Raw genomic sequence first — 65,558 nt, 5'->3', positions numbered from 1 at the left:
TTGCGTGTGTGACACCTGACCAATTCCTTAAATAGCAAGCAGTGCATTCACTAAAGACTGCATTTCCATGTGTGCCCACTTCTTTCCAGCCTCCTAATGTTCCAAATAATTGAGTTGGCAATGAAATTCCATGCTTGACCTATGCTCTTCTTCTGCAGCCTTAAGAATGATCTTGGAAATAGCACTACCCAAGCCTTGTACTCAACCCCTTCCATCAACTCCAAAGACCTACAAATATGTATTATTCCCATTAAAGGAATGTGTTGTGCAAAACCAAAAATTAAACTCATTAAAAGTACAGAAGAAAAGAATACATAAAATACCTATGTGTAAGAAAACATTCAAGTAAATGTTACTTAGTTTCATACCCTAGTCTGTCTAACTTCCTATTAAAGGAACAATCCTGCCTGCCCGGTATGAGTAGCAACATATATATATGTCCTTGAGAGGGGATCAACACGATCAATAGCAACCTAATGAAAAAAGAAAGCACAAATTCATATTTCAGGACAGACTCACTAACAACAAGGACCACTATTGTATATTCATTAACATCTAATGCTTCTATAAAGAATAAGGAAAATTCGCATTTAATTAGGCTAGTAAAAAAATTCCAACAGCCAAAGAGATAATCTGTTCTTAGTTTATGATAAAAGAAAGCAATAGAAACATTGGCAAGTTATGTTAGCATGTTAGACCGGAACTGCTCTCAAGTCTAAATATGTATTCTTAAGGGTGGGCACTTCATTTGGCACCTTAAACAGCTCAAATCATGCTACCCTATGCAATAAAAGAAAGAGATGGAAAGAATGTAAAATATTACTCTGTCCTGGTTTCCATATCGCAAAGCACCTAGCCTTTGCATGAGCTCAGTAAATTCAGGCCTTTTCAAGTATTCCTCCACAAAAGTGTGTACATTCTTTACAAAAACAAGCTCCAAATCCTACTGTATATTACAAAGAAAATACAAGTGGTTATACCCCAGATAAGGATTTGACTTCATATCTTGATTTAGTGTAAACACATAAAAGAAAAGATTCACAAAGAGCCACAAAACCAATGCCAAAACCTCTAGTCAACCAATTTCAAGACCTAAGGCATTAACCAATGAGGTGGTTACTTTCAATGTGCATTCAATTATTTTTGGATTTACAATATCATCAACCATTAAGTTCTAGAAATTACAACAAAAAAAAAAAAGACAAATAAGTTATAGCAAAGAAAATTTTAGTGAGAAAAACAAAGAGGACTTGACAAGTTTGTGTACAATTGACGATACCCATAAATTTCACTATCATTTGATAAATATATTTCTTTCTTTCAATTATATCATCTAACACTTAATTGATACCCATTTTTGACAATATGAAACAGTGTCAAATTGAATACATATCACAAGAACTCCACAATGGATTTAGTAAGAACAAATTCAAAGTTTGAGTGATTCATAGCTAGTTACAACAATCAATTCACGGAGAAGAAGACAACGAAATAATAATTATTGAGTGACCGATGGTTAAAAGAAAAACAATATCGGACAATTAGTAACCACTGCCAAAAGTAGTTTGAAAAGTTAAATAATCCTTGAAGAGATACTGCAAAGATCGTAATAACAACCAAAGACAACAACTTTTTCTTATAATAAAAAAAAAAAAGGAAAAATCACTAACTGTTTTGTAAGGCTATATAATAAACAGTGAATGAAGTCAATTTATCAAAAATACCGAAAAACACTACCTTCAAAGCCGAAATTGGTAAACTATAACCCTAAAAAGTAAAATTGTGAGAGGGGAAAGGGAGACATGAGGAAGAATAATTACCTTCGATTGAAGACGTCGTTTTTGCTGCTGAAAAGAGAGATGATTTAGAGAAAGAAGATGACTTCCTGGAAAATACATGGGAGATAAGAAAAAGAGCTCAACATGAAGAAGAAATGGGGGAGTGAGAACAGAGACGAACTTATACCCACTTCTTCTTCTTGCCGCCCATATCTGTGATGGCGGAGAGAGAGAGAGAGAGAGAGAGAGAGGGTTTACCCTAATTCTATTTGGTCAAATATTCATTTCATGCTCCTTTATTTTGCAAGAGATCAACGGATACAAAAACACAGATTTACATCAACAGTTCAAAGAAAAGGAAACATGACCGTGGCAAAAAACTCACCTAAACTAAAACCGCACACGCAATTGGCCACAGCTGCTAAAAGCTTTAGCCACGGCTAAGGACTGTAGATACTCTGCCATAGCCATAGACTGTGGCTAAAACTAACTTGTACCTGTGGCCAAAAGTCATTTTTCTTGTAGTGTTATAACATCAACATTAACACCATCATTTCTTTCTCTTCTGCCTCATTGCAAGTTGTCGTTTTGTCAACTTTGTCGTGTCAATATCCATATTATCTCCACTATTTTCACCACCACCTCCACTTTGTGAACTTTTCTGAATAATTTGCTTGAATTGGAGAGCGTTGTATATCATCTTCTCACGTGCTAACATCCCATGAACATCTTGAGTTCCTCCTGTGTCCAACGATTCTTTAAGCAACTTTGTCGCTTCTGCTACAATAAGTTTCTATAAAGTAATTTGAAAGTTAAACGCACATCACAAATATGACTAACATTAGATATATTATATTTTTTGTACATAATGAAATCGAATACGAGTAGGAATAAAAAATATATATACATCTTACCCAATTTGCAGGTGGAAGTCTATAAACTTGTGAAAAGTGCTTCGTATTCTGCATACGAGGATGGCTAATATTGTTGAACTAATCTATGTATCTATTAATGCAATCCGAGGAAGCCACAACACGTTCACCAAGTTCAATATGGTCTTCTACAACTGTTGCTTTTTTGTTTTTTCGTTGTTAATGACAATTGTGAAAAAAAATTGAAACTTGAAGAATGAGGTGGTGTTCTTATTACCTGAAATAGAGAGAAGTGACAGTTGGTTTTTTGTTTATAGAGGAGGAGGAAGAAAGAGAACAACGGAAGAAAGTGAAAATAGACAATTTTGAACTTTGGGCTGACAAGGCCTAGGTGGGGTGTGCTCATTGACAATTTTAAGTTTGGGGTCTGATTTGAGAAAAAATTGGGTCTGCCTTGAGAGAATCGGGGTCAGTAGGTAGTCCTTCTCCTATTTTTTGGATAACATTTTTTTATAAATGCAATTAAACAAATGCTATCTATTGACTTTTTTGTACTAGTTGACAGATTTGGATAGTACGTCTTGTGATTGGGTGATGGGTGTTGGATGAATATGTGTATTTACACGAGCCATAATTGTTTAGAAGTCGGTTTTCTATGTAATGTTGTTGCAGAGTCAGATTGTTCTTTCTTGCTTCTAAGGCTGTGTTTGTTTAGTGGCAAATCTCTAGTGGGAAAATATTAGATTTGCCAGCATTTTTCCACTAGAGTTTTGCCAGGCTAATTTGTAGTGGGAAAATTTTAGTTTGCCAGTGTTTGTTTGCAAAAATTCATAGTGAGAAATTATAAGATTTGCCAGTTTTGTCAGCGTTTGTTTACATGGTTTTTATTTTTTTCCGTGGCAAATGATTTTTTAACTTTTTAGAAATATTATTTTTTTGGTTTCCAAACTCAATGAAGTATAAAAATAGAAAGAACATTGAATTCCAACTACGTGAACTTTCCAAGTATGGCGGGTGAACAAACACCTCCATTGGAGAAACAAATTCAAATTCCAATATCCCGACTGCTCAATAAACATCATCACACCACTAACATACTACAATATTTCTACAACACCATTTCATTAACTCATCATCTTGATACATCACCAAGGATCATCAACTATTGCAAAGATGGAACTACCAAATTAAGCAAGTAAATTGGACAATTCAAAACCTAGTCCAACATAAGAATTTTAAAAACCAAACATCCCATTAAATTAAATGCTTGAAACCTCTACTCACATATATGCAAAACATGGAATACCAAACTGAAAAGAGTTCCTCGCAGCAGCACGTAACACCCAACGCCTTGCAACAGCACCAAATAGCGGCAAAGAATAAAGACGTAGCACCCAACAAAGACACAACAAAGACCACCACCCAAAGACCTTTGCAACAGCAAAGAAGAAAAGACACCGCGGCCCGATGGTAGCACCACGGCCCAATAGCGGCAGAAGCGAGCACCCCAAAGACGCGAAGACCCGCCAAAGAAGCGGTAGCACCCGGCCGCGACGCCCGGCACCCGGCGGAAGGCCAGCAAGACACAAAGACTCCAACACACATCAACCCCGGCCCGAGAGCAGCAGCACCTTAATCTAATAATAACCCAAAGACGCCGCAACACTGAACACCTTGCAAAAGCAACAACAACACCCGGCACCTTCCACTAGCACCCCAAAGACGCAAAGAACCGGCAAAGACCTTGCGGTAAGCAACAACACCCACCCAACCATCTAAACCAACCCGCACACAAACACTCCACCCGGCCCGAGAACAACACACTACCCAAAGACACACTCACACACACCACACTCGCACACACTCACCACAACACACAACACCACAGTCACACACACTCACCACCCAACGCCCACTCGCACACATAACACCACAGTCACACCCATCACACAATCACCAAGACACACAACACCACAGTCACACACACTCACCACAACACACAACACAACAGCCACACACACACACTCACCACCCAGCACACACTCACACACACCACACTCGCACACATAACACCACACTCAAACGCACTCACCACACACGCACACACTCACACACAGCACACTCGCACACTCGCACACAACACCACAGTCACACACACACACTCACCACCCAGCACCCAACCACAACACCACACACACACACACACGCCACCCAAAGACACACTCACACACACCACACTCGCACACACTCACAACACCACAGTCACACACACACACACACACACACAACCACCACCACCACCTACACACACTCACCACACTCATCACACTACCACCACCACCAGCACACACACACTCATTACACACACACACACACTCATCGTCATAATATCGAATAGTTCAACCAAATCTACAAGCCTTGTTCAACATACACTATTTTCAGTAAAATCAAAATCAAAACCAAACCAAACCAAACCAAATAATACCAATTATAGTGAGAACGAAATCAAAACCCCAAAAAAGAAATCAAACCCAAAATCATACGATGGCGAGTTGGCGAGAGCTAGAGAGAGATTACATTAAGAACGACCAAATCGAGAAAGAGAGAAAAAAAAAAAACACAAAGGAGAAAATGAGAGAGATGCGAGAATGTAAAATTTACAACAAAACATGTCAAATTTTAAACCGTTGTTGGTCGATTCAAAACAGATTGAATTGATTAAAGAGATTGTTGTTTGAGTTATTTGAGTTAGAAATTGAGTGAAGTGAGAGATGAGAGAGATTACTTGTCGAGACACGAGATGCAAGCGAGAGAAGATGAGATGAGCGATAGATTGATGGTGGCAAATGTTTTGGTCATAGTGGGAAAATTTGAGTGATTTTCATCTTTGCAAAAAGAGTTTAGGGGGAGGTGGATTCTATTTTCCCACTTCTAGTGGGAAAATTTTGTTTGCCGGCAAATAGAGAATAGTGTTTGCCACTGCCCTTAAATGCAGCCAAACACTGGCTAATGGTGCATCTAGTGGGAAAATAAAATTTGCCACCCCTATTTGCCACTAAACAAACACAGCCTAAGTTATTATATATTTTGTACCATTAAATCTCTTCAATCATTAGCTAATGATAAGTTTCAACGTAGGGACTTTTAATGAATAGGGTTAAAGTCGGTGGTTGGAAACCCCAGCCATTACTTAAATATATATACCCATTTCTAATTATATCTGAAAACATATAACATCTCAATTATCTATTATAATAAAACACAATGGCAGGACAAAGGGTGGTCGGGATCGTCTTGGGATCTGAGTTTGATGTGCATGGGGATCCAAGAGAGACATTATGTATGACTTAGAACGTTTTGAAACCGTTTCCTAATTCTCAAAGGCATTTAAAAAGATTTATTTAATGAATTAAATGTTGTAAATTCAATGCATGCATGCATTATCAAAATTTTCAATTACTAAAACAAAAATTATTGCTCTTCTTTCCCATTTGGCTCTTTCCTATTTATTGCATTTAAAACAAAGTTAACAACTAATTTATTAGTTTTATTTCTCGATAGATACATTCTAAATTAAATATATACATTTCTCAAATATAAGTATGGGCTTGGGCTTCAACCACACTACACTCTAGCACCGTGAGATTAAATTGAGAGCGTGAGCGATCCATCTTCATCTTCCATAATAGCATAGTCTAGCTCCCCACCTTTCAAGCTCTCAAAGAAACAAAAAGAAACGGCAGGAGTAAATTTCACAACGACTCATTTCTCTCGGCCAATCTTCGATTGCTATTAAAACAGCCATGATTTTCCCCTTAAGTAACTCCTCTACTCTCGAGATAAAACCTGGCTCGCCGCTCTCTCACAATTCGCTAAACTCTCGCCTCCAGATTAAGCCATTGTTCAAAGAGGTGCTTTCCTATTACTAATAGATGTCTATTTCTTTACATGATTTTCTAATTGTTCATTTAACAATTCATGTTCTCTGTTTGTTTCTCGCTCAAGATTTGCGGCCTCGGCTTACCGAACTCTTCTTTGCCGGATTCCAAAGGGTTCTTTACTTGATTCAATTTGCTTTCCCTTCAATTAGTTTTCGATTTCAGGTTACATGATTCAATTTGCTTTCCCTTAAATTAGTTTTCCATTTCAACCTTCGTAATTTACTATTATTGCTATCTTTTTTACTGAAATTGGCCTCACGTTCATCAGTAGCGGCGGTAATATGATGCATGTGCCATTTACGGCATTTTATGTTGATTGCCCATATGTTCTGAAATCCAATTGACGTAACTAAATATGTTGCAAAACATTTTGACAGTTTAGTAGTTTATCGTGGCTTTAGTTTGGGTTAAGGTGTTTGTGAGATATGTTAAGCGTTCACGGTTACCGCATTACATTTGTAATTTAACAAACAATCTTAGTGTCACATCTATTAATATATTTCCCAATCTTGGGTATTTGGGATTCGAGATTGGACACAATATTATACGGTACACATCAGACCGAATGTTGCTAATCACACCTTAAATTTGCTTTGAGCAGCGGCGTAACTCTAACTACAATCCACGCCTCGACTTGCTCCTCAAGGATTGTGACACCAAAAAGTCGCATTAATCGCTTTTCTACCGTGGATCAGAAATAGGAGTAAGAACTACACTTAAAGCATGGTAGAAATTTTAAATAGAGCACCTTTCCACTAACCGAGGTCCCAATAGGTAGAGGTCTAACGGTGACAGTTCCATTAAAGCGCATCTTCAAGCACATTAGCGTAAATTGTTGTCTTTATTGGAACACCGAGCTTGCTATAAATAATATGTTGGATATGTATATAAGAGCTTCAGAAAAGCTATATAAAAGATAATAAAAAAAAACTGGAAAGCGCAATATGAACTAATTTATCACCTGAATAGTGCAAAGCAAACATCGATTTTCTGAGTTCAAGGTTGGATAAGTCAATCTCCATATCCAAGTTGTTTTCAAGAGCCTGATTTTTTATAAAACAATTAGAAGAGTGTTTAAACAGTTTTACGAACCGAGAAACAGGATATGTATCAAGAGGGTGTTTAATAAAAATCATTCTTACCGGATCATCTTCTTCGTGCAAAACACAATAGAATAGACAGAGATATGAGATAAGAACAAATCATCACAATATAACAGTTCAAGTTCAATATGATAAATTCAAAACGGCAGGACTTGATGTTCAACAAAACTTATTCTCGGGATACAAAGCCAAGATGGGAGGAGTGGAGGACCAAGTAACAACAGTTAAAATTGAAAGTGTGTGAAGCGCTATAAGAGGAATTGTAGGGCCCCATGGGTACTTGTTGAGATTTTTAGTACAGTTTCATGCGGGACACACTAAGCCTTGCATAGTAGTATATAAGCTCTTGGGACTGCTCCACTCATTGCCAATTGGCTTTGAATTGATGCTCCAAAATTTTAGACGGTATTAGAACAAAATTATTTTAGTATTTAGCCTTAAGGGCCCGTTTACTCCAAGCCACGCCGGATGTGAGGAAGCCCCGTTGAAATGTTAGTATAGTCTCACATGGGACATTTAAAGCCTTGCATAGTAGTAAACAAGTTCTTGGGCTGCTCCACTCATTGCCAATTTGTTTTGATCTTATGTTGAAGAGGTAAATCATCATCTTCAACTTTGATCATCTCCTTTCTCAAATACCCTAAACACCTCTCAACCTCCCACCCTTACGACGTCGATTGCCGGACTTCAGGCCATATTTTGACGCCAGTACACCTCCTTACCTTCTTTCACTCTGTTATCTTTGAAATTATATTTTGGACTCTCTCGATTCTAAAACACTTTGATTGTTTTCAAGCTTTCAAGCGACAATAGCTTGATCGAATTCACGAAATCCCCACGGTAGCTAGAAATCTTTTTAAGTATTTCGACACTCCATAGACAATAGGCTAATCCAAATACAACATTGTTGAGATCAAATCATTATCTTTGGCAGAATGTTTTGCTTTGTGCAAGGACTACTTCTCACCCACTCACGGCCAAATTAGGGTGTATTCGGGTGTTATTTTGTAGACGATTAAGCCTTGGCTCACATCTCAGATTTTAAAGCTCAAAAATGGGGAAGAAATAAAGGCGAGAAAGGTTTATGTCTATGTTGTGGTACCCAATGTGGCGAGCGGATACCGGAGAGTGGATATGTTCATGCAATCTTAGACTTCAAACAAAAGAGCAATGGAGATGATGTACAACAACACTATTCAGTCTATTAAGGCTAAGGAATACAACCAAACCCAAAGGAATAATCATAGTCATTATCTCCGTTTTTAGTCCTCCTCAAATTTGGGCTAAGCAACACGTGATCACAAAACTGTTGGAGCAATTGTAAAAGCAAGGTACATTTATGGTTTCTCTTGGTTATTATTATTACTTTGATTAATTTTTGGCAAAATCATGTCCTTGATGCTTCTTTTTTTCAAATGAATACTCATTGTCGATTATTTTAGTGGGAGTTGGGGATGGACCTTGGGATATAATGAAGGCATTTAACGACAATATTCCTCCTCGAGCTTTTCATAATTTCAAGGTAATTGATAGCGGCGATAATCACACCCCTTTACTCTGTTTGATTGTATCTTGACGCCACATATTTTATGATCACAACCTTATATTTCTCTCTTTTCGGTTTGTGATTTTTACCAAATTATGTCAAAGAATATGCCTTTATACGATAAGCCACGGAGTTTGCTCTTGCAGCTTTGACGGAATTTCCGCATAGTATAAAGCAACATTGAACTTTAATATATTGGGGTAACAAGAGACGCCTTTCCTTTAAAGGTTTTTCATTTAACCGCCTGATTTTTTTTAGCATATTCCACATAAACATAACAACGATGCACTTACTCTAGAGGCATTTTTTAAAGCAGTTCTAGGAATGGGAAATTAGTAGAAAGGTGCCTCTTTCACCACCCCTTTACAATGCTTGCTTCATTTAGCACAAATAAACCGGCCCCGTCCAAAGGTTTCCATCATAGTGTGCCATATATAATCCCAAGCAACCTCTAGAGGGACATCTCCACCTGAAAATTCAACATTCGATAACAAGGTCCAACTTTCATGTTGCCATCTTATCTCTTCTAACTTCTACAGTGATTTAAGGACCTGTCATTGTAGGTTAACTTATTAATTTCGTTTGATACATTTTAGATGCAACATATTTTCCCAAACTTTGTGCCCCAAACTATTTTATATATATATATATAAGAGCCTACAGCCTACTTCTTAGCTATCATTATGGGACTTTTCAATGATTAAGTCTTAAGAAAAAACAATGTAGGTCTTTTATTTAGCCTTTTGTTATTCTTGTGTACGTTTTATTTATAAAAATCAAAGCATTTTTTACAGTAAGCTAGGAAGAACTAATGGGCTATTTTGCCCTATTGATAAATCAATTAGGGGGAACCAGGAGCAATCAAATCTTGGAAAAAGTTATTAAGGTCTCGTGAATCTTTCTTATGGATGTCCACCGGTATGCCCCCTTTTCCTTACAAGCACAAAGGATATGGCTTCTAGCTGCGGACATCATGTAAAATCTCAAACCCCTTGGTGCTATTTTTTTTCCTTTTTCCCTTATATTGGTCCAAAGGCATTTATGCTACTTGCTTTTTATGGTTAATTGACCGCCTGGAAGGTTTATATTGACATATAATCACCGCCAGTTTGACCTGACCTATAGTTATGCGGATATCGTGTTGAAAATTAGTCCCAAATCTTTATTAAAATATTAACAGGATCTATATATCTGCCAATTTCTGACTTTCAGCCTTGATGATCTCAATGCTCTCAGCAACTCTTTGGGACTCAGCCCACTCCTTCAATGTAAATTTTCCCCAACTTATGCATTGTCGGCTTCATTCTGGAGCATCGAAAGGTATATCATTGATGCGAGTGTTCCTCTGGTAAATTCAACTCTTCTTGATATAGTTGCTTTTATTCATTCTTTTAAGTTTTGCGTACATAATTATGTCTCTTCTAGAAGCTTGATCAAGGTCCAATAACATTCTTAAAGAACGAGGCACAATATAGCAGTACAGATAAGTTTATCTATTATTTTCGCATGAATGCTATTACTGGTACTGTTTCCTCGCTCCTAAACATTCCCAACACAGTTGTTCATTCGCCAGTAATGCTCAGACAAAGAATTCCAGTGGGAGAACTCCATCTTCTCCCTGGTATGTATTCTTCAACGACTGCTTTTGGATTTCAATTAGGGTACTAAGAATATACCATAAGTTGCTAATCACTCAAATTTACTCATTTTACTTCCTCCAACATATTGCTCACGTGTCTAGCCCTACAATGTTTTGTTTCATTCTTATACATATTTACTTTTATTTTCACACTTTTGACTTCGATATGAAATAAAACAATCATCATTATTATCCACTTGGTGTCAATAATTCTTTCTTTTCCCCTGAAATTGTGGTACATGGTGAGTATAATTGCGCACTTCCATGTTCTTATTTAAAATTAGTTATTAGGGTGTAATAGTGTATCAACAGTTCAAGGAAAGTGAAAAGAAAGAGGGCTTTGAAAGTAGATGGCTCTTGCGGTTTATAATCTAATTTATTCCCCGATATAGTGATATACGTTCCTAAGAACTTTTAAAGTGGGAGTCTGGGGTTTCAGTTTTACAATGAAGAAAAAATTAAGTATGGTAATTAAGGAGTTTCCAAAAAGAAAGCCTAACGAGATGGGCTTCAACTATGGGCATTACTAAATAGTCGAAAAACTGTTTCGGATTTTCAAGAGTATGCATAGTTCCCTTTTTGCTTTGATTTCTTTATCTGTCTCTCAGTTCTTCCTATATGTTTTTTTTCCTCCTAAATTTTAATCATCTCACTTTTTCCCTCAGTTCAGTTGTGACTCATTTCTCCCCAGGCATTTGGTTGTTTCTTTATAGACCAAAATTCAGTGTTTAGAAATTTGATTACTAATCTTGGTTGAAATGTGGACAGAGATTTCAAGGAAGCTACATACTATCAATGAATACATTGCACTCAGGTACTCTCTCTCTCTCTATTTCACTGTACTTTTTGGTTTTTCATATGATATCTTTAGTGTGACTTTGTTCTTCTGCTATCTTATTTTCTCTATTTTTAGTAACACTCAATTTCTATATTGATAGAGATTAAGTCTTGGTTTTTGTCAAGTTAGCATTGATTTTTCAGAGATTGTCTTTTTTCTACCATGTAATTTGTTTGAATTGGAGGCTTTCAACATTATTCTCGAGGCTTCAATTAATCTCAAAAACTATTCTTCCAACGTCTAAGAATTAAGGTGAGCAATTATCACTCCAACCTTCTTAGATGTGTGTCCTCTTTTTTCCTTTCCTTTTGATATACCCTGACTATATCATTTTGAATACCAAAAATGGATTAATGTGTCACACATATATACTCTTGAATCTTGACTACCCATTTTTGGTTACTTTGTGATAGAAATATTAGAAGGAGAGTAAACGACTCAAATCCGTTAATGGAGTCATTTCAGTTATTGCCTTTTTATTCTTTGTTTTTTGTGAAAACATATGGTACTTAACTTAGGTGTTAGACTGCTACTATATATATTTTCCTTTGCTATAGAATTTGTATCGCGGCCAACCCGCAAATTGTATGTACTTGTGTAGATTGAACAATTTAGGGAATTGGAACATTCTTGACGACAATTTTATTAATCTTTGTATTGCATCCATTGGGTGGTTGGCAATCATGGACCTCATACTGACTTGCTAAAAATGCTTGCAACTGTTAGCTTCATTAGGTTCTCGATCTGATTTTTCAAAATTCAGCTCCATAGAAAATGGTTAACGTGAACAATTTTAAATTTGCTGAATCGAGGGTTGAGTGCAAATGTAATTTTGTCGATTAGGTATGTCTCATTGAAATCCGTAAATGACTAAATTAATTAGCCAAACAACTCCATCTAAGCTATTTCATTCTCTTTCTTTATTTTCCAATCTTTGAAGTGTGCATGTGGTTGGTTGATACATACATAGTTTCAAATTAGAAATTAGAAGTCGGAACAAACTTTGATGCCCCCAATGCATAGGGATTCCCTCCACTGTTTCATCTATGTTGTAATATTGTACCAAACGCGATTATCCTATCAATGGTTGCAAAACATGATCACTTACGATCACTATCCCCGATCTTCCCTATCGCTTTTGGTTTGAGATGAGCTTCGGCTTTGAGAGAAAGACCTCCTTGCTTTCTGAATTCCAATATGAGGGGATTTTACCGAACCGGTATGAACTCTATTATATATATAATTTTCTGTTCAACTCGATTCCTTAACTTAAAATTAGAGTTCCCCTGTATAACCTATTAACCTCCATAACTGGAGACAGACGGATAGTTTGGTGCGGGCTCCCTAATTTACTTTTTTTTTTTTTCCCAATTCGCTTGTATACTTCCTCCCATATTTTCATTCTATTTTAGTTTTTCTGATTCAATCTATTTCAATTCCTATTACTTCTTTAATATTATCATCGAATGTGTTCACACAAACAAAAAACCAACTGTTAAGGTACCCTTTTGTCAAATTTTAAGGTTGCTTTGGCCCACGGTACAACAACTCAATAAGGATCGAATCGAAAGTGACACAGACATGCACAAACACTTTGTGTTGCGATTCCAATTGGTATGTTATCTGATTTTGGTTTAGTTTGTTGTTGAAGTTTGTTCCTCTGCAATATCTGACATGGTTTAATTTGTTACCCAGGTAAGTTTTGGAACAAGAAGTCCTCCATTTGGCAAAGTCGTCCATTAGCTTTCAATGGATAATTGCGGATGGTTCTCATATAGACCTTTGGAGGGATTATAGGGGAGTTCGAGTCTCTTCACAAAAGGATGCATGCAAATCAAAATCAAAATTGAGTTAGATTTTATTTAGTTTAGAATGGAGCCTTCCAAAGAGAAATATTTCACTTACTACAAGGTGATGCCATGAACATTAACAACCTACGTAAATGCAATCAAGGTGTAAAGGATTACGAGTTTGCACTCCGGATCTGAAGGGACAATTTATAATGAGTTCCGCACGAATGGGAAATGATATACTAGGCCAAAGGTCTGCTAGAGCAAGCTTTTATGGAATTCACATTTAAAGTAATTACTACCTACTTGGATTGGGATGGCGTAAAGAAGAATCTCTTGATCATTTGTTATTGCGAGAATGTGACACTACAAAGGAACATGGGCATGGATTTCTAAAAAGTTTAAGGTCAACTCCGTCTTTCACAATTTAAAAGACACTATAAATATTTGAAATCGAACAATTGCATCGATTAAACACCTATGGAACACTCAATGGTGTCCGAATCGTAACTATATGAAAGAACACAAAGTGTTGCAAAAAGCGATAGTAATAACTTGGAAAACTAGAAGAGGGAAGTGATCATGCAAATTCAGACACCGGCTCTCTCGAAAGCAGACTATGTACACCACAACCACCGAAGTGGAAATAATGTAGTGGAGACCATCATCCCATCAAATAGGCTCGAGGAAGGTCACCAATAGAGAATGATCGCAAAATGGGACTTGCCCGATCAAGATACCATTAAAATCAATGTTTAGCGAGCTTCACTTAGTAGTCTTGGAGCTTCACTTAATAGCTTCACTTATGTAAAATCACTTAAATTCAAACCGTGCCGTACGGCACGGGTTATATCTAGTAGTTAATAAAGCAAAATTTGTAGACATCAATTGCGTGGCTCTAACTAACTGTATATTCTCGAAAAATAAAAAGGTGGCTGTAACTGTTTCTTTTTTGTTCGATGATGGTCGCTCTAACTGTAACAACCAAATATCATGAGTTTTTTTTAATATGGATTTTCTATTTAAACCCAATGTGCCATGTCCATTTTCCATTACAACATTCAACCAGTTCTTCACAAATAATAACTTCACACCAAAACCAAGAAAAATGAGTTCAATTCAAAACTTTAACTACCTTACACCAGAAGAAGAAGAGGAAGCATGCTTATATACCATGCAATTATGTACTGCAACAAACTTGCCTATAGTATTTGTGGTGGCAAAATATCGTACATACCGATATTTACTATTATTTCAATAAAGTTCTAATACAATGTCGGCATGAACTTCATGATAAATTTCAAGTACAAAGGAAAGAGACAAGAATGGACACATGTTAAAAAACTATTGGATGAGCAACTATAAAAAGAGTGGAGACAAAAGAAAGAGAAGAAAGATTCATTTGCCGATTTTTACTTTTTCTATTTCTCACATGCAAACGAGAGAGAAAGGGAGAATGAACAGTGTAATAACCATTAATGGAATAAAAAAAAAACTTAATTGATTAAATTCTCTTCTTGCATCTTACATTGGCACCGTCGTTCTTCAAGAAAACAGATTCTACAATAGATTCAAGTTTTCTTGTGGAGCAAATCTAGATGAAGAGAAAATCAGTGGGTTTCAATTAAGTTCTTCTTAGGTTCCACCATTAAAGCTTCTTGAAGAAGCTTCAAGCATCGATTTCAAAGATAGCGTGGAACAACCAAAACGAGATAAGTTGCTTGAAATCATTCTTTATTTCTGGTTATTTCAGATTATTAGGTCTGTTGAGCAATGATTTTTAAGAAGCTTTGAATTCTTTTGATGGATTTGAGGGATAAGTTTTTTAAACTCTTTAAAGTTTTATTTCTTTCAAACAACCTCAAATTTTGTCTGTGAATTTCAATTCCATTATATAAATTGTTCATTCTTACAACCCAATTCGGTTATGTTTGCTGTTCTTGGGATTATGTTTTTACTGGTGGGGTATCCAAAAGCATGGCCCAAAATATCGCTGAGATATCCGATATCTCGCCGAGATATCTCAGTAAATTGGTATACCGATATCGATATTTCCGACATATATCCACCGAATATTGAACCCCTTTTTTTTCGAGATATATCGAATTTTCGATATGAAAGTTTATATCGCCGATATAATCGATATTTCCGAGATAATCGATATATATCAGTTGACTTTTTAACCAATTGTTAATAACTTAATATTGAAATTTCTGAAATATCCGATATATTCGAGATATATCGGCGAGATATCCGAGATATATCGGTGAGATATCCGATATTTTAGAAACTTTGGACTGGTCACCAAAAAAACCGAGATATCCGATATATCCGATATATTTCGGTTTTTGGGTACACCGATATCGAAATTTTGGGCCTTGTCCAAAAGTAATGTATGGTGTTTAAGTAAACTGCGAGAAAAAGAACTGTTGAAATCTGTAAAGTTCAATACTAGGTATCGGCTAATTGGGTGTATTGTTTGGATTTCAGAAAGGGGCCCAAGTAAGACAAGTGGGCATCGGTTTTCAGATGAAAGTTCAAGGATTACTACTGGTTCGATAAAAAAGATGAGACTGGTTGATTTTCAAATATCAAAAGACAAGAGGAGTTTCAGTTGAGCTTCTGGGCACATACAGTTAGAACACTTGGGGGCGAAATACTTGATGAAGACCGATACTGGTACAGGTTTTGTTCGTACAGCAAAGTTCGATACCAGACAACACCCAAAGTTCGATACCAGTCGAATCCCAACAATCAAGTTCGATACCGAACAAAAATAACAACAATTTCGATACCAATACTGAGTCAAACCAGTAGGAGAAATCAGTTTTCGATACCGATACAATCAAATTCAATTTCGGGTGCAGCAGTTTTCAGAAGGTTGGCATCGGTCTCGAAAATGACCAATTCAGTCTACTCGATCTCAAAAATATTCGACACTGATACTACACAATCATCCTCACTGCCGATACTGAACAAAGACAACAACCCAATTTCTACACCGAAACCCATCATACTAGAATCAAATTCAACAACCAAATTTCGATACTCAACTCCCGAAACTTCATCAAATGGTATCGAGTTCATGGTATCGGTCAAAAAATTTCAGAAGTGGCGTCGGTACAGTTTGGAGCGACATCAAGACCTCGTTTTCGAGATTGGGCCATCGGTTTCCGAAGGTGGATGTCGGAAATCAGTTGAAGCCGAAACAAGAAATAGTTGATTACTTACAAGAAAAAGGATCAAGTTTCATCAATCAACCGAACTGTCGAGATAAGTTTTTCCTCGTCAAAATTGTCACACCAAATTCATTCATCTGTTTTAATTTGACTGGATATGGGTTTTTTAGTATTGAGTTGGTGAATTTTGATGATGGAAATTATGAAGTTGATACAAATCAGATGGTGACTGATATGTTGTGAATATGGTTTTGAATTTTGATGAACCTTGGTACAGATATTAAAAGAAAGTTTGAGGAGATGAATAAGTTTGTGATGTTGAATGGGTGGTGCTAATTGTTTGGAGGAAATAAGATATAGATTAAAAATTTGGTGAATGTGGTGAAAGCCGATACTAACAAATCATTTAGGGACCGGTATAACTCACTTGGGGAAGATACCTCACTGCTACGATGATGAGGAATGTTTGGATTAAGGGTGGAATTCGAGGTAAACAAGCCGAGCTTTACCATGCTCAAGTTTGGCTCGCTAATTACACGAGCTTTAAATTGAGCTCGAGCTCGGTTCATATAGTTAAACGAACGAGCTCGAGCCGAGCCCGAGCCGCTCGGTTATTTTACACTATAAATATGCTATTTAAGCTAAACGAGCCGAACTTCATCAAGCTCATTTGTTTCACGAGCTTTAATTTGAGCTCGAGTTTGGCTCATATAGTAAACGAGCGAGCTCGAGCCGAACGTAAACGAGCCAAGGCCAAGCCGAGCTCTGAGCCCTCGGCTCAAATTCCACCCTTAGTTTGGATTGGATAATAATGGGTATGTCGGAACTCGGAAGTTTGAGATTAAAGAGGATAGCCGATATAAAGGGAATCTGTTATATAATTGAAATTTCGATACTGGGGGTCGAAATTGATCACTTGGAGTCAAAATCTCATGTTCGATATAGTTTCACTTGGGTTTGGGCATGGGCAGAGATATTGATGTTGGAATTATTTGGGCTGATATCGCTACAGTCGATATTTGATAGCTGGATATAAAATCAGCGCTTGGGGGCGACAAATTGGGTAACCGACACTAGTCTTTCGAGGCAGATATGGTGCACTAATTTGGATGCCGATACTAATTTTTATTGTCGATATAAGATTTCATTGATGATTTAAGGTTGGGAAAATACCGATATAAACATATCACTTGGGGATTTGGATCAGTTGGATTTGGTTGAAGAGTTCAAAAATTTTCTTTTATCCAAAATTTCATTTATCAAATCCTATTTCGAATTCAAAAAATCTAATTGTCAAAATCCTTGTTTAGATTCATAAATTCCTTTTACTAAAATCGAATTTTATTTCAAATTCAAAAAAATTTAATTATCAAAATCCTATTCCGAACTCTATTTCAAATTTAAATCAAATTCAATTTAAAGCCCTAGTATCTGCAGAAATGTGGGTATTAGGCACATAAAGTCTTGGTATCCGCAGAAATGTTGGTATCAGGTATATTGTCAAAAGTCCTAGTATCAAAATCCAAGGCAGATACTAGGCACAAAAAGTCCTGGTATCCGTAGAAATATTGGTATTAGACATATCGTCAAAACCCCTAGTATCAAAATCCAAGGCAGATACTAGGCACAAAAAATCCTGGTATCTGCAGAAATGTTGGTATCAGGCATATCGTCAAAAGCCCTAGTATCAAAATCCAAGGCAGATACTAGGCACAAAAAGTTCTGGTATCCGCAGAAATGTTGATATCAGACATATCGTCAAAAAGTCATGGTATTCGCAGATGTGTTGGTATCAGGCATATCGTCAATAAAGTCCGGGTATCGATAGACGTGTTGGTATCAGGCATATCGTCAAAAGCCCTAGTATCAAAATCCAAGGCAGATACTAGGCACATAAAGTCCTGGTATCCGCAAAAATGTTGGTTCCAGGCATATTGTCAAAAGCCTTAGTATCAAAATCCAAGGCAGATACTAGGCACATAAAGTCCTGGTATCCGCAAAAATGTTGTTATTAGGCATATCATCAAAAGACCTAGTATCAAAATCCAAGGCAGATACTAGGCACATAAAGTCCTAGTATTCGCAGAAATGTTGATATTAGGCACATTGTTAAAAAAAAAAAAAAAAAAATGACGAATTTCAAGTTTATTTTCTATTGCTTTTCGAAATCTTCAAATTTTCACTTATAAAATTTGAAAATTTTGAGAGGGGGCGATGTGGTGGCCAAATATCGTACATACTTATATTCATCATTATTTCAATAAAGTTCTAATATAATATTGGCATGAGCTTCATGATAAATTTCAGGTACAAAGGAAAGAGACAAGGATGGACACATGTCAAAAAGCTATTGGATGGACACAGGTGGGGCAACTATAAAAAGAGTGGAGACAAAAGAAAGAGAAGACAGATTCATTTGCCCATTTTTACTTTTTCTATTTCTCACATGTAAACGGAAAGAGAAAGGGAGAATGAACAGTGTAATAACCATTAATGGAATAAAGAAGAAACTTAATTGATTAGATTCTCTTCTTGCATCTTACAGTATTGAAAGCAACTATAGAGCTTGATGTATTTGAGGTCATTGCCAAATTTGACCACGGTGATTATATCACCCCTTCTAATATAGCTTCAATTCTCGAATTTCTACCAATAGCACAAATGCACCTATTATGGTCGACCGTATGCTATGCCTACTTGCTAGTCGCAAAGTGCTAAAATCCAGCCTTCGCAATTTAGATGTCGGAAGGGTTGAGAGATTATATGGGCTTGCACTTGTTTGTAAATTTTTCATTAGGAATGAAGATGGTGCCTCTTTGGCTCCTTTGGCTCTCACGACTATGAGCCAAGTTTTTATTCAAAGCTGGTAAATATAGATGCTCCACTTTCAAATCAATATGTTCCACTAGCTACTTCAATGTCCTCTAGATCTACACTTTACAATTGTTACAAACGACTAGATTGCTCCTGGTATTGCCCATACAGTCCACAAAGTTTCTAGCTAGATACATGGTAATGGTAATTGAATCACGTTGGCTACTTAAAAAGACTTCGAAATTTGCTATTATTATTTTTAGGCACATAGCTTTCATAACAACAACAGAATTGGAATAGGGTTTCTAAGAATTCTATCCCTATTTGATAGTGTTTATAAGAAATATAAGCTGACCCAGCTATCCACAACTTTATAGGTGCTACTTGAAGGATGCAGTTGCTAATGGTGGGAGCCCTTTCTGCTGGATGTGAATAAAGAAAACAATAAAGAGACAAGGACAGAAGTAACAGGTAACAACCAAAGCATAGATTAGGCTGTCTTTAAGGAAAGATTTTGCCCCTTCTAGTAGTGCAGAAATGCAGCAGTGGCGTTTTCCTCACAGGATTCAATGGTTAACAACAGTCTGACTTTGCACTAGAACAGACTACCCTCTAGAACAACAATATAACTTTCTCTGGCAGCTACAGGAAGAAGAGAAGAAGAATAGGGCAGGTTATGGTTTCTGTTTCTCTGAGATGGTTTTTTATGAACTGTACCTTCTATGGTCGCACAACCCCTATATTTATAGAGGCAGGTCGGTCACAGCAGTTCAACTAGAACAAGGATATGGTCGGTCAAGAGACCAACTCACACTAGGACACTGAAACCGAAACTTGCAGCAAAAGCAAAAACAAGTTTAGGCTTTTGGTTAATCCACTACCCACTAGACAATAGTAAGCCCAAGCCTAAGCCCAACACGGTGCGGTGCGTGCGGTGCGGGCGCATGTGTGGCTTTGGGTGAGTCCTCCCTCCTAACACAAAAGCATTTGTACCCTAAGGGCACGCCCTTATGGTAGAGGAATGTCTCTTATACTTCACTTGCTAGTGGTGGATAACCAATGTGAGACTATCTTCTATGCACTAAAGTGGAGAGAACACACTTTGTTCATCTCCTCCACTTTGCACACACACACAAGTATTTAGAAATACTTAAGAGATTCCAACAATCCCACTATTTCAAAATACTTATAGTTCCCTACTATTTTGGAATAGGATATTACAAAAGAATTAGGTTAACGAAATGCCAGAGAGAATCGAAAAAAACAATGCATAAGATACTGGTGTTTTACGGGCTTGAACCAGTCATTGGATAACATGTCTTATAATACGTGAAAGTGGTGGATTAAAAAAATCTTTGAACCAACATCCCCTTGAAGTAAAATAGATCACATGCACCCACACTGCTCTTTCATTATATGCCTGTTCTGCGGTGTTGCGCTTTTTGGCCCCTGCGCTGCCTGTGTTCCATGAATGCTCTGGAGTACTTGCCCAAATACTCATAAGAACCGACCCAGTTCTACTTTCATGTAGGTGGATATCCATCAAGTGTACATTGCAGTTAAAATACACTATCTTATAAAAAAAAAATGGACTATGGATTCCAATAAGAGTAAAATAACTCATCCTTTCTCATTGCAATTCAAGTTATACAAAGTATAGAAAAAATGATATCTAGTCATAGGGTGGGACGTCTCAAAGAAAGACAATAGCATACCAGAACGACGAGGTGACTTATTTTTCCCTTTGAACCTACTTCATTGGATCTCCAATCACATAGGTGGGGTTGTCGTCAGTGTCGCCCTCTATCTAAGGCAAAAGTCCCATCCCCCTCGACGTTTCAACTACTTGTCTCCTGTTAAGCGGTTTTGTTAGAGGATCTGCCAAATTTAACTCTCACCTCACCTAATCTAGAGCCACAACTCCAGATTCCAGCAGCTGCTTTATAAACTGTAGTCTCAGACGGATATGCCTGCTTTTCCCATTATACAATTTGCTCTTTGCCTTTGCTATTGCGGCCTGATAGTCATAATGCATAGGTACAGCTGGAGGCGATTTTGTACTAATAGGAAGATCTACCAAGAGGTTTCTAGGCCACTCAGCCTCAGCACTTGCTTTATCTAAAGCAATAACCTCAGACTCCATGGTTGAACGAGTTATCAAGGTTTGCTTAGAAGATTTCCAAGTGACTGCACCTCCACTAAGGGTGAAAATATAACCACTAGTGGACTTGATATCATGAGAATTAGATATCCAGTTTGCATCACAATAACCCTTTATCACAAGTGGAGTTTGTCTAAAACGTATGCCGTAATTCATTGTTCCTCTCAAGTACTTGGCTAGTCTCTTTAACGTACTCCAATGTTCCTTGCTAGGACAATGAGTGTATCTGCTTAACCTGCTAACTGCATAAGCAATGTCAGGTCTAGTGCAATTCATCAAGTACATGAGACTACTAATAATTTGGGCATATCTAGACTGAAGGGCACTATGTTGATCATTTTTCTGAAGTTCACTAGTTGCCTCATAAGGTGTCAACACAGGCTTACTATCATAAAAGTTAAACTTCTTCAAAAACTTCTCAACATAATGCTCTTGTGAAAGCGTATAACAATCACTGTTTCTGATAATTTTAATTCTAAGAATCACATCAGCTTCTCCTAAATCCTTCATTTCAAATTGGGAGGATAAGAACATCTTGGTGTTTCTCACAACATCAAGGGTAGGACTCATGATTAACATGTCATCCACATATAGACATATAATCACATATATATTTACATCAAAAGATTTAAAGTAAATACATTTATCAGCATCATTTATGTGGTATCCATTGGACATCATGACACTGTCAAACTTTTCATGCCATTGTTTTGGCGCTTGTTTCAACCCATATAAAGACTTAACTAATTTGCATATTTTTTGCTCATTCCCTGGTACTATAGTACCCTCAGGCTGCATCATATATATTTTTTCATCAAGATCACCATTCAAAAATGCAGTTTTTACATCCATTTGATGAATAATAAATTATGAATAGCAACTAGAGCCATTAAAACTCTTATAAAAGAAATCCTAGTTACAGGAGCATAAGTATCAAAATAGTCAATGCCTTTTTTCTGGGAGAATTCCTTGACTACTAGTCTAGCCTTGTATTTTTCAATGGAACCATCTAGCTTCAGTTTCTTTTTGAAGATCCACTTGTAACGTATAGGTTTCGCCCCAGGAGGTAGATCAACTATCTCCCATGTGTGATTAGATATAATCGAATCTAGTTCTGAGTTTATAACATCTTTCTAGAAAGGTGCATCTTGAGAATTGATTGCCTCATTATACGTCATAGGATCATCATCAAGAAGAAACATGGAAAAGTCATCACCAAAATTGGTGGATTTTCTATCTCTTTTACTCTTCTGAATTTCTTGTTCAGAAATTTTGGGATCTGTTGATTGTTGTTCACTAGGAGCAACCAACCTCTCAATGCCAATTTTCAAAGGAAACAAATTCTCAAAGAAATTAGCATTTTTACTCTCTATAATAGTGTTAGCATCGACAAGGTTATTATCAGATTTTACTACTAAAAATCTATATGCAGCACTATTATGAGCATAACCAATGAACATACAATCAACAGTTCTACGTCCCAATTTTCTCTTTTTAAGTTCGTTCACTAGAACCTTTGCAAGACACCCCCACATTTTGAAGTACTTCAGGTTAGGTACATGATCTTTCCATAATTCATATGGTGTCTTATTCCCTGTTTTCTTGTTGGGTATCCTATTCTGTATATGGCAATCATATAGGATTGCTTCCCCCCACAAGTTCAGGGAAGCTCAAGAACTTACAAGCATAGCATTCATCATCTCTTTTAGTATTCTGTTTTTCTGTTCGGCTACTCCATTAGACTTAGGAGAGTATGGTGGAGTAGTCTCATGAATAATGCCATTCTTGTCACAAAAGTCCTGGAAGGGGTTAGACTCATATTCTCCACCCCTGTCAGACTAAAGTCTTTTAATTTTACAGTTAAGCTGGTTTTCAATTTCAGCTTTGTACTTGAGAAACATCTCACCTGCCTCATGCTTGTTTCTAAGTAAATATACTATGGTGTACCTAGAGAAGTCATCTATGAATGTAATATAATAAAATTTCCCCCTTCTAGACATGGTACTTCTGAATTCACCCAAATCCGTATGAATAAGAGTTGGTAATCCAGTTTTATCTCTAGAAACAGTTCTGCAGGGTTTCTTTGTGGCTTTAGTCTCAGCACATATATCAAATTTATCATTAGAAAAATCAGAAATATCAGACAATAAACCACATGCTTTCATCATTTTCATATACTGAACATTCACATGTCCTAGTCTACCATGCCATATATTAAAAGAGTCAAGCAAGTAAGCAGAAGCAGATTCATTCTTATTAATAATAATGTTGTCAAGTAAATTCAACATGAAAAGACCACTGTTATTACAATAAACTTTCCCAACAAAACCCCTCATTCTTTGTCAGAACGAACTTGTCACTCTCAAAAGTCACCTTGACGCCTTGACTTTTCTCAAGGAGGACCGCGAAATCAGATTCGGCGAATCTAATCTCGTGAACATGAAGAACATTACTAAGTGAAAGGGTTTTCCCTGAAGTTAACTTCAGAAGAATCTTGCATGTTCCCTCAACAGGAACAGACCTTGAGTCACCTATATCGACCTTTTCATCTTTCACTAGTATGTAGTTTAAGAAGGCTTCAACATCACCAAAGACGTGGCGGGTGGCACCAGAATCTAGTACCCAGTTCTTCTTCCCAGTGGCCATGAACACTTGTGATACCACAGTAACAATAATATCATCTCCCTCAACTATATTAGCATTGGGAGGATCATCAGTGTCTTTCTTGTGCCTGCACTGAAAAGCCCTTCGTCCAGGTTTACCACAAACATAACAATTTCCATTGCCAGTACCACTCCTTTTAAAAGAAGTGCCTTTGACCTTGAAATTCTTATTTTTGTTGTACTTCTACTTTTTAGAGGTTTTGTTAGATTTGCTCGGATTACCTTCAATGATATTGGCTTTAGAATGGAATTCCTTAGACAACACATCATCCCGAGTCTTGTTCGTTTCCTCTATGTGAATGTGAATGATCACATCCTCAAGAGTCATATGCTTGCGCTTATGTTTCATACTATTTTATAGTGTTTCCAACACTCGGGGAGTTTCTCAATCAAACATCCAGCAACAAAGGTTTCGGGTAAATTAATACCCTCAGTTTTCAAATCATTAATCAGCACATGATAATCATGGATTTGAGACGTTACATCTCTATCCTCTCTCATCTGGAACTTTAGAAAAGTCCCAATAGCATATTTCTGAGTACCAGCATCCTCTATTATGTATTTTTTGTTCAAACTCTCCCATATATTATGTACATTCTTATTTGAACAATAAATATCAAAAATTTCATTGAACAAGGTACTCAAAATAGCATGATGACATACCTTATTCCCATTGAGCCAAGCAGCTTGATTTATTTAGAAATCATTAGAACCCTCCACGGGTGCTGTATAAGTGAGGTACTTTGCATAGTTGAGTACATCCAGGGTTGTGAACACCCTTTCTCTCCATCGCTTGAAGTGTGAACCATTGAAGGATTCAATCTTTGACACATTGGGTAAGTTGCGAGCATTCAGTAGAGGTGCAACATCTCTCATAGTCAAAGTAACTTCCAAGACTCCATAATTGGTTTCTTTGTTCGGCGTGTCTGCTAGTGTAGACATCTTGAAATCTTTCCTTAAGATTACTGGATGTGAATAAAGAAAACAATAAAGAGACAAGGACAGAAGTAACAGGTAACAACCAAGGCGCGGATTAGGCTGTCCTTAAGGAAAGATTTCGCCCCTTCCAGTGGTATAGAAAGGCAGCAGTGGCGTCTTCCTCACAGGATTCAATGGTTAATAGCAGTCTGACTTTGCACTAGAATAGCAATATAACTCTCTCTGGCGGCTATAGGAAGAAGAGAAGAAAAATAGGGCAGGTTATGGTTTCTGTTTCTCTGAGATGGTTTTTTATGAACTGTACCTTCTATGGACGCACAACCCCTGTATTTATAGAGGTAGGTCGGTCACAGCAGTCCAACTAGAACAAGGACATGGTCGGTCAAGAGACCAACTCACACTAGGACACTGAAACCGAAACTTGCTGCAAAAGCAAAAACAAGTTTAGGCTTTTGGTTAACCCACTAGACAGCAGTAAGCCCAAGCCCAAGCCCAAACCCAACCCGGTGCGGGCGGGCGGGCGGGCGCGCATGTGTTGCTTTGGGTGAGTCCTCCCTCCTAACACAAAAATATTTGTACCCTAAGGGCACGCCCTTATGGTAGAGGAATGTCTCTTATACTTCACTTGCTAGTGGTGGATAACCAATGTGGGACTATCTTCTATGCGCTAAAGTGGAGAGAACACACTTTGTTCATCTCCTCCACTTTGCACACACACACAAGTATTTAGAAATACTTAAGAGATTCCAACACTTTCAACATATGTCATGGAATGACATTAATTGATTACAACGGAAGAGATCCTATAACGAGCAAGTTGTTCAACACAGGAATGTCGGTTCACTCAAAATTACAAATGAAGACGATTCTTCAGATTTACAAAGGATTTGAGGGCTTGAAAACTGTGGTTGATGTTGGTGGCGGAACTGGTGCCACAATCAACATGATTGCTGAAAAACATCCGTTAGTTAAAGGCATTAACTTTGACTTGCCTCATGTGATAAAAGATGCACCAGCATATCTAGGTGAAGTAATCCCATTTATGATTTTTTTTCATTTTTTGTTTTGTCATTATAAATCTTTTTTGCTGTTAAATAATGAAGGGTCTTACCTTTCCTTTCCATTAGTAAAATTTTAACAAACAGACTCTTAGTTTGTTAAGTGCAGAAGGGTGAGTAACAATTGTTTGTCAATAAAAGTTTTGGATTGAAGAAAAAAAAATAAGAGGGATTCAGTGACGATACTATAGAATTCATGTCGCCCAATTTAGTTTTTATTTTCTTTTAAGTTGCCGATTTTCCAAATGCTTACATACATGAAATAGCCTTTAGTTTTGTTCCTGTTCCTTTATATATGTTTTCGTTTAATTCCTTCGTTTCTTATACATCTAAACTATTCAATTCTAGCTGTGCAGGTGTAGAGCACATTGAGGGAGACATGTTCATTGGTGTTCCGAAAGGAGATTCCATTTTCCTGAAAGTAAGAATATCAACTCGCTCCATCAAATTGTTTCTCATACGAGTGCTGAACGCTGATGCACCAATAAGCACTCAAAACACACACACACACACACACACACACACACACACACACACACACACACACACACCCCGCATTGTACCATAAGTCCATACTCCATAACAACGATGAATTTCTCTTTAAGTCACAAAAAATTCTTAAAGATCATTCTGTGGTAGGGTTTACACTTACAAAGCCAGACTCCAATTGTTTAAAAAGTTAGTACCTGATTTTTGGTCTTCTTATCGTTGGGAAACTTTTCCGAGAAACTTAGCAAACTAAATTGCATGCAAGAACTGCCAGGCAAAAATTGGGCAGTGGTGTGTGTATATATATATTGGAGACTGAGGCAGACCCCTACTTGTTTCATTAAAACATAGCAAAATGCTTACGAGCTTACAATCCACCCCAAGAGTATGATCATTGGGGGGAGGAGTTCATTGTCCATTACTAAGAAACTTAGATCACCTAAGAAAATTAGTACAATTGTAAGAAATCAGCTTAGCCTCTTTGAACCTTAACCATGAACACAGCAAGAGAAGAACAACATAAGCCTAATATTTTCAATTGCACCTATAACACGGCTAGGTCGCCTAGGCGTATGTAATGGAGCTCTCCATTGACCACCCTAAACCTCTATCTTCATCTTGTTCCTTAAAGACACAAGCTAGTTGAGTCTCAAACATAAAATCATAACCACGAGCGAAGGCAAAGTCCATGAATCTGATCCATTATGTAATGTGGGAACTGGGAAGAAGTAAGAACAATGGGTTAAAAAAGAACCCAAATCATCATTCCTTTGACCCGATTCAGAGAAAAGAGAAATCTCTCATTTGTTCCTTTCCCCTCAACATATATTCAATTTTTAGTTGTTTCTACTGCGCTCAAGGTAAGTAATATTCTATGCATTGTAGCTGATTTGGAGGTTTTGCGTGGTGGTTTGTGGTGGTGAAAGTTGTTTTTGCTATAAAAGTTACATTGCGTGCTAATTAATTGATTTCAATATGCACGTATCTCTATTACTTTAATCATCCGCGACCCCTCATCTATCTCCAATATTGAAAAACTATTTTTTGGGTTATAGTTGCAATTAGGATTAGCCCCACCATTATAACTTGAATTAGTGATTCCCTCCCAAATTGATGGTCAAATACAGTCAACTAACTTTTTCCGACCATCAAGGCACATGGATATTTAACCCTTTTACTCTCTCATATATTTTTTTTATAAATTGTGGGTCCCACAAAACTAAAAAAAATAAATGAGGATTAGTGTTTGTGGGACCCACATTTTTTAAGAGAAATTATTATTTTTATTATGATGGGGCCCATAGGAAAAAAAATCAATTTTAAAGAGAAAAACCAAAAAAAATTTATTTTCTTGTGGCCCCACAAAACTAAAAAAAATTTTTTTTTCTACTGTGAGCCCCACTTATTTATAGTTTTCTTGTTTTTTAAAGTGAATAAAAAAAATAAAAAAAAATGAAGTGAGGACTTAGTGTTTGTGGGACCCATATTTTTTTTAGAGAAATTAGTATTTTTTCATTATGATGGGCCCATAGGGAAAAAAATAATTTTAAAGAGAAATATCAAATTTTCTTTTTATTTTCATGTGGCCTCACAAAACTAAAAAAACATTATTTTTCTATTGTGAGCCCCACTTATTTTTAATTTTCTTGTTTTTTAATTATTTTCTTTTTTCATTTTTATTAACTGATTAAAAACAGTGAGAACATAATAAAAAAAATAGGAGAATAAAATGATATAAATGTATGTAATTTCATGTGCCTTGACTGGTCAAAGGACGGAAAAATTAGTCGACTGTGTTTCACCGTCAATTTGGAGGGGGAATCACTAATTCAAGTTATATTGGGCGGGGGTAATCCTAATTGAAACTATCAGGGGAGGAGGGTATAACTATTTTTTTTTTATGTATCTCTAAATCTCTTGGTCACTTTTTTCTCAAAACTGTTTTGCCCCTATTAAAAAAAATTAAACTCCAACCAGCATTAGTTCATAGATAGACGAGTAAATATCTAATTTTTTTAGGATAAAAATGTAATTATGAAATTTAGTCAACAATAACGGCTTCACTACCCCCACCATTTCTTTTCTTTCTCATGCATGAGCACGTGCCACACAGTAGTGAGTATAAAACCTCCAAAATACATTAGTGTCAACCTCCTTTTCCATCATATTTTTTTTTGTTTTTTTTATAGAGCGTTAAGGCAGACTCACACTGGTTACAATAAAAGACCCTAGTCTGAAGGCTTACATTGCCCGAAGGCTTATCTCCTAAAGGGAACCTAACCCGAAGGCTCTCATTGATGTATCATTTTGAGTAAACCAAACCGTCTCCACTTTGTCTATGAAAATTTGTTTTCGCTCCTTAGTCCATTTATCGTAGCAGCACCCTATCTCTAGCCCAGAGGCTTACCTAGTCAAAGGCTTGTAACGCCCGTATTTAAAATACATATTTTTCTATTTATTTATTAATTAATTTATTTATTTAAAATTCGCTGGATTGGATTTGGGATATGTGGGCCTAATTTCTGGGCCCGAGTCTATATATAATCACATTTTCTAGAGAATAGGATGTTTAGAGAATAAAATATAATAAAAATGGAGGCGGCTTGTTTGCTCGAGCGTTGGAGCGCGACGACTCGGACTAGGAGGAATTCGTAGGAGCTGTTAATATAGGTGAGTGGTTATATTTTTAAATTTTCACCGAACCTACGGTACTGTCAGAGTTTTGGCTTCGGGCTAAGTATATTTTTGGTTATGCTTACTGTCGATAATTTTTCCTCCTGTCGTATTGATAAACTGTCGTATTGATAAACGATTAAATCTGAAACTATGTCGTATTGACTGTCGAAGCTTCATGGGCGTTAATGGCGGATAAAGCCCAATACCAAAATCGCCAATCTAATTTTATGTAACCGGTATTGTTGTTTTTGTTTTGTTGTTGGTGATGATGGGTTAAGTAGACTTGTGGTGAGGGGTTTGAGTCTTTGTTGGGGCGGTTGGGAGCTTGGAGAAGTGTTAATGGCGTCGCCCCAGCAAGAGAACGAACTCATGTTTGAGATGTTTGAACTTTTTGATGTTGAATTGTTGGTTGTTGAGGTTTGAGTGATTACTGGATTGGGTGGGGGCTGTCGGAGGTTGTAGAAGCCATTAATGGAGGATGAAGATTTACAGATCTAGTTTAGAGGGAGTGAGATTTCGGTAGCGAATTGAGTGGGGGCTTTTGTTAAAGTTGGTTGGTTTTTTATTTGGGTCAAAATCGCTTGGTTAAAAAGGGGTGGTGTGTGGAGATTGTGGTGGCCGAAATTTGGGCTGGTGGTGGAGGAAGAGAGCTGGTGAGGGAGATGATCGGCTGGGCTTGGGCTTTGGGCCAAAGCCTTTTGGTTTTGTTTGGGCCGAAATCTAATTTTCTGTGTTGGGCCGAAATCTAATTTAGTTTTGGGCCGGTTTCTATATTAGTTGTTGGGCTAGATTCTATTAGTTGTGTTGGACCAGTTCATTTCTTTTTGGTTGGACCGGTCCATATGACTTAAAAATGGGTCCAATGGGTCTTTCCACATTTAGACTTTTGGGTTATAAGGTTTGGGGTTTGGGCTTGGCTAGTGGGTCCGAATCATGACCTTAGCCATGAGCCCATGAACCATGCACCTTTGCCCTTAGCCATGAACCATGACTATGACCATGAACCTATTGAATATGGAAACGACAGTTTGACTTTGACAATGACGTGTTGACTTTGACTTTGACCTTTAATTGTTGACTGTTGACTGTGGAATGTTGACTTTTTTCAAATTTTCACCTATTTGATTTTTTTATGGACAAATGTACTAATAAAATATTGTCGAAGCTTGTATAAATTTGGTTGTCATTATCTAGGAAAGATTTTACGTTGATATTGTGTATATTTTGACACGTGACGAGATAGAAACTTTAGGAGACATAATATTCCTAAAACGCTATAAAAATGTATGCGATATGTTTGAAGCAATTGTGACATTATATAATATCTTGGGATATATATATATTAAATGCAATAGTTTTGGAGAAATAAATATATAAACGCTCTATTATTTTATCTGTGAGATGCTACTAGGAGGTAGTAGAGTATTTGTGGATATTTCCCACGGGAGTGTGGCGTAGTGCAATAATATATTGGCACGTGAAAGAATGAAAGTGGTTATGAGATATAATTGAGATATTTTTAAATATTGTGGCTTAGTGGAATAAGGTATTTGACCTGCACGTGATATAGTGGAATTATTATGAGATATAAATGTATGACACTTGAATAAATTACGTAACGAAAATCCTATAACCTAGCTACCACAACTCATGTGATATAATTGGCCCTTCTGGCGTTTCAGTGAATCTGAATGGCCCTTTGGGCGAAAGTAATTTGATTGGCCCTTTTGGCGTTTGAAGAATCTGAATAGCCCTCGGGCGAATTTGATAGTGGCTTAATTGTTCCGCTCGCAAAATTAGAACGCGAGATCTTGCGATATTTTATGCCTAATAATGGCGATGCTTACATAATGGCTTTCGTGTGAGGGTTACGGTGTCGCGCATCCCGCCAGGTAGTTACGCACGGAGTGGTTCATTATGTAAGGGGAGGCATGTGGATGTACATGTTCGGCGTTGGGAACCGATTGTGGTAGCCAGGGAAACTAGGTAAGACATAGATACGACGTGATTTTAGGGACACGCAAAGAAAGCCTTAATTAATATAATTATGGTAACATGTTGGTTAATGATATATCTTTAGATAGATGATTGTATATGGTTTTGATGAAGGGTGGGTCAAACTAATTACTTGGGCAGAGACGACCCACTCTGTAATTGAGCATGAAATGCGGTACGTATATAATATGTTTGGTTGGTTATTTGTTTAGTTCGAACCTAAGGCGCCTCGATGGAGGAACTACATGCCTTATTTATTATGCGTATAGTTTGTTGTGTGGTTAGTGGGAAGTTAAGGCGCCTCAGTGGAGGAACTATCTGCCTTAATTATTATACTTAAGGATGTTGTATTAGTCGTTGAAAGTTAAGGCGCCTCGATGGAGGAACTAACTGCCTTATGGATTGTGTATGTATATGTATAAGTATATGTTGTATTTTAGAGCTACTCACACCAGCATTTTTATAATGCTGACCCGATTTGTATGTTTGCTTATCGGGTGTGTTCATTAAATGAACATAGTTGATAAGTCTTGACAGGTTTCATGTTGAAGAAGGTTGGTTCTGCTTGTGGTTTGCACTTGCATCGCATTCAGGATATGTTTTGTTTTTCCTTAAGGTGTAATAGATTTTTAGTTGAGACAAATGTTGTTTTATATTTTTCAGTTGTATTTAAATAAAGAGTTATTGAAAAGAGATTTGTAACCTAATATTATTTGTAAATTTTTGTAATGAAGAGGACTTTTGTTTAAGTTAAAATTTTTATTGGTTTTTAATTATCCGCATATTTAAACTGTTTATGGGTTTTTGGGAGTTGAGAGTGCGTCACACCTCGAAGATCGAAGAGTCGGGAACAAATATTGTTTTTTCCGAATTCTGTCGAAATTCGGGGTGTGATAAGGCCCGTCACATAATTACACAAGAAGAAATCACAACTAATACTTAGTAGGATTCGAACTTGCAATTTCTCCCATGAGAAGAGAGATACACAACTAATTGAGCTAAAAGCTCTTGTGTTTCATATTTTGTCTTACAGGCTTGACAAATTATCTTTTATGTGTATAATTATATAGGCTTGACTAATTATCTGTATTGTGTATATGAATCACAGTGCATTCTTCATGATTGGAACGATGAACATTGTTTGAAAGTTTTGAAAAACTGTTACAATGCATTGCCCGCCAATGGAAAGATGATTATTCTGGATTCAATTATCCATGTATACCCTGAGACTAATGTCGCTGTGAAGCACATATTCAGTCTTGATACCACTATGATGGTTCACACTTCTGGAGGAGGACAAGAGAGGACCGAGAAGGAGTTTAAGGATTTGTCACTTGGAGCTGGATTTGCTGATTATAAAGTTATATGTTCTACTTTTGGCATTTCGGTAATAGAATTCTATAAGAAGGCATGAGCTCGAATTTATCAGAATTCAACTTCTTTGGGAATTGTTTACTTCCAATGATAGCACGTTGCCATGTCAGTCAATTTGCTTCGTTAATAAAAGTATAATAATGTGATTTTTGTAACAAGTTAGAAGGGAGTATGTATAAGCTCCTTCCTTGCTTTATATATAGATAGAAATTACCCGTGATTTCATCATGATGATAAATTTGGGTTGTGTAACTCATTTTAATTATTTGGTTAACATCCCCCCTAGATAGGAAATTATGGTCTCCCTTCCAAATACACACAAAAAAGTACACGGTCAATCCATTTTTTTTTTTTTTTTATGGGGGGCTAATTTCCCATCTCGGATGGGGGATCCTAATTGGCTCATCTAGTGGGGGTAAGCCCAAAATTATTCTAAGCATGTAATGTACCATGCATATTTAAATTGCCATGACTTCTTTCAATTGCTTACATTTATTTATTTATTATTATTTTTATTTTTTTGCATTTACGTTTGGATGATAGTGGTGTGCTATTTATATTCTAAATAAAATAGTGCTATATGTTCAAAGTGATTTTTCAAGTTTTAACTTAACTTAATTGATATAATCCTTATAGGAATATTTATTCGAATCCTTAGTTTCATCCATTATAATCTATGCATGTTCAATCTGGCTCAGCATGGACCACTCGATTTAACACATCTAAAATCTTCATTGTCTCTTAATCATGACTTGACTTGTAGTTTTTCATTTTCTAAGGTTCTTGATTTTATTTCCTTGTAGTAGTAAGAACTAATTAGTAGACCTTCCAATTCTCTCGACTAAAAATATAGAATTCAATAAGTATTTGCTATATTATTTAATGAGGACGTCTAGGGTGCGTCGGGTGCACCCAAATTTTGCATGCGCAGGATTTTCAGCCACATATTTTGAAGGGTAAAACCGGAATAACCAGGTGAAGAAGTTTCAATTGGGTAACTAAGCTACCCATTAAACCACTAGTTGCATCATACTTTAGTTAAACTATTACATATAGCATATACGTTAGTATCGAACAATAAATGACATATTGAATCTAGTGAACGAGATTAGGCACAGCTGGAAGACGAGATAGTGTTGATGGAAAATTCGATGGGACAATTGGAGCTTCAGGAAGCACCTGTGACCTATTAGCTCGAGACATAGTTGCATGTGGCTTTTTGAAGGGTGCGGTGAAGTGTTGGGGTTTACACCAATATCAATCGATTTCCCCACTACACATCTATTTGAACACAATTCAACTCCAGACAAATTTCTAAATATCAACTACAACCTATGCTAACATGCCCAACTCGCTAAACAACTATTAACAACAGATAATAATGTAAAGCAGAATGAAACGCATACCACAACACAAAGATATACTGTGGTTCGGCCAATGATGTCTACTTCCACAAGAGCTAGTCCTTTTATAAAGTGGGAAGGAATATTACAATCTCTCATTTCAGTCTCTCACCTTACTAGATCACTCTTATCTTTTTATAGGGTTATCTCTCTGTAAAAGTTATCTCTCAATCTTGAGAACTTTCAAGATTAGCTTTTCTCTGACTTTTGTGCTATCTCTCGTGTGTTTGGTTTTGCCAAAAACCCAAACTTATGATGCAAAACTGGCAGTTCCGCAAAAATAGAATCTTGCCAAAATAGGCATGGGCACGTGGCGCGCTCAGAATTATACTACAATGGCGCAGGGTGCGCTCTTGCCTTGGACGATGTCCAGGCGCTTGAGTGCTGGGTGCGCTCCAAATTTGCCTATGCAGGGCGCGGGGTCATGCCTTGGACGATGTCCAGGCTCTTGAGCGCAGGGTGCGCTTCAGAATGGCTTGTGGAGGGCGTGATAATAGTAAAATGATAGTTTTACTCACAAATAAAGCTATGAAACTCTAAACACAAGTAAAACTATAAACTGAACTGTTACTTATCAAAGATATTTGTTTTCTACTCTCGAATATATTGACGTAGAGTTGGAATAGAAGATTCGTTCCACTCCTAGTCCTTTAGCATTCATGTTTTCTACAATTGACGAGTCTATTCAAAGTCTAATGAGAGTAATGATGGAATTTATACTACGATGTGAATTCAAATAACAAGCTACAAATAACGAAATGACAAATTGCTAAGAGTTGAATCTAGATAGAGAATTAGGGGAATTTGATTCCACCTTGACTCCAACTTAATAAACTAGCGTAGATTTGTTGTAAACCAATTCTTACGTTCTCACGGTAAGAATTGGTCGTTCTAATCCCTAGTTATACATGGCATTTCTACCAATTCATAACTAGCATGTGAGGTCGTCCACCCATTCTCATGGCGAATCAACAACCTTCTAGAGTGGAATAGATTCTTACAACGATTCTATACTACACTATCAAGTTTTCATCAAGGCTTCATCAAACCCCTCTAATAGAGGTTTAGCCTTGATTCATCAAACTATCATTTCCCATTGAATTAAAACTAGACATAATATAAAGATTTGAACTTTACTTATTTTAACTAACATTACTTCAAATCTAATTAATACTAAGAATGGAATAACAACAAGAATTGAACTTAGATCTACAAATTTAAATGGCAAAATCGAAATGATCAAGAACTACTATTTTATTTATCTAATCAATGAAGAACAATCATTCCTAAATAACTAATCTAAAACAATGTATGAAACTAATTAATTAACTAATTGAAATTTCAAAAACTAGATCTACAAGCTATTTTAATGGCTACTTTCTATTCTAAGCTAAATAACTATATCTTTCTTAAGAGTTAAGTCTTGTTTTATGTAAAGAAGGAGACCAGATCTACAATTTCATGCATGGGCTGAGGTCTCATGTTTTGGGTAGAAAAGTCGAGCCCAAAGCCCAATTTCTTCAGTCCACAGAGCCCGTTTCAGCTGGCTTTGACTTCAGTAGACTTTTTGTTCACTTTTGCTCCTCTGATTGGGTTAAGGCTTTGACCATTGGAAATCTCTTTTTGAGCCGGTCGTTTTGACGTAAGGTAGGCCCAAATCCGAGGCTTGAGTCCAAAGATATGGTCTTCGGAAGTTCTGGCGACTTGTCGCGATATTTACGCGTGTTGACTTTTCAGCTTTTGACCGGGCTTCATAAAGGCTTTGTCTCCTTTAATCTTGGCCTTTATCACAGAACTTCTTAGCAACCAACCCTTTGCTCATTTATATCGCCAAAGTGGCACATTTTTACACATAATTGAGTTCCATGCTTGAAATACATAAAAACACGTAATTAGCATTAACTCTTATTTATTACTCGCATAATTGGTCTAAAAGTAGTATTATTAAGGGGTTAAAACTACAATTTTGGGCTCTTATCAAATCACCCCCAAACAGCATTTTGCTTGTCCTCAAGCAAATATGAGAAACTAATATAATTGACCAAAAATGGAGTTCTAACTAATCTCGTTTCGCCGAGTACGATTAAATTGACCATATGCAATAAGGTCTTAAACCACTAGGAATTCCCTAGTGGACGAGTTATAGCCTCATGAGAGTTTTCCAGTGAAGGTACTCACAAACTTCATCTATACTACAACGACTCAGAAATAAAACTATTGTTTCCTTATCTATATCTCAATTATCTATACATCTCACTAGCAATGAATACAGAATAATCAAGTTGAAACCTAAGCTAATATATGCATAATAATCTATCATCTACGAATAAACATATTTACAATGAGTAATACTATGAGATGAACTAGCAGGTCCGTTTATGAAAACTCGGAATAACGTCCTTAAGTAGGTCCTCACATAAATGTCAAGACAAAAACCACTCTGATTTTTCTGCTCAAGTTTCGCTACTCTAGTGTGCAGTGGGCACACTTTACCTTACAAACTCAATGACACACAAGGAAGCCGGAGTCGATCAAACACATCTGCCACTTACTATCACACTAACCTATTCCTAATTGAGCTAGAGGTCTTTATTAGGTGTTGCAGGGATTAGGAGATGATTTAAGAAGGAAGGAAATGGATATTCAAAGAGAACAAGTCTGAGATAATAGAGTCTTCATATTATGTAACTAGAGAAAACCTTATTTTTTACTTTTGCTTCTACACTTTGTTTCCATCCTTAGCCTTTATTTTTTATTTTTTATTTTTTATTTTTGGCTTTTGACTCCTTGATTATATTTTTAGAGTTCTAACTCTTTATTTTATTATTATTATTATTATTATTTTTTGGATGGAAACTTACTTTTCTCTTCTGAAGCGACTAACGAATTTTTGATTTCAAAGGTTATTCTCTTTTCTATTCTTCATCTCTATTCTCAAACTTATTCAAAGAATTGGGTAGGTTGATTTTTTATTTTGTTTTGTTTTGTAACAGGGTAAAGGATTTATGGTTTATGAAAGGCTAAAGAAAGGCTTAGAGGGACGACTAGCGGAAAATAATTCATAGGTTGGAATTTCTGGCTATATCGATCCAAAGAGGGCCTAAATTCTTGCTTAGGATATGGTATAGTGATCAAACAAGTGGACGTGTGATTTCTCTATCCGGGTTTTACTTCTCCCTTATGTCATTTCTCAAATGTGTCACTCATAAAAGGCTTTAGGCTATATTCTCACAGGATTTGTAGAATAAGTACTCTAGCCTAGATTTCAGAAACTTACTGCCAACAATCATAGATACTCATGTAACATATTTATAGATAGATGCAAGGATTATTACCTACATATTAGCCTAAGTTTCTAAAAACTATTCTAATGCAAAAGCTATGTGAGACTTCTAGATTATTGAGAGCATAGAGAAAGAAAACAATACCAATATTCCTAAGTGTATAGCATACTTTTTATTTATATTTTTTAAAATTTTTGAATTTTTTAGCTAGAAAACAAGTGCATATTATATATAACTATATCCTAACATATGTCTTAATTACACGTGTTTCTATGCCCCCTTAAACAAGAAACACACTTTGTCCTCAAAGTATTTTAAATAAATAGGGTAGGAGAATACCATTGAAATGCGTGAAATTTCGGAACATCTGCAAAACAAGGTTATAACATAGTAATATAGAAAACAAAACTGACGCAACTCTATAAGAGTTCCACCCGTAATGGGGTTAATGAGAAACAAATTTGCTTGGGACATAAGCAGACACTTACTGAAACTAACACTTACCTGAACTCCTGTTTAAACATTGTCCTCCTCATTTCCCTCTTCAAAGAGTTGAGGTTCCTTCGCATCTTGCCATGCCATGACAACTTGCTAAGCCTGCCGTCGTGTGTTGTCAACTTGTGCTAACCTGTCTAGTGTTACTATGTCTGATGGGGTGTAAGGAGCAACCAAATGAGGTTGCACTTGCCATCCCGGCGAAGTCATTACTCGAAATGAGCGAACCACCCAATTGGTGGGTCTCATGACTTCAACCCTTTTCTAATCCGTGAACTGGGTACATAATTCTGGTAGACAATTGAGTAGGATTCGGCAAACCAAAACAGGCATAAGAAGATACTTATGGTGCATGCTTTGGGCTCTCTTAAGACTAGCCATTAATACTCGTGGAATGTCATATCGGTGACGTCCCTCAGCTAAAGCAAGGAAAATGTCACCAGCGGTACTATTTGCAGAAGTAAATGCCACTCCCCTAGAATATTCATGAGGATGAATAACATGGTGGTGCCTACATTTAGGGACAGGCTACCAAGGGCTATGTTGTAACGCCCTTGGTCCATTATACGAAATACCCCTCCCCCATAATACTCATGGAAATATGTATAGTCATAGAGGTATGAATTATTGGTCATATATCCCCACGTGTGAATAGGATCAGGTATTGGTATTCCCAAAACTAATGCTACCACATACTTATTGAATTCTAGAGGTGTGTCACCAACTGTGACGGAGAATTCTTGTTCTCCATCCTGGTTACAATAGAACTTAACATTATTGTAGAAAAATTCAGTAAGCTTAGGTGAATACGAGTCGTCTTCACTTACCAGAAGATGCCTCCATCTGAACTGCATGATCCTCACGTGGAACCAATGTCCATAAGACTCGCTCCCCAACAAGTGTTCGAAAGACTGCTCCGGTATTACTATAGGAGAAGTCATCACAAAACTACTCTCTAGAACAGCTGTAACTATCCTGGAACAACCCCCGAAAAACTTGAAATTTTTGGTGCCCACAGGGGTTAGGGCGCAGGTGCGCTCAAGGTATGCCTAGGATGGGCGCGGGTGCGCCCTGTTGAGTTTCGAATTCCAGACACTTGGGCGCAGGGTGCGCTCACTTTTAGCCTGGGATGGGTGCGGGGTTCGCTCAGGATGAAAACTGGAATTCCAGTGTTTTGGGCGCAGTGGCGCCGGTTTTGTCTTTGGAGGCGCCTTGATCGCACTCGGGTAGAATTCCTCGACAATCTTTGCCGCAGGGTGGCACTCCTGGCACTCCATCAGGCGCTTCGAGGGGAGCTGTGAGGCCGAAGTGTGAAGGAAAAATAAGGTAAAGTGGGAGTGAAACGTGAGAGATGAATGTGAAATGTAGTTGGGGTTGTGAGTGTAGAATGAATGCAGTTTTTATAGGATTTAAGTTGCTAAAACGAATCGAGAAGTTACCAAAAAGTTTTAAGACAATTGCCGGAAATAATAAAATTTCCAAAACCGAAAACGGAAACAACCCATATTCTCTATTCCAAAACAAACCTAATATCTTTTAGGTTGAAATTAGGTTAGATACTACCTAATTTATCAAGATTTCATTCTAACACAATATCTATTTATAGCGATGCCCATATCGGCAATATTCTCAACCCTCACTCCAAAACAACTTCTGAAAATAGATGATCATATAACAAATTATGCTAGACTAAATAATACCACCCCCAAACAATTCGGGAAGGTGGGATTAATGATAAGAATAACGCATAATTCGAAATTAACCAACTTATATTAAAATTGAATTCCAAATAACATACGACAACCAAATTCAAATTTAATTACTGAACTAATCTTTTTACATCCGTACTAAATAAAAACAAATACAATAAAACAAATCAACTCATTAGATCCCTAAACCACTCGCTGCTAGTAGTGGAATGCGCTCGAGAAGCAAATGGCCATTGGGCTTTCGATGGGCCAGAGCCATCCGTCTTGCGGCGACGATGCTTGTGCCTCACAGACTGCTCCTCCTCCGAAGAACCCCCCTGGGGTGGGAAGCGTGCAAGCATGTCGTCTCAGAACTGGCGCTGAGCTTCAATCTCGGCCCTCGTCTGTTCCCACCGCTCATCCTCGCGCTGGGCATGAGTCTCGAAGTTATGATACATGGTAGCCTGTCGAGTTCGGAGGTATTCACAAATAGTATTAAGAGAACGCATGCCACGGTAAATCACAGCCATGCGTTCTGCATCCGACCTACACCTCTCCAAGGCATCGGCATCAAAACATGCCGTGTCATCCTCATCCTCCGAGTCAGTCTCCTCGACTACCCTCTCTTCAGGCAACCTCCAAACTCTCTGGATACACTCCGTATAAATATGATGATTTTGGTGCTCCTTTAGGAAAATCCTATCAGACCTCGGAGTCGCTCTCAAGGTTATCATGATCTTCGTTATAAAAATAGGTAGAGGTGCAATACTCTTTCCAACTCCCATAATCATGTTACGCAAAAACTCCAAAATACAGAACTCATATTTATGCTCCTGGAGTATCCATAAAACGTTAAGGCAGTTCAGACCGATATTGCTGACTTTCTCCTTCCCTATGACATTCCTACCAATCCACTGACCTACAGCCAGCTGGTTGGTTCGGAGGGACGACCGGCGAACACAATGCGAGCTCGCATTGTAGTTCCCTTCTGCAACAGTTGCATTCATCAAAGGTTCTACAGTAGTAAACTGGGGATCCTGTAATGTGGCATCGAGATGGTGTCTAGGTGGAATGCCTAAAATCTCAGCCAACAACCCAGTAGTAACCTCTTTCCTCCTCCCAGCCACCTTAACAAAAATTCGATCCCCATTCAACTCCCTCGTCCTATAAAACTCTCGGACCAAATCTTCGTGGTAAAAATCATCTGTCGAGTACCACAAACCACTCCAGTCTCTCCTAACCAACTCGTCACCGTAAAACAACGTGAAGTGGTTGGCAATAAAAACGTGCTCCGGCAATATCCGATGTCTTTGAGCCATTGGAGTCTTTATAAGATGTGTGGGTTTGAATAAGGTAGGGGACTTGTTTTGAAACACCCTAACTAAAAATAATGGCAGGAGGCGCGGTGGTGGTGGTGGCAATCGAAATTTTTGAACTTTTGGTGGTGTTTGGTTGTTTAAGTTGGTGGAGGTGGTGGTGGTTGTAGTTAGGAGGAGATTTGGGGTGGGTTTTAACTTTGGGCGTGGGTGTATTTAGGTTTCTTATTTTTTTTTATTTAGGTTAGGTGTTTGAAGCTTTGTTGTTTGTTAATGGCGGTTTGGAGAAGATGAAATCGCGACTGTTGGTGTGAAGGAAAGAGACGCACGTGCGCTGCACGTGCGCGTGAGGTTGGGCCCAAGCCCACTTGATTTTCCGATTTTTGTTTTTCGATATTTCTCATAACTTCAAACTTAATTTGCCGCTTCGTTATCGGGCCGATTTTTGCGAATGAGGTATGGAAATGATCAGGAGAGAATTTTCAATCCAATGATCCATAAAACGCTCTAGTCCGACTGTTGGTGACATATAAAAAGATGGAAAATACCTCAAAGTGCGTGCATAACGTAAGTTATGCGAACGAATGAAATCTAATTTCATAGATAATGACAACCCGAATCGAAATACGATTAAACGGCCTAAACAACACCAATGGATAGTTGAACAATCCAGGACGGAATCCAGACACCCCACCCCCAAACAAATTTTTGACAACAGAGTTTAGAAAATTTATTTTTAAAAGTGGGTCTTTTAAAGTCAGATTCTCGAGACTTCCTAACTTACTATTTTGATGATTTTAACAATTTTTTATTTTGTTATATATATATATATATTTTTATGAAAAAAATTTAATATAAGAAAAATAAGAAGGTAATAAATGCATAATTCACACCATAGAGGGACATGACTCAAAACCCGAGAAAACATGCAAGAGTGGAAAAAGTGAATTATGTTAACCGTGGACTTAGGATCCGGTACTTACAGCCATACACTCCATAGGGAGGGCCTGGTTACCTGAGTGGTGCATTTACCAATGTATGGAAATGAAAGAAAGTACACCAATGAAAAAGGGTCAGTCATCGTAGACAGGGTCCTATAAAAGGACTTCCTTTACATCAGGGGACAATAGCTCATGGAAATGTTTTAACAGTTGGCCATTAACTTGAAAGGTACTGTTGTCCTTGGGATTTACCAAGGTGATTGCCCCATAAGGGGTGACTTCAGTAACTAGAAAAGGACCAGACCAACGGGTTTTTAATTTCCCTGGAAAAATATGTAGACGGGAATTGTACAGTAAAACCTTTTGACATACCACAAAATCTTTGTGCAAGATTTGCTTATCATGAACACGTTTCATGTTAGCTTTATAATCCTTTGCGAGATCATAGGAGTCGCTATGGATTTCTTCAAGCTCATTCAATTGCAACTTGCGCTTGACACCCGCCTCATCAAAATTGAAGTTAAGGCTTTTTATAGCCCACATAGCACGGTGCTCCAATTCAACGGGCAAATGACAAGGTTTCCCAAATACAAGTCTAAAAGGAGACATACCTATAGGAGTTTTGAAAGCAGTCTTATACGCCCATAAGGCATCAGATAGACGCTTCGACCAGTCTTTCCTATTAGGATTTACAGTTGTTTCTAAGATCTTTTTGATTTCCCTATTAGAAACTTCCACTTGTCCGCTAGTTTGTGGATGATACGGAGTTGCTACCTTATGTGTAACTCCATACTTCTTTACTAGTGATGCAACAACTCTGTTGCAAAAATGTGTTCCTCCATTACTAATGATGGCCTTGGGAATGCCAAATCGATAGAAAATATACTCTTTTATGAAAAACACAACTGTCTTATGGTCATTGCTACGACAAGTCATGGCCTTTATCCATTTAGACACGTAGTCCACGACAACTAGAATATAAATGAAACCGTGGGAAACTGGAAAGGGACCCATGAAATCAATGCCCCATATATCAAAAATTTCTACCACCATGATTGGATTCAATGGCATCATATTACGCTTCGTGATTTGCCCAAGTTGTAGGCAACGAATGCATGCCTTGCAATGCACTTGGACATCTTTAAAGAGAGTAGGCCAATAAAACCCACATTGTAGAATTTTAGCAACTGTTTTCATACCATTGAAATGGCCACCACACTTTTTTTCATGGCAGAATGAGAGTACCTCATTATATTCCCACTGGGGAATACAATGACGAATAATCTGATTCGCACAATACTTAAAAAGGTAGGGCTCATCCTAGTAGTATAGCTTAACTCTGGCAAAAAACTTCTTACGTTCATTTCTTGACCAGTTATAAGAAATAATATCAGACGCTAAATAATTCACGATGTCAGCATACCATGGTGCAGAAAATATAGCATACAGATGCTCATCCGGAAAAAAGTCCGGTATGAAGTTAGAATCACTATCATCGTCATTTGTAAGTCTAGATAAGTGGTCGACAACTATGTTTTTGACCCCTCGTTTGTCCTTTATTTCTAATGTGAATTCTTGTAGGAGAATAATCCATCAGATCAACCTCTACTTAGCATCCTTCTTTGTGAGAAGGTACCTAAGGGCTACATGGTCCGTGTAAACTAGAGTCTTAGAACCAACCAAATAAGGACGAAACTTATCTAAAGCATAAACGATAGCTAAGAATTCTTTTTTAGTAGTTATATAATTCCTTTGAGCGTCGTTTAGAGTTTTACTAGCATAATAAATAACGGTGTATTTATTATCTAGTTTCTGTCCCAAGACAGCACCAACTGCATAATCACTAGCATCACACATGAGTTCGAAAGGTTTAGACCAATCAGGAGGTTGTATAATGGGTGCAGAAGTTAAGGCGGCTTTCAAAGTTTCAAAAGCCTGTTTACAGTTAAAATTAAAATCAAAGATGGTCTCATTTAAAAGCAGATTAGTTAAGGGTCTAGCTATTTTCGAAAAATCTTTGATAAAACACCTATAAAAACCTGCATGGCCTAGAAAGGCTCTAATATCACGAACAGTCCGTGGTATAGGTAGAGTCGCTATCTTATCTAGTTTGGCCTTATCTACTTCGATGTCATCACTATATACGATGTGACCTAGTATTATGCCTTTTTTCATCATGAAGTGACATTTTTCCCAATTTAAAACAAGACTCTTATGTTCACATTGCGTTAAAACTTTAGACAGGTTAGACAGGCATTCAGTGAAAGAGTCTCCATAGATAGAAAAATCGTCCATGAACACTTCCATGAAACGCTCTACCATGTCACTAAATATATGAAGCATACACTGCTGGAAGGTACCAAGAGCATCACAAAGGCCAAAAGGCATTCGTTTATAGGCGTATGTTCCAAAGGGACATGTGAAGGTAGTATTTTCTTGGTCATCAATATCAATAATAATTTAGAAATAACCAGAGTAGCCATCCAAAAAGCAATAAAAAGCATGACCAGCTAGACGTTCAAGCATCTAATCTATAAAGAGTAAAGGAAAATGATCCTTTCGTGTCATGGCATTTAAGCGTCTATAATCAATAGAGATCCTCCATTTCATAGGACCATGCGTGGCAACATATTCACCCTTGGCATTACGTACCATGGTAATCCCTGATTTATTTGGAACTACATGAATGGGATTGACCCATTCGCTATCAGAGATTGGGTATATGATACCCGCATCAAGTAACCGCAAGACTTCTTCCCTGACCACTTCTTTCATGGCAGGGTTTAAATGACCCTGAGGTTCACGGGAAGTCTTTGCGTTATCCTCTAAATGGATACGATGAGTGCACACATTAGGGTCAATTCCCTTAATGTCGGCTAGGGACCAACCAATCGTAGAACGATGTTCCCTAATCACCTTGATTAACCGTGTCTCTTCCTCCTTAGATAATAGAGAAGATATAATTACCGGATGACTACCATCCAGATCAAGTTGAATATACTTTAACTCAGGAGGAAGAGGTTTAAGCACCGGGGTGGGAGGAATATCGATAAATGCTTCTGGAGGGTCCTCATCTTGAGTAATGAATACTTGCTTACGCAGCAGGTCTTCAAACTCTGTATATGAAGCAACTGAAGGGTCTACGATTTGTGTAGACTCGAAGATGGTGTTGACTTCCTCTATGTAGGAGTCATCCTCAAAATCTGAACTTCCAAAAGAAAGGAATTTATGCATATGGTTTTCCGAAAACGTGTTATTAAAGTAATCTTGAGCTAAGCTCTCGATCATGCTAACCTCTCCATCTATAGATGAATCTGGTAACTATTTCATTAATTTAAAAACATTTACCTCAACCGAAAGATAGCCAAAAGACAAGGACATAGACCCATCGCGGCAGTTTATAAGCGCGTTGGCAGTCGCCAAGAAGGGACGCCCTAAAATGATCGGAACAGAGTCGTTAGCGACTTCTGTATCGAGGATAACAAAATCAGTAGGATAGTAGAAATCCTGGACCTTAACAAGCACATTTTCAACCACACCCTTAGGGTACTTAATTGATCGATCCGCTAATTGCAACGTCATTTTAGTAGGTTGCATCTCTTGTAGACCTATTTGCTTATATAGATAATACGAGAGTAAGTTAACACTCGCCCCCAGGTCTAGTAAAGCGGTCGTCGTGTGGGAATCTCCTAAGGTACATTGTATAGTAGGACGACTAGGGTCCTTGTACTTAACGATTCCATTGTTTTCCGTTAAAGTTGAAAATTGTTCAGTTAAAAAGGCGTCTTTAGGAATATTTGTCTTACGCTTAGTAGTGCACAACTCTTTAAAAAACTTAGCATGGTAAGGTAATTTTTTTATCGCTTCAAGAAAAGGAAGGTTTATCGTTAGATTTTTAAAAACTTCCCTAATCTCATCGAAATTCGTATCCTTAGTTAACATTGCTAATCTCTGGGGAAATGGTGGTTTCTCTCTATATTTAGCATAATGATTAATAGGATGTTTAACCTTGGCTTTTTGTTTCTTAGGTTGTAGTTTAACTGGTACCTCTACAGGGGTAGGCTCCTCAGTTTCTATTACGGTATCTAGTACAATCTGCGGTGTAGGGACAACTGGTGGGGTAACCTATATGCATAGTTACTTTGTTATCAACCACTCTCCCAGATGACATTTAGCTCAGCTACGTTTTCATTTTCCATACTAGTATTACCATTTACTTCAAAGGCGAAGTTTGTTGTTTTAGGATTAGCTATTGCTTGTCCTGGAAACACACCTTTGGGTTGCACTTTCTCTTGAGCTAACTGCTGTAAGGAAAGTTGGATGGCTTGTAAAATCTGTTGTTGAGATTGCATAAAGTTATCGAAACAATTCGGTTGTGGAAGAGTGTTAGCTTTAGGTTGTGTGACAGGAACTATGTCACGTTGATTATTAATGGGTGGATTTTGGTAGTTATTATTTATCGGAACGATACCTCTATTAGCATTATAATTATTGTTATAATTATTATAATTACCCTGAGCTTGTGCTTGACCTTGTCGTGGTTGAGCTTGGTTGTTATAATTATAATTACCCTGACCTTGTCCTTGTTGTGGTTGAGCTTGGTTGTTATAATTATTTGCTTGCCTAACATTTTGATTATTAAACCCTGGAGGTGTTACTTGTTGATTATTTCTCCAACTGAAGTTAGGATGTTGTCTCCAAGGGGCGTTAGGAATAGGAAAACTATTAATCGAGCAAACATTATCTTGTTGTGACTGTTGTTGCTCATAGGCGAAAGGACAATAGGAGTCGGGATGCTCTGGACTCAAACAGAAATTACATGGATTGGAGTTGACATTCATGACGGGGATAGGCGTTTGTTGAACAGAAATAGCCTCTACCTTTTTAGTTAGAGATTCGATTAAATTTTTAAGTTCCGGATCGGGTTTCATCTCAAACATACTGGAGGCCTTTATTATTGTAGAAGAACTAGCGTTGCGGAAGATATCGTCACTACCACCCTAGTTATTATTACGCTTAGTCTGATCTTCTAAAAATTTATAAGCCTCTGAAGGCTCCTTTACTTAAAAAACTACCCTCATTCATTATGTGAAGGACTTCTTTAAGGTGGTGTAGAAGTCCCTTGAAAGAGGCACGAACTAACGTGTCTTTCGCGAGGTTATGGTGTGGACACTCTATAAGTAGATCGGTGAAACGATTCCAAGCCTCTGAAAATAATTCATGAGAATTCTGTCGAAAGAAATGAATCTTGGAAAGCATTTCATCGGTCTTCAATGGTGGGTAAAAATGTTCCATGAATAGTTGAACAAGTTTAGCCCACGAGTCCACAGAATTTGGCGCTTGGGCAGTTAACCAAGACGCCGCCTTATCGGCTAAAGTGAAGGGAAATACCCTTAGTTTAATTTGTTCAACACCAACCGTAGGATGGTGAAATGTAGTAAGGACTTGGTCAATCCTACGCATGTGCTGATAAGGCTTTTCATGGTCTAACCCATGAAAAACGGGTAACAAATTAAATATATTCGGGGGAATTCGGAAATCCTCCACTGGGTCTACCTGGGTATGATAGAACGATGCAAGATTTAGGGCTATCGTTCAAGGCTTTGTAAAAGTCAGAGAGAGGAGACTCTCTTTCTTCAGCTATTACTTCAGGTGATGTGTATGGTATGCTAGCTAGAGGTATAGTGAGTGGTATACTAGAAAGACTTGTTTGTTTCCGTTGTCGGTTAATTACGTTAGACATTTTTCTTCGGCCTGACCTTAATCTCATGCAAGGCTAAGACCAATTTTAATGAAACACAACAACATTCCAAACAATCCTGATATGCTAGTATGAACCTCTAACAGAAGATGCGAGGTGTGGAAGAAAAGAGTACCTGAAAGCGTCCTTGCTTCGCTTATGAATAACATCTTGTTTACGCGTGCTCAGTGTATATAACAAGTTAGAACACTGAAAACTTTGAAGAAATGGAAGTTCAGAACAAACTTGTGGAAATCGGGCAGCTTCAGCAGAGGGCGCGGGTGCGCTCAGAATATGCCTAGACAGGCGGCAGTCGCTTCGAGGGCAAAAGGTAGGATTCCAAAGCGTGTGCTGGTAGGGTGGCTTCAAAGTTGGCCTTGGTAGGGCGCAGTCGTGCTCGGCAAAAGTTGGAATTCCAGCGTGTGCTTGGGGTGGCTCTAAGTTGGCCTTGGTAGGGCGCGGTGGCGGCTCGGCCCAAAAGGTGGAGTTCCAGCGTTTAGGCGGGGTGCGCTCCACTTTGGTTTGCCTGTATGCAGTCGCTCGAGTAATTTTTCATGGAAACTTGCAAAAGTTGAAAACGCATAAACCACAAAGGAGAATCCAAACAAGGGTGGGTCGGTTATGGGACTTTGAAAAACTATCAATTCTAAAGAAAACAATACTAAAGAGTACTAAGATGGCAGCGGCGCCATTTGATAATAGTAAAATGATAGTCTTACTCACAAATAAAGCTATGAAACTCTAAACGCAAGTAAAAGTATAAACTGAACTGTTACTTATCAAAGATATTTGTTTTCTACTCTCGAATCTATTGACGTAGAGTTGGAATAGAAGATTCGTTCCACTCCTAGTCCTTTAGCATTCAAGTTTTCTACAATTGACGAGTCTATTCAAAGTCTAATGAGAATAATGATGGAATTTATACTACGATGTGAATTCAAATAACAAGCTACGAATAATGAAATGACAAATTGCTAAGAGTTGAATCTAGATAGAGAATTAGGGGAATTTGATTCCACCTTAGATCTTAGATCTACAAATTTAAATGGCAAAATGGAAATGATCAAGAACTACTATTTTATTTATCTAATCAATGAAGAACAATCATTCCCAAATAACTAATCTAAAACAATGTATTAAACTAATTAATTAACTAATTGAAATTCCAAAAACTAGATCTACAAGCTATTTTAATGGCTACTTTCTATTCTAAGCTATCTAACTATATCTTTCTTAAGAGCTAAGTCTTGTTTTATATAAAGAAGGAGACCAGATCCACAATTTCGTGCATGGGCTGAGGTCTCATGTTTTGGGCTGAAAAATCGAGCCCAAAGCTCAATTTCTTCAGTCCACAGAGCCCGTTTCAGCTGGCTTTGATTTCATTAGACTTTTGGTCCACTTTTGCTCCTCTGATTGGGTCAAGGCTTAGACCATTGGAAAGCTCTTTCTGAGGCGGTCGTTTTGATGTAAGGTAGGCCCAAATCCGAAGCTTGAGTCCAAAGATATGGTCTTCGGAAGTTCTGCTGACTTGTACACTATTTCTGCCTGTATTGACTTTTCAGCTTTTGACCGGGCTTCATAAAAGCTTTGTCTCCTTGAATCCTAGCCTTTATCACAGAACTTCTTATCAACCAACCCTTTGCTCCTTTATATTGCCAAAGTGACACATTTTTGCACATAATTGAGTTCCATGCCTGAAATACATAAAAGCACGTAATTAGAATTAACTCTTATTTATTACTCGCATAATTAGTCTAAAAGTAGTATTATTAAGGGGTTAAAACTACAGTTTTAGGCTATTATCAGGGTGTGGGGCGCGCTTTGTCTTCTCCACACAAGCTGAAAATGAATTTCTCTCCTCTCCTCATGTGAGGGGTAACTCTAACATGAAGCACTGTGTTGACTATTGTAGAGAGTCCATGCTTGTTGTCCTTCTATAGCTCGTTATCCTTCCTCTACAGAAGCAAAACTTTCGTGCAAAGTATTAGGAAACCCCGTTACTTGCTTGTGGCACTCAACCCATGTCATATATAAGCCCAAGATTTGGTACTTCAGTAATATGATACTTTTACTCACATAGTCAATAATATGGTACTCAAAGTTACATATACTTCAGTAGTATGATACTATAAATCACATATTCCATAATATGATACTATTCATTACATATATTTTAGAAATATGATACTATAAAGCTCATAATACTTCAATAATATGATACTCTTAGTCACAAATTCAATAATATGATACTCTAAGTTATATATACTTCAATAGTATGATACTATTGATCTTATACTCAATACTATGATACTAGTAGTTTCATATATTTCAAGAATATGATACTATCAATCGCATAATACTTCAATAATATGCTACACTTAGTCACATTTTCCATAATATGATACTCCAAGTTACATATAATTCAATAGTATGATACTCTGAGTTTCATATACATTTAAGTGCTACAAAACTGGTGTTGAGATTGCGTTTAATCACATGATAAAAGTTTGTGTTTAATCATATGATAAAACCATTGTATCTCAAACTATTTTTCCTAAAAAGTCGGCATACTACCTGAGATTGCGTCTAGATAGTGCAACTTTGTTTTGCATGTCATTACATTATGGATTCCAAATAATAAAGAAGATTTATGTTAAAAAGAGAGTTATGGAGTTCTGACAGGTTATTTTCATACTTGTCATGTGTTCACAGTGCAAACGTGTTACATCAGATTGTATCTTAACTGCTAGCATGGCTGAACAGACATAACAAAATGGGCTATTACCGAAAAAGTTACAGCAAAATGAGCAAAAAGACACAGATAAGTGCTTCGGTTTAAAAAAGTTGTCAAGCACTTGTCGAGTGCTTCAGATACATACATCGTGAGCATTATAGAGTTGCAATCATAAAAATGTCATGTTACATCTTACCAAGTTAAAACTTGCAATCAGAAAAAGAGAGAAAAAGTTAGAATACATCTTACAAGGAGCCATCTTACGAAGCTATAACTGTGCAGAAGTTCAAAGTTGAACTTTGCATTACACATTACATTTTTCAATTTATTTTTAGGTTTGAGAATTCAGACAGAGTCATTTTCAGTATAACAATGGGTTCCGCAGTCAAAGTGGTTGTTTTCTTTTTTGATGCCATCTTCACTGCATCACAAAGCCATTAAAATCCCTGGCAGCTCTTTCATTTCAAATACCTTTCTCCAACATTTAATCCATACTTGGTAGTCTTAACAATCCTCCTCCCCTTACAGTCTTTTGCATTGCATTCACAGTTTACCCAAGGGCACTCGTTCATCCAATGGCCTGGTTGACCACACTTAAAGCATTCATTTGTTGATGAGCTTGATCCAGAAAGTTGATCAGAAATAGCTTCATCTAACCATTATAAATAACTTCGACATGAATCATGCTGGCACTTTAAGTACTTCCTTCCTGGATTGCTTGTTGTTTGCGATTTGCCCAACAATCGGATCCCATCACATGTAGCTTCTTTACAGCGAGAGTACATAAATTGGCACTCAATAGTGGAGTGTCCAAGTTGATCACATACCTGACATTCAACTTGTGGTGAACGAAACATGTACTTCTCAATTTGAAACTCATGAAGATAGCGACAATGAACAAATGTCTCGATCAGCAACTAATGCAAAAATTAAACTTCTTAATAGGCTACTTCAGACCAATAGCTCAACCTAGTTCAATTATTCAAGAATTAGTAATCCATAAAAGAAGGAAAACCTTCACACAACCAACAATTTTTTTTCATGCTCTTTATACTTGATAAATTAAAATTTATCTCTCTTAACATTTCAAAGATCAAATTCTTTGTGCTCTTTATACTTGATAAAATTCTAAGTGAAGAATGACACTCAATAACTCAAAATTTTCTCTTATTTACCCCTAAAACTTAAACTTAATCAAACTCATGAATTTAAAGGGAAATTACCTTCATTTTTGCAAAATTAATGTGCTCTTATGCATGCTTCGTGCTTCTTATGCATGATTGGATCTTATGCAGTAGCAATAACTGAGAATTTTTTTTTAAAAAAAAAGGTAAAAACCCTAAACCCTAACCCTAGATGTTTATATAAGAGAAAGGTAAAAAGAGGGACGGGTTATCCTGTTGGAGCATACAGAGGGAACAAATGCATTAACTAACTTATATTAAAACAGTAGATGTATCATACTCCAATTAAGCCACTAAATGTAGCATACTACTATTATATTACTATCTGTAGCATACTCCTATTAAACTACTATCTGTAGCATACTCCCATTAAATCACTATATTGGATTTAATAAGTATTGCGAGCAATGGCAAAGTGGTAGAGCTATATTGGAATAAGAGTCTTTTCCAATGAGTACATCATAATGAAATATGCATGTCGACGATAATTTGAACGCGAAAACGTAGCCGTAATTTGAATGTGAACACTCAAGTACCACACATACCTGTAATTTGAATGTGAACACTTAAGTACCAAATATATTAAGTAATTTCATTTAAAAACATAGCCGTGATTCAAAAACCAAACCACAATGTTTAGGCATTGAAACACAAACTTAAACACTTAAGTGCAACCCAAGAGTGAAACACCAAACTACGTTACAACCAGTCAACCACAATTCTCATATGTTATTTATTATATCATAGACACATGCTATAATGATTGAAAGAAGATGAGGGCTTCTCACATTGTGTTTTTCTGTATTTTGATTTACATTTCTTTTCATAATTACTTGTCCTACTTTCTACTATATGAGGCCCTAGTATATATGCTATTATTTGATACTAGGACTACCAAATGTCATTGCATGTAGTAGCCTAATTACAACTTAGTAGAAAGTCCATTCTCTTTTCTCTTATTTTATGGCTGTCTCCATCAAATGAAGTCCAAATGTATGTTAATTACCAATAAGAAAAGAAAACAATACAAGTTTACAATTTGATATTATGAAGGTCAGCTATACAATACATAATATTTATGTTCTACCTAATCTAACATGAGCAGAATACTTATGCTGTAATTTTCTTTTCATGTGCAGAGTACTTATATTGTACCTAATCTAACTTGAGCAGCAGCCATCTAACTTCTCTAAAAAAATAAAGTAAATCAAAATAAAAAACAAAGGCTCCATCAATAAACACGCCCTAAATCTAAAACAATTATATACCTAAGATACGTGACTTCTCTAGAAAAATTTCGGCAGAGTCTCCTTTGTCATTTTCAACATTTTCATAAAAGACTTGTCATAACCTGAAAATTAAAACAATGTACTTCTCAGTCATTAACCCAGCTACTTAACCGTCTCGACGAATGCCAGAGCAGTTAAATAACCGGTTGACAAAAATGAGATCACTGCAATAGAAAGACTTAGTACGCCAAAGAACTTAAATGTCTCGACTAATTATAGATCATCCAAGCACCTCGTACAAAGCCATTACCGAAAACACAAATTAAATATATACTTTTGTGTCCGATAGCTATCAAAAGGTTTACATCATTAACAAATGGTACTTGCTATAGAACATTCAAAAAGAGAAACAAAAGAGGTCCAAAGATAATACCTAGGGACCTTCTGAGTTTTGATGGTACTTACATCAGAACCCTCCAATTGGTTTGTATAACACACATGTTCTGGATACTAAAAAGCATACTCCATCTAAGAACTAATACACGATATCCAACTTGCGACATTACAATTGATATGTCGAAAGTAACCTCTAACAAAAAGAAAAAGTTTCCTGCTTTTACCTAGAACTCTACCCTACATTACCTACAATGGTACCACATTAACTATCCAACATTGCACCTCCATTACATAACTTACACAGATATGCACATAAGTTATAAAGTTGTATCATCCAAATACAAGTTTTATTCCCAAGCTTAGCAACCTAGCTCTCATTCCTGTAACAATTGCCTCTTTGACCTAGTTACTTTGACAGGTGCTTGTTCTTTTACATCCTCGGCAGACCTGTATCGTCTTGCTTCCTCTGGCATCTTGGTGGTTCCGCGGGATCCCAAAGATCAAGCATCGTGGTCGAGACTAATGGAAGCGTAGCACCTAAGGGAGCAAGACATGGAGGTATAGTCAGAGACCTAATGTGAACTAGTATAATATGTTATACAGCTGAAGCTATGTTGTACAAGAAAAATCTTACATAAGGAATTACAAGCTATTCTTAATGGCTTGAAATTGTGTGTACTACCAGGTAGGTTATAAAAAGATAGAGATTGCAACTGACTAGAGATTCTTAACAAGAAAGAAACCATGCCATGGTCTGTTAAAAATGAGGCGATAGAGATTTGGGAGTTAGTGCAACAACCTAGCCAAGTGAAGGTTGTTAATTTTTTTTTTAAAAAAGTCTAAAAGAGCAGCTGACTTTTCAGCCTCCCTAAGGGGTCTAGAAGGGAAAGATAGATCTTACATGTAGTAATACTGTTTATGTAGGAAATAGAAATAGGTTGTTATTAGCACGAAAACATAAAATATTCATTAAGTGTTAGTAGAGTTTCACCAAGTTTTGTCGGCAATGCATTTGTCTCCTTTGAAGTCTTCTATTTCTGTGGGTATTTTCTCTGATACTTTCGGTATTCCACGGTGACGTTGTAATCAGGTTGGAGGAGCTCTGAAAATATTTTGAATTCATGTCATTACCACTTGCAATAATAAGATGCTTCATAGTAGTGTGGCTTATAAAAGCCCCACGCCATGACGATAACAATCTCATTAGGAAATTTAAAATTAATATTGGTTAGACAAACTACCTGGAGTGACATCAAGTGAAGAATGTCCGGGTCGTCGACACAGACAAGTTTTATTTGGGAGGCCAGCTTTAATTGCTTGGATTTCTCTCTGTTTGTCCATATCTGGCTTCTTCTTCACTAGACCAACTAGATAGGGAAATAATAAACATTTTAGATGATAAGTCCTCAAGTCTTTATACCTTATAAAAATTTATGGAAAAATTTAAACTCTATAAAGCAACAACCTCTATTTTAACATTCTCTACACAATCTTAGAACATCACTTAATTAACTCCCTATAATTGGTCCATGTAAAGACAAGAGCAGGAGTACTTCTGTTTTTTACTTTATCAAGGAAAATTCAAACTTTGAAGATGGTAATAAAAACACATTAAAGTTCCTACGACAAACAGACTTCCTTCTCCTCTCTCCAGTGCGCCTTCCGTGTCCACAGAAGTAGGGAGTGCCTCTGTGCTGCAAAAGGCAAACACGGCCATGGCCCAGGAGTGAAGAGTGACGACACCCTACCTCATTGGAAAACCCTATTTGTCACACCCTCCCATGATTTTGAACACATAACCCCTGAACTCCTCGCCAAGAGCATCTCCATTAACCTCTAGTGAAATTGTCTTTTCATAATTATAATTGTAATTGTTTATTAATTTTAATTATTATACACATACATTACTTTATAATATAATAAAACGCGGGAAACACGTTGCTCAATACTTGTTCTCGGTCACTTTTAGTGGATTCTTAGCTTCGACATAGCACCAACATTGGATAACATGTAAAAGCCTCAAAGGTGTTCCTATGTCACGAGAAACCGCATCCAACACGCCCTGTGTTATTTTTCCAAACTCATTTTCAATGGAGTTATTATGCACACAACCAAGTTTTGAATTTTTAATAGAGCCCAGATTAGGTGATCATGAGACTGTAGAAACTACATAATCCTCTACAAAACATGCACATCACATGAAATGAAAATGAAAATATCGAAGACCTGTTTGGTGAAGAAACTACGTATACATTCCAGTCCAAACATTATTTTTTGGGTGCCCATAAAACCTTATTCATGAACCATTTAAATTTTGATCTTTTGGAAGTCTAGTCTACCTACTAATGCAAACTTGCAAAAGTCAGGACATTTATCCACTTCTTTAATTAAGTTAAGTTAATACAAGTTGGGGTGTACTAAACCTTATAATTTTTTTTTAAAAAAAAAAAACTACATCATTAATAAATGAGGTTGAAAACATGTTTACCTTCATGCATGTCTTGCATATCACATTCTGCATGCACTAAGGTGATAATGTTGTCAACCGGACTTGAAGAATTACCTGCATAACCAATTGTCATAAATTCCAGCCCGTAAGCATCAATGATAATTATTACTTTGGGAATTCAATTCGTTGATGCCTTTATGTATTTAAACAATTCCAGGTTACCATTACGTATTTCTGTCTCGACTTGGGGACGACCACTAGCAATGCTTCCTTCAACATTCTCTACACATCAGTTCAAATATGTGTTTATTCATTTACGCTAAAGAGTGCGTCATTAATTCAATAATACTGTACATCGCAACCTAACACTACTAAAAAAAAGGCTTTTAATGACAGCTAAAAGTTGTCATTATACGCTTGTGATGATGGCTTTTGGGTGAGAAAAAAACCGTCATTACTGGGGGCGTCATAAAAAGTCTACCAAAACTGTCATTAAATTTATGACGGTTACTAGAAAGTAGTCTTAAAAGGTCACGCTCTAATGACATTTTTTCATCTGAAAATGTCATAATATGGGTGAGTTATTGTGTCATGTTCTTTCTACCCGTCATGATTTCTTAGCAAAAAACGTCAAGAAATGACAGTATTTCTTGACTGATTTTCTTCAACCATCGTAACATTATATTTTTTTTCCAAAAAAAAATAATAATTTGAATTTTTCAATATATATATATATATATACACACACACACACACACCTATAGATAATTTATAGTAGAAAGCATTTAAACCTGTAAACAATGAACTCCATTGTAGAAACTTGAACCATAACATAATCCATATAAAATTCAAAAACTTTCTCAATTATATAATATCTTCTCAAAAAGTTGTATGTTAATTATATAATTTACATGGTCCAACAAACTCTCATAAACTAATTAAATTTGAACACATCATACAAATATTCTAATAAACTATATATCGATCTAAATGAGTCTTCTGCTAAGCTCTGATTCTTTCATTTCTCAACCATGCATACATTGTTCACTGTCTCCTTTGCAAAATGAACTAATGCAAAGATATGAACATTCTCTGCATCAACCAGAGTGCACTTCCATTTCCCTATAACAGAAAAATCACCTTTTAGTCTATAATAAGCAATAGAAAAATATATAGCTAACCATATCTTTTAAGTTAAAGGACAAGTGAAGGATGTGCGCACTTCTCTTTTATACGGCTATGTTACAATGGTAGTCATTAGTAAGCAAAACGAATTAGTCTAAAAAATGCAGACATAGGTTAAACAACTATCCCACAGTTGCTTAATTCACAATAGTAATATATATATATACACCAACTCTTCACACACTCACATACACACACTTGACCACCACCTACACAGACGTACTAACATACACACACTAGAATCCTAACATATATCTGACCACTACCAACATCACCACTACTAGAAGCACAGTCACATATACCTGCACCCACTACCAGCAGCAGCACCACATGTCCACACATTGCACACCACCAATCCACACACTAACTAGTAGCACTCACAGCACCACCTACACACACTCACACACTAGCTAGAAGCAACACCGGGAAGTAGTAGTAGCAGCAGCAGTACCTGCAGCACTAGTCCACTGCACTACTAGCTTGTCACACCAACACCGGGAAATAGTAGTAGGAGCAGCAGTACCTGCAGCACTAGTCCACTGCACTACTAGCTTGTCACACCACTGCACCACCATAGTCTAACAACGCACACTACACACCACCAGTCCACTCACGACATACACACCACCTCCCAGCAAAACCAGTCCACATCTCAATTTTTACCAATGGTACGTGTTACTCAGAACAAGATAACCATACAAATATACAATTAAGTTAATGTGAAACTGTTATTGACGAACGAAAATTTGAGAAAACAGTCAATATACACTTAGGTCATGCATCCATATGCTAGGTTCTTAGACCAAGTAAACAACTCAAACATATATGTTTAAGGTAATATGTATCAAGAGTTCAAGGGTGAAACTAATGTAACAACAAAGAAGTAACAAACATAAGATCTATAGTTACCAGAAAATAGCTATATAGATATTCTAATTGACCAGTCCACCTTGCATCTAAAGTGTTTCACAATCCAATTGCTAAAACTAAGTAGTGGGCGTGACACACATAATTGTGCGTGGCAAGAAAAATTATCATTATTATGTGACACTTGGGCAGAGTAGAAATGGATGAAGCTAGTGGCTTAAAAACTTTGTCGTGACTTACTAAACCATGGAAGAAGTCCTTGTTTAAGGACTGACATCTAACACCTACATCCCAAACTCGTTCTTAAAACGTACACAATATGTAAGAACATGTAGAAGAAAGAACTTACAAGAATGTCGGATTTGTTTATTCAAAAACTTTAGTTTCACATTGCTTCATGAACGAGTTCCTGAATTTCATAACAAAATAAGAAAAATAAATTTAAAAAAAAAAAAAAAAAAAAACACAAGACAAAAAATCTGTAAATGAGGTAAAAGTGTTGCGCCACAAGGTTTATCCCCAAAAAAACCAGAGATAAGTTATAACGCTATAGAAATAATATTTCAAGATTAAACCATATTTCAACATGTCTATACATCTTATATCTAAAAAGTGCCAATACCATTTCTTATGGACAAGCTTGCTGATACTAATATAGATCAACAATCAAAATCAAGCCACCGAGAAATTACAATAAAAAGTTTCGAATTGGATTGTTAACATAAGAAAAGAAATCATTTTTTATAAAAAATTTGCCAAGCACTGTAGCAATTAACTAAAAACAAGAAAAAATATATATATACCTACCAAATCACACATGACTTATCGATAGGGAAGCATAAGAGATGTGTGAACGATCCTACATAATCCAAAACTCTTCATCTTCTTCACTTGCAAACTCGAGCCTTGTTGAGCATTAGCACCTAAGCTTCCCTGTCAATTAGAGTTGGTGTTACAAACTGGTTCGTCGTATACAAAAGAAACCAAAAAGAAGATTAGAATTGCAAAAGCATCAACAAGTAAACTGAAAAATAATCCAATAACTAATAATAGATACAGTAATTTCATTTCTCCAAAAATCTTGACAAAGGCCACACTCTCATAGAAACAATGACATGTTATTGAACAAAACTATTCCTCTCTTTCATCCCCCAAATTAAAACTACCAAAAAATCATTGAAGTGAATTAAAAAAATCAGTGTAAATTCAACGACAAGAGTAGCTAAATCATAGATTTGGGGAAAAGGGGGCAACTTTAATCGCTTCTGAAGGAAAGACAAGAGAAGTATGTGCAGGTCGATATAAAATAAGCTGTGACATTCAAAAATCACCATTTGTAACATGATTCCATTGTCCTATGCCCTTGGACCTTTAAAAGAATCCAACTACGCAACTCTTAGTATCCTCTTTAACTACGTGGTTATAGCACCCACAAAACTAATAAACCATCAAGATGGCACCCCAATCAACTCGAAAATGTATTGAAGCAGTAATAGATTTAAAGAAATTGAGATAGAGATGCATACCTTGATCAATGCAGCTTGAATTTTGTCAATCCGCATAAACATGTGCAATCCCATTTTGAACTGAGACCACTCGTTGCTGCCCGCTCAATTTTGAGAAGAAAGAGCTTGAGAAGAAAGGGCTTCGATCCATTTTGATTCGGTTCCTTAGTGTGGTGAGATCTAATCCACTGAAGAGTGCAAAGATCGAGATTTGGGAAGAAGATAGGAAGAGAACTGATCAAAGGTTTTCAAGAAGAAGACGACGGAATAAGGCTTTCTCTGTTTTTTTTTTGTTTGGTTTGGGTTTTTACTAATTAAGGGTTTTCTTCAGCTAGGACCCAAGCCTTGAGTTATTGACATTTCAATTTGATTAAGCCCACCAAACGTACCCATATGTCACCTTGACGCTTAACTATGAAATAGAAACACTAATTTAAGAGTCCTAGAATAAAATGTTAACCAGCCAATTGTATTGACGGTTTAGGAACTATTGGAGTTATGGCTTGTGCTAGAACCGTCAAAATAATCCTTGATGCCTTTCTTACTCTCGTCAAAAATAGAACTATATCAGCTGATATTTTTTTAGTAGTGACAATTAATTAAACACCGGTTTTGCTAGAAGGAAAAAGTTAGACAATTTGTGACTTGATGTTTGTGAGAAAGAACTCATAAATTAGACACCAAACTCGATACATTGATAAAAAAACGTCATAGATATTTATGACGGCTAGCCTATAACCGTCAACATTAACATCATGCGTCATAAAGTGAACGGTAAGTATACAATTGTTAGTCACAAACTTGACATATTGATAAAAAAACGTCAAAGATATTTATGACGGCTAGCCTATAACCGTCAGCATTTGACATCAAGCGTCATAAAAGTAATGGTGAGATAGAAATAATGACGGCTTATTCGGAAGCCGTCAAGGTAGAAAAAAAAATAGCCATCATAAAAAGCCCTTTTTTTAGTAGTATAAACTTACCACCACGAGAAGCAGGCAGTGTTGTAGTCAACGACATATTTTCATCTAACAACCGCACATTGATTGGAGATGGAACATTGACTGGTTCGTTTACTACATTGATCCACTCACCTTGTTCATTGACTTCTATGTCATCAGCGTTGTCTTCACTTTCATAAGTTGGTGCCAAAAAAGAATCAGACTCACTACTCATGTCATTGGAGCCTTCCTGAACACCACTCACACTCTTATCACAATGCATATCTTCACTTACATCAGCATCACTCCCGGCTTCACCAGCTCTTACTATTTTTGAATGCACGGCGAGCAAATTTTCTGGGATCACTTGCTCAGTGATACTCTCGAAGAAAGACACAAGCAATTGAGCAAGGCGGAAAGAGCGCTTCCTCTGCACCAAAACACAAAAACAAATGCAGTTTTAGCTTCACAAGATATACATGGATAACTATCCACATAACAAAGGTTGAAGTTACTAGCAAGAAGAAGTTTTAAGGGAAATCTCATCATATCATAATCAAGCTACTTTCTAAAAGCATGCATTCTAAACAAATGTCGTTAAGAACATGCATTTTAAGCAAACGTCATTCTAAACAAAAACATAGTAAACACACGGAATGAATTCATAACATATTAACCTCTTTAGTCAACTTTTCCCTCAGAAATGCCTGGTAAGGGTGCAATGGTCGAATCTGCGTGACACTGTGGCTCCTATACCACTCCAAGTAAGCTGCATGACTTGCCTCGGTGAACTCTACTTGTTCCTCCCCAGTACAGTCAGACGTACGCCAGATTTCCCAGTCTGTGGATATTTCTTTGGACAGCTTCCAAGATTTAGGATCATCTCTCCACCTAGTAGGTGGATCCGGTATGTGTTGCTTCTGCCCAAACTGCCTCATGCATCTTTCTGGCATATACCTCTCTACAATGTCGAAGTGTATAAGCCATGTCGATATGGGCTTCGTACATGAAGCGTTCAAAGCAAACTGGGGAGCATTCACCCAGGCATCCCATGGCTACCATATTAACTAAAATAGCAAACATCATACCAAGATTAGCATAAACACTTCTTTGGCATTCACATTCACACATAAATAAGTAGTGATCAGCTCCAAACAACCTAATTGCACTAGTTTTTTATGACGTGGCTAATTTGTTTAAGCATGACAGATATCAAGTACAAATGCATATCGCTAATACCTAAATATCTACTTAAGACAACCGTTGCATGACTAACCTTATCCGCACGTAGCGTGTCCATCTTTGCACTTAGATGCTCATACGTGAGCTTTGAAAGTCTATATTTGACGTGTTTCCACCGGCAAGCAGCTGGGAATTTAACAAAAGCAGGACACCTTGGCTGACACATATGAATCCTTTCATAAAACCATGCCTAGAAGCAAACATCCACAATTACAATCCAATACATAGTTAATTAATAAAGAACAATCCATAAAAGAATTTGAAGCTACAGTGTTACAACACTTACCAACAGTAAAGTTGAAGAGCCACAAACGTTCAAAACAAAGTTACAATCACTTTTACGGCCTTTGTTATTTTCTTTACGACGAAGTGATGCCCGCATGAGTGACCTAAATAGGAACGCAAGCACAGCAGTACCCCAAGCATACGAGGCACAATTCTCCGTATCGGCTAGGAATGGTAGATACTTCGTATGCACATGATAACCTCCAGGCTTTGAAAAAACTGTGCTTCCAATGAGGGATTACACAAACGCAATCATGCATTGTGCTTCACTCACACCTGCTCGTCGGCGTACGAAGGTAGTTTGCAGCCAGCACAATTTCACTGATTTCCCTCTTACCTCTGACTCTAGAGGACTTAGGCCCAAATATTTCTTACATGCTTCATGAACGCCCAATTTTGAGTTGCCCACAATTGGTTTCCCAATTACATTTAAGCCTAGAATATAGGCAACATCCTTTAGTGTAATTGCTGCTTCAAAAGTTGGAAAGTGGAATGAATTAGTCTTTGGTCGCCAATGGTCAACTAAAGCAGATATCAAGTCCCGATCCCCATGGAACTGATCTATTTTTCTCAGGTGCTTGAAGCCCAAACCTGCGACCATTTTCTTTTCGGCTTTAGATAATATCCAGTCATTTACCTTTTGATTGTGCTCATGTGTACGGACCACTGGTCGAACCTGTTACTCATTTAGACAATTTATTGAATGTTAATTAATAGAAGCAAACTGAAAACTTATAATTAATAAATAGTTGAAGATAGCTAGTTACCTCTCCGTCCATGAGCAAAGATGATATATGATCATCTTGTAAGTATAAATGCTGCATAATTTGTAGTTTGTTGTCCATGCTGCAGGGTGTAGTAAGAAGTACATTAGTAGAAAAAAGTTAGAGCCGAAATAATTAAACTAGAACATTTCATACAAGAGATAAGAGATTAAACAAATTGCACGTTACATGGATTGAATATCTTATGATAAGGTAGTTAAAATTAATGAAGGGAAAGTAATGGCCAAATCACATATCGAAATCACATATCAAAAACAGTCTTAGACAAAGGAGTTGAATGTTCTTATTAATTGAACATTTAATAGTTGCAACATAATTTAATAGAGTTTGCACAGATGACTTCTGCAGCTGATCAGCAAAACGCAGCCCCAATTTGAAAATGAATAAAGACATCACAGAACACAAGCAACGAGAGCATGGCAGCTTCTCAAATACTTCTTAGTAAGTTTCACATTAAATTGAATAGAATATAGGTGTTAGTCGATGCATTTTGCATGTTGTATAGGGAGAGAGTAAAAGTAATCTACACAATTAAAAGGTTACGCAGCTCACAGTTTAGGATAGTTCTTCTTGTACTTCAAATACTCATAATATACCCACGCTACAAATATTGGGATAATCCCAATGAAGAATGAGACCTGCAATAAATACATATTTCCAAAACCATATCAGTTACAGACTAACATATAATAAGAAAAAATGTGACAATTGACAAAGAAAGGTATTGATAGAGGACTAGACGCATACACACACCCACAAAGATAGAGCATTAAAAATAATTATCATACTTATTATGTGAGAAAAGATATGTTGCAAGATCAAAATGTACACGATCTGAGAGTTATTAATGGTCTCATAATTCTTCTGTTAAGTAAATTGCCGACATAGAAGGCAAATAGTCATCTTCTGACTATTCTTTTATTATTTACCACGATCAAGACAGTCATGACTTCATGGGAGTTGGGGCTACTTTGGATGTATTTTAGGTCCATAATTTGGATTTCTTACTTCCTTCAATCTAGAGTACTCTCCTCATCTCTAGTCTGAAAAATGATGCAAGAGTAGACCAATAGGAAGAAAACGTTACTAGAAGTCCTTTTTACTCTATTTTTCTATTTTTCGGTTTTATTAAAGGAGTAGTAGCTACTCTATATATCAATGAGGATGAGATATCATACAGTACAAAACAGACACACGAAACACAAAAGTAAGACATCAACAAGACAGACCACACAAACAACAAAATACGCCCAGAAGGTACAATACTTCAAGCTATATATCAAAGATGTCCAACTGGGAAAAAAATAGTAAAAACAGATATCTCTCTCAACCTGTGTTGCATAAGTACGGCGTGGACACAACATATCTACCCTCAAAATGCATTGACAGCTCTCTAATTATCTTCTCATATGACTTAGCCATTCCCTCAAAATGCAATGACAGAGCTCTAATCGTCTTCTCATATGACTTAGCCGTTCCCTCAAAATGCAATGACAGAGCTCTAATCGTTTTCTCATATGACATTGCCTTTCCCTGTAAATGACCTGACAGAGCGCTAATATTCTTCTCATATGACATTGCCCTTCCCTCAAAATGCAATGAGAGCTCTAATTGTCTTCTCGACACAACATGGCCGAAAATGACAATGCTTCATAAACCAGTGACCCTCTAAGGAAATATTCATTAGAACCAAGCAAGAAACTATAACTCCTTCACCAATCCAGGGACTTCCAAATAAACCTCAAACAGAGAGCAAAATGACACCAAATATGCCAAGAAAATGGAGATTGAATGAGAGTGACTGGCACACTCCCCATTCGACATACACAAAGGCCTAAAGCTCGCAATCAGTTTTCTCCTCCCAAAAAGGATATCTCTAGTACGAATATTATTCTTGGTGGTACAACCAAGTAAGAAACGAGAATCAGGAAAGGACTTACCATGCACAAATCTGTGCTTCTTAGTTCTTATGGACAGAGAAGGCCTGCACAACCTTCTCAAATGACGGAAGACTCTCCTCTAAAAATCTAGCCCTCGCCCATTCTCAAACCTATACGTGAACTCCCGCAAAAAGATCTTAAGACCTTGGCAAATACCGCATCCATAAAGATCAGGTGATGACCCATTAATATCTCGTTTCTATCTCTCTCCAATTCATCATTAACCAAAGTAGATTCCAAGTCCCGATCCCCATGGAACTGGTATATTTGGGTATTGATATTCACTTTTTTGCCATATTAGAGATTTGAATCTCTTCTTTTGCCAAAGTGCGAATTCAAAGATATTTTTCCTTACTCACGATCTTCGTATTCATATTGATATAAAAACTCACTTGCATTTAGATTTTATTTCCACTAGAAGAAAACAAAGTTTCCTCCATTAAAATTATACAAGCTTTTGTTTCAAAACCAAAAACTAAAAAACTATCTAAAACTAAGGAACTAAAATAATACAAGGTAAAGGAAAAGAAGTCAAGGGAGTAAATGGATTGTCCCCCCTTGTTTTGTTTTCTTCTCCATTTGAGAGAAATCTCATTTCCTCCCACATGAAACACCAAACCACATTTACTTCATTTTTATGCACCACATTAAAATAAAGTGACACCTTGCCTTTTTTTTCACTATTAACACCTAATCTAATTAATTACATGCAAGGTGTCAATTTTGTACCAATAATTTGGCATTTTTGTCTTGACATGCTCCATGATTGATGACTCATCAAATCTTGCGGGCCCGTATAGTGGGTCCATGTGCAGTCTAGTGGCGGCCTGGTCTTTTGGCAATTTTACAACTTCCCGCCTATGCATAGAGTTCATCGCCCTGATTGTCACATTCGGATCCTTGGTTCAGGAGGTAAGAGCTTCGGAAGTTTGATGCTTCTGTGCGGATTTGTTGGGTTTTACATGGCTGATTTGGAAGAATTCATATATACATTGTTCCCCGTGCTTTAACGCAGGTTTAACCAATATTTTCATGTTTACTGCAAATACCTGCGAAAGTACGAAAATATACTTATTTTATGATTATTAAAT

General features: G+C 37.0%; 1 long non-coding RNA gene and 1 pseudogene across 3 annotated transcripts; both read left to right on the top strand.

Moving 5' to 3' along the window:
* The first annotated feature begins 9,147 nt into the window (after positions 1 to 9,147).
* LOC147524868 (uncharacterized) lies at positions 9,148 to 13,591 on the top strand. Of its 3 annotated transcripts, XR_015197443.1 has the most exons (7): positions 9,148 to 9,216; positions 10,086 to 10,215; positions 10,453 to 10,560; positions 10,666 to 10,861; positions 11,648 to 11,693; positions 13,241 to 13,331; positions 13,413 to 13,591. It is a non-coding gene; the product is annotated as an uncharacterized LOC147524868 (long non-coding RNA). The 3 variants fall into 3 exon arrangements; XR_015197453.1 differs by having other exon boundaries at positions 10,477 to 10,861; XR_015197456.1 differs by lacking the exons at positions 13,241 to 13,331; positions 13,413 to 13,591 and adding an exon at positions 11,902 to 11,971 and having other exon boundaries at positions 10,453 to 10,861.
* A 12,504-nt stretch (positions 13,592 to 26,095) lies between these two features.
* LOC147524867 (O-methyltransferase 13 pseudogene) lies at positions 26,096 to 32,895 on the top strand (annotated as a pseudogene).
* Positions 32,896 to 65,558: the final 32,663 nt, after the last annotated feature.

Source organism: Coptis chinensis, chromosome 1 (genome assembly GCF_015680905.1).
Source record: "Coptis chinensis isolate HL-2020 chromosome 1, ASM1568090v1, whole genome shotgun sequence".
Taxonomy (NCBI): Eukaryota; Viridiplantae; Streptophyta; class Magnoliopsida; order Ranunculales; family Ranunculaceae; genus Coptis; species Coptis chinensis.
The sequence above is the reverse complement of the archived record's forward strand: the minus strand, read 5'-3'. Positions and strand labels throughout refer to the sequence as shown.